The sequence below is a fragment of the Euprymna scolopes genome, chromosome 1, assembly GCF_053919585.1.
Source record: "Euprymna scolopes isolate OS-2025 chromosome 1, ASM5391958v1, whole genome shotgun sequence".
Classification (NCBI taxonomy): domain Eukaryota; kingdom Metazoa; phylum Mollusca; class Cephalopoda; order Sepiida; family Sepiolidae; genus Euprymna; species Euprymna scolopes.
This window is the reverse complement of record NC_136482.1, coordinates 23661260-23726915: the sequence shown is the minus strand read 5'-3', so window position 1 is coordinate 23726915 and position 65656 is coordinate 23661260. Positions and strand designations below refer to the sequence as shown.

Below are 65656 nucleotides of genomic sequence, written 5' to 3'. Positions count from 1 at the left end.
TACTATATTATATTATATTCGTACTTGCGTCAGTGTGGTCTGAATGAAGTTCTGCATGATATGATATTTCGGGAAATCCCTTTCGTCAAGTGTGTGTTTAACTTTGACGCAAGTACGGATATAATATAATGTAATAACAGTATAATAACCACATACTGATATATATATATATATATATATATATATATATATATATATATATATATATATATATATATATATGTATATATATATATATTGTATTAATAAAAGTTGATTTGCATAATTCATTCTAACCTTTTATCGTTTTAATTTGCTCCAGTCTGTCTCTTTCCGTAACACATGCGTTGGTTAATATTATACTTTGGTCTACTCTTACTCATTAACACGGGTTAAATACAATACGGATTCATACCTTTTTTTTATTTATTGGCTGAACAGCATATATTGGTTGATTTATCTTTAAAGCACAATTGCGTTTTGCATTATACACGAATCCCTTTTATACTTTTCGGGTTTGACGTATCAAAGATAACGCCTGCCTGGAAAAAATAAAATTCGGTTGATTGACGTAAGGACACCTGCCTGGCCGGAAGAAATAACATCCAGATGACTGGGCAAAGATATCCAACTATAAAATACACATATAAATGCAGCGGACGAAATACATCGGTTCGCTAAATAAACAATGTGTGTCCAGAGGCCACTTTCAGGCACTACATTCAGAAATGTGTATGCTAAATCCCGAAACGGGTGTAACAGTTAAAAATGTGTGACTGACCAAATATATGATATTAATCAACTTGAATTGCGTTCGAGAGAAACTGGCTGGGTAGCCCATCAAGCCATATATACCTTTTACGTTTCAACAACTATCACCGATTCTATTCGTACGTACAATAAAGTATACAGTTAAGAGTTTGTCGCCATTCTTTTAAGTATAACAGCAATATACAACATCAGAGACAAAGAACATCTAGCAGTCTGTTATGTTAAAGACTTAAATTGAATTTTGCTTGCTCTGCCACGCTTTGGAATAGGATGCATATCATATCGCAACAGATCTTGCTTGCCTGTACTTAAGGTATGACGTCATTTTTCACTGATCAGGCTAGCTTTACGGTGGTCGTGATTAACTTTGATCATAGCTGAAACTTTTTTCCCATAATTCATATTTGTTGGTTTCGGGGAAAAAATTTAAATAAAAATAACAGAGTCTAAGATAAGAAAAAAAGAAAGTAAAGTGCACTTGTAGTCATGTTTGTTGATGAGGCAAAACTATTTCGCCACCTCGAATTGTTTCCACGCTGTTCATACCTTTCTAGCTTACCACCCACTTGATAGCAGCCCATTCACCCACACACACTGTTATTGCCCTTAATGTTTCTTCTGTTAGGGAAGCATGCTATCCTGTAAGGTACTTGACAAAAATCCACATCAAACGATGCTTCTTAACGATAATAAAGCCAGCGCATGAATTCTTAATGGATACGCCCATTTAACCGACGCGTTTAGCGCGATGACGGTTGAATACATGGCAGCAGACTTAACTAAACTTCTTATTGAGATGCACGGACGTATCTGAAATTTAAACGTACAAAAATACTATTTTAAACTTAATTTTGACAGATTAGTGGATGCAAAAAATATTCTTATATATATATATATATATATATATATATATATATATATATATATATATATATATATATATATATATATACTAGTATTTCAGCCCGGCGTGGCCCGGGTGTTTGAGGGTGTATGTTGAGAAAAAAAAAAGCGGTCAATTTTTTAACTTTGACCCCTATTATGACCCCTTAACTTTTATTGTTTTGGGCTTAAATCATGTTATTAAGTTAGATCCATGTTCAAGGAATCTATATCTAAAATTTCAAGTGTTTAGACCCAAAATTGTCGGAGGAGTTTGGTAAAGTCCTCAGAGGTCAAATCGTTGAACTTTTACCCCTTAACAGCCAAATTTCTGGCCGAAAACCAATCACAAAGATTTTCCCAAATCCCAGTACCCTGTATGCCCGGGTGTTTAGAGGTGTGTTTTGAGCAAAAACAAACCAAAGTGGTTGTAGACAGGCAGGCAGGCTCGAACCCGTACAGCGAAGGAGGCAAAGAACGTGAAAAAAATGACGTCTTTTCTGTTGAGCCCATCTCTAAACTGGAAGTGAAGTAGGTTTAAATTAAGGCTAGACAATCGAAAAGAAATGATTACTGAGCTGTTTTGGAGACGTAAAAACAAAATATCTGTTAAAGTTATGAACATCCCGTGTAAAATAACACTCTTCCAATAAGAAATGCAGGTAGAATCCATTTACATATTATTTTAATCGAAATTCATTATTGAGATGAGTATTATCTATTCAATTTATTTATTGCGGACTATTATACTAAGAAAAGATAGTGATAATAGTCCGCAATAAATAGAATCCAGTTACTATTTTATTTATATATAAATAAAAATTACATATATGTACAAAATTATTTTTATTATATATATATATATATATATATATATATATATATATATATATATATATATATATAAGTTTAATACTATTTTAAGAACTATTCTGTAATATATTAATTATTATAAGAAATTATACAGGAATGAAGATGCATTAAAAAAAGAGCACATAGATATAATAAAAGGAAGGAACCATACAAATAGATTTACATAATAATACTTTGATAAGTATGTTTTAACTTAAATAGGGACGGTATAATAAAATTGTGGGGTCCGCGTTCGCGCCTGGCCTCCATAGAATGGAAATAGGCACAAACTTTAATAAAGACTTTTCATATCTATCTGAGTAAATATATTTTGACAATCATGTTTCAGTTTGAAGAAATATGGTATAATAAAATTGTGGGTCTGCATTTGCGCCTGGCCTCCATAGAATGGAAATAGGCACAAACTTTAAAGACTTTTCATATCTATCTGCGTAAGTATGCTTTTATAATTGTTTCAGTTTGAAGAAATATGGTAAAATAAAATTATGGGGTGTTCGTTCGCGCCTGACCTCCATAGAATGGAAATATGTCACAAAGTTTAACAAGGTTTTTTAATATAGATCCACAGAATATTGTGATAAGTGTTTCAGTGTGAACAGTTATGGTATAATAAGTTATGGGGTTTATCTATTTTATTTTTACTTTCATCATATTTTTCTTTGGTTTTAATACCCCCAAATTCGAAGCTATCTCTTTACAACCCTTCCTTTTCATAACCTATCATACTTTCATAAATCAGAGTCCATTTTCTGTAGGCTGTTTTTGAACCCAGTCAACGACGGGTACTTTTGCTAGTATATATATAAATTCCAGATCATTTGACGTAGTAATTTTTGTTGTTCGTCTATAAGCGAAACGGTCCGTCAAAATGTGTCGAAGTTTATGATTTTATACGTTCTGTTAGTAATTGTGAGAATATTAATTATTACTTTTTAGGGAACGCCACTGAAACCATCGCATATCGGCAAAATAAAGAAAAAACATTAACATTTTAAACTAATGCTATGTTTATTATTTATTTATAGTCCGGTAAAATTGAAGGACCCATGAAATCATGCTCCCGCCGTTAAGTCCCATACCAATATTGTTAATCAGAGCTGTACACACTATCAATAATTTCCCCCACTCTTTATCTGTGCCTAAACCTAAACGTAGATTCCATGAACAAAGCTTCTTTCTTAGAACTGCACGCCTGTGAAATTGTCTTTCGTTTTCCTGCTTTCCGGCTGACTACAATATGGTTGTGTTCAAGTCTAACATAAATAAGTTCTTGATGAGCCGTTATCAAATTTACCAAATTTTCATTACTAATGATTACTATATTGTCCAATGTCTACTGCACACTCTTTAACCCTTATCCTTGAGTGGCCTCTTGGCCTTGATAAGTGGTGATGCCTATGTAAAAAAAAAAATATTGGATGTCTCGGCGTCTGCTGTTGAACACTATCTAACTATCTATCTGTATTGTCTGCTCACCTTAACATCACATATAGAGCTTAATTCTTTTTCATTTTGCGTGATAATTTCTTGGTGGCCGAGAGGTTGAAGGCGGAACTGAAAAGGATGACTTTCGAATCTTTCGAGCAGCAGTAATTATCACTTCCTACACTGATAATTGTGAAAACATAGAACACCAACGCCTATAGGTAAAATAATTAACATTTAATTGTATGTATATATATATATATATATATATATATATATATATATATATATATATATATATATATATATACATATTGATTTCGTCTTTATTATTATAAAGCTAATTCCCTATTATATATAGTTTCAATTTCAAAATAATTTCAAAGATTTAAAGGAAAAAGATCTGGATGCCATTAGCTAGAATCAAAACCAAAACGATTAACTCTCCAACGTTATTCACTAACATCTGAGCTAAGACCACAAGCATACCAAAATTTTACAAATTAATCGACTTAAACGTATAAATGTATATTTGCACATGCGTAAAGATGCACATTAATTCAACTTATAATTGCCAAGTACCATTTTTTTTAAATTTTCACTTTAGTTAGCTTTTTCGGCTAAAAACTAAATCGAATTTATTCCACAACTCCGAATAGCCATATATTTCAAGTTTCAAGTCTGTAGACCAAAAATTGACGGGGTAGTTTGGTAGAGACCGTTACACACGCACACGCACACACACACAGACAAGGTCATTTTTATATATATACTAGCAACCCGCCCGGTGTTGACCGGTAGTAAAATACGCTTAAATATGATATTTTAATTCATGCAGATTTCGTATTTTTATTATTATTATTATTATTATTATTATTATTATTATTAGTAGTAGTAGTAGTAGTAGTAGTAGTAGTAGTAGTAGTAGTTGTATAGAGCCAATTCTTTATTGGGTGTTATATTATACCTAATATATAGTACTGATTTAAAAATATTCTTTAATGATCTGAGTGCCATTAGCTAGAATCAAAACCAAAATATTTAGTGCTCTATCCACGTTTCCTACCGTTTGAGTTATCAACAGACGGATAAGAAAGATTTAAAATTAAACCACTTTAAGCTATGAATGAAATTGTTCATATCCAAAAGTATTATAAATATGTCGGCAAGTTGAAATGAAGATGAGTGATATCGAATTTATGCGTTTAACAATGATAACACTATTTCTTATTGCTTGACAGACCGACGAAATGATAAAGCATTTATACGCAAACAAATAAAATACGCCCACTCAATTTACGCAAGGTTGTTTCGAATTTAAGTGACTAAAGGACCGACCGACAGCTTGCAACAATTCTTGGACGTATTTCAAAGGAACGCCCAAGAAATAACGAATGCGTACTTAACGGAGAGAATGTTTAGCATTGCGAACTATGAGAATACAATAGACGAATATTCGGTGCATCTAACGAGAGAATAGTCAGGATGGGCGAGACTGCTCAGAAGAAAAATGTCTACTTATGAATATATTATACGTCGCCAGTAGAGCTACCGGAGCAAATATCCGTTAAGTTCGGGACCGGAAGTGTTCCAGGTTTCTGAATATTCCCCGTTTCTGGTTCAAACCTAAATAAATAAATAAAAAATAATCGTACATATTAAATTTTATCAATACAACGTGGAACGATAAAATTGTCGCCCCAGAAAAGACATGATTCCATTTCCGTTTGAGGAAAATCGGTTTTATTTTTTGGTTGCAGACCATCTACTAGTAGACCGGTTCTGTACAAATCCCAAGAGCGATAGAAGCCTTTTATCATGTCTGAAAATGACAAAATGTTCAACGATCGAGATCAGAGATGCGCCGCTGTAAAACTCATTCTCTCTACCAATCCAAATTATGACAACAAGACTTAAAATGCATCGCTGGATTGTAAGGAATAACAGGAACGTGCCCAGAGTGATTAAAACAAAGTTTCCGGCTACTCTTATGGTCTTTGGTACGGTTTCAAGTGAGGACCACATAATGCCAACTCACATCTTCGAAGTCGACTTGAAAGTCATCACCAAAGTGTGTGGTAATCCTTTGGTGCAATCAGGTGGGCGCTGGCAGACCTGGGTGTCGCAGCAGGATTCGGCGTTGGCCCACAAATCCAAAGACACCTAGGCTTGACTTCAGAATTAGTGCTACGATTTTGTACCCTTCTCTTATTGCCCCCTACTCCCTCAACCTGAACCCGCTGGACTACTTCGTTTGATCATAGGTCGAGAATATCACAAACATGACCTCTCACAACACCAAAGCCATCCGCCGATTATTCGCCGAGCTCCCGTCGTTGCTTGTGATGAAGGCATGCTCACAGTTCCGGACCCGAATCGAGACGGTGATTGAGGCTGAAGACGGTTACATTGAATAGATATCAGCTCTACTATTTAATCGTTACTTGAATTGATTTTTTCAATAAACGTTTTAAAATAAATCTGTAGTGTTGTTTTCTTTAGGGCGACAAATTTATCGTTCTACCATGTAGTTCGTTTTTTACTTCAAAATAATATTTTATAGTCCATAACATCAAGTGGTTTCATTAAAATCGGCTGCGTCTTATTGTTCTTGAAATAAGAATCCAATGTTATTCGGACTGGCATGTTGTTTTTTATTGTTGTTATTTTATTTTTTATTGATTTTTATTTTATTTTATATATTTTTTCTTTTACTAAAAAATATTTGTAAAAAATAAATATCTTTTATTTTCAGATTGATGTGCCGATATTTGGGGGGATTCAATAAATATTATTTTTGTAATCATCTACTATTAATAAAAAAAATCACTTACAAAAAAAATCACTTACAAAAAAAAAGTTTACTATTTTCAAAAAGTAAAAAAAATATATTTTTCTTTTAACTTGAGGGGACATTTTTTTCTTTTTGTGTTTGACTCATTTTTTTTTTTTTAATATTCCCCACTAATTCTGAAAAGAAATTGTTTACTTTTTACAAAATTTTTAGCGATAAAAACAGTAGGACAATTTGCAAGTGCCTCAACTAGTCATGCCTTAATTCGTCGTGTTTTAATTTGCTGTGCTTACAAATCACACGAATAGATAATCAGTAATAATCATTTGTCGTGGCTTAGTTTGTCGTACATAAATAGTAATACCATTGTCGTACATAAATAGTAATACCATTGTCGTACATAAATAGTAATACCATTGTCGTACATAAATAGTAATACCATGGTCAAATACGAAGGCTTGTCAACTAATAACCTTCATTATGTTACGCTGTTCAGAAAATAGTATTTTTATTTTATTTTTAAACCATGCTGTTTTTTTTTTTGGGGGGGGGGTATTTTGCTTCTTTTTTTTATTTGTTTGTTTTTCCAAGTAGTTTCTCAAAAAAAGGCGAAGTAACTCGGTATTGACAAATACAGAATTATGTATCCTCTTTTCAAGTTAGCGTTCTTATAAAAATAATTCCGATCCAGTCAATGCATTTTCTAGAAGGAATTAAATCTTATTACGTTTTATTCTTTTTGGCAATATGATGCGACGATCTACGAAAAGAAATGACAGTAATTAAATACTGATTTTGTAGGAAAAAAACTTTCGATGACAAAAATCGAGAAATAGATTGACTTTACTTTATGTATTAGATGATGCCTTTGGTTAAGTAAAGAAACTTTCCATACTTTTATCCGACTTTTAAACTAAGATCAAAGTGGAATACCTGTTCATTTTCAGATTACAAGGTATTGTGGCTTTCTCCTGAGAATGATGGATTAATTAATTACTTGTCGTATGAAGTGTTTTCATTCGCGGTCAAGTTCCGACGGATCTTTCACGTATTGGTGTTTCTAATTCTGAATGCCCCCTTTTGGTGGGAACTGAATTTTCCTCACATTAAAACCTAACCTTTTATTTCACTTTGTCCTTGTGGGTAAGGGAAAAACATAGAAAACAAAGGACAGTTTACCTAACCCTAACCCTAACCCCTCCGCAAGGTAATTTTTGAATACGTCTGAAAGCGGTTATATTTACACGTTTATACAAGATGTTATGACCTATAAAAAAAATCCTCTGAAAAAAAAAATGTTGACACTTTCGCTGACCCCAAAGGTCAAAATACTTATAGTGCACATATTTGCAAAAGAAGTTCCTTTGAAATGGGTGAAGCTTGTGATCGATTTCGGTTCTCTTTGTTTTGTTTTGTTTTTTGTCATTTGTTTTTTGTTTTTTGTTTTTGTTTTTGTTTTGTTTGGGGTTTTTTTTGGGGGGGGGGATTTTTTTTTAATTTTTTCTTAGGGCCAGGCCCACTTAACAAACACAAAATCTAAGGCTCGTATGTCCCTTTTATGTTTTTTTTTTTCGATATACATAAACTTATTCCACTCCTCCCTCTCTCGCTTTCTCTCTTTCTCGTTTTCTTTCCACTTTGTATTGTACCAAATAACGCACATACAATATACAAGGAACTAACTCGATATTTTATTTAGCAAACGTTACAAAATATACGAAAGGTGTGGAGTAGGTATTGTATTCTCTAAAGCCAACCGATATTTCATTCCGGCCTTGTCTCACTACACTCTTCTTTATCTGAATGACGTATGGGCTTGATAAGTGGTGACACTATACCAAGACATACGTCATTCAGATAAAAAAGAGTGTGGCGATTCAAGTCAGACCTTAGGTTGCCAGTATGAAGACAAAGACGGCCTCGGCTTGTACGAAAAGAACGAATTATTCGTTAGTGTGTTTGCATTAACTTGTATCATTCTTTTATCACCAGCGTTTTTAAAAAGGGAAAGGTAACTCTGGTTCAAAACATTCGCTTCATCAGGAGAAAGGCTAAGGGAGTAAACCCAGACAGAAAATCCGGAAATAGAGTCCCCAAGGTGGCCTGGCTTTATATTATCATCACCGGCAATTCCTGCAGCGCAGTAAAACCCAAGGTGTATCGACTATGTCTCCCTTTGATCCTCTGGCTTTGAGGAGGGGGGGAAGGGGCTGTTGTACGGGCAACACCTATCCTCCCATATCACTCTGCCCAGGCTATATAGCTCCACTAAGTAGAAACTGTCACTCCTGAGTTGGACTCTACATTCCCGTCATCCCCAAGTCTGTGTTGGGTTGTGCATGCCACGCGAGACGTTAAACTAATCCAGTGGCATACACAAGCCCACGTCGCAGAGGAACAATTGCGTACTCTTTTAATTTACTTCCTTCCTACTGAGGATAGTGTGACACAAGGCCCAAGAGAGAGAGAAGTCAAAAAGCCAGCGCTCGCGTGGGCTGAATCTGACTCTGCAAAAACACCGAGATTTAGTCTTCCTAAAAGGGTTTATCCTCGCAGGATAAACTACCATCTTCTCAAAAAGATGGGGGTAATGTTTGTAACGGTAAATCTCAAGCTGAAACGGACTATATTCCACCAGACAAGAGACTGGAGCCGCCACGGCAGCCCCTAGTCTGTCAGATTGAGTGCCGATGAACCTTGGTTAGTATGGTCACTTGTGATAATAAAGAACGCTTTTGGTGTAGAAAAACTTTATTGTTACCATTACAGTCGTTTGAATCAACCGAAATATCGGTTAGCTTTAGAGAATGTGATGCTTCACATGTGGCTGTCCATCCGCCAGAGTGAGAGAAAGCTTCGCAGATGTATACTTTTCTAGTTTCAAATAGTTAGCATATGTGGGGATCAATTAAGGAAAGTGGGAGGCTTAAAATGTACGGCGGCAATTGAATTTTGGACAGCTGAGAGAGAACACTGGAGTTAATACCTCATTTAATTTCATTACGTGATTACAAGACTTTTAAAAACAAGTAACAAACTTTTATTCATTTGCATGTCATAATGATGCTAATCTTCTAACTTTGAATAACGTGGCGTAACGGATAAAGTACTAACTATCTCACTACGGAAGAATACTAAAGTAAAACGACCAGCCATCACTGTCACTTGCGTGATCATACAATCAGCGAGGAGTGTGACAATACAGAGAAACTGCTAATTTCAGGATTGCAAGAATATAATAAGCCGTGATCTAGAGAAAGTATTGACTACACAGACCCAGAAAAAAGGATAACACTAGGTAGTAACTATTAAATGCAACTATGGTAGAACCGTAGCAAGTGAGAAGGGTATTTTTGCACTATGGTATATAGACGTGTGACAATAAAAACGAACACTTACAGACTGAAAAGAGAATGCGAGGCTTCGCATGTCGGGACTGTCCATCCTCCAGGGATTGGGGTTTTTTTCTCTCTCTTTTCAGATGTAGACTTTTATAGTGTTAAATAATTATAATAAGTGTAAATCAACTGAGATAAATCGAATAACTAAAATGGAAAGCGACAGTTGAATTTTGGGCAGCTGAGAGAGAACACTAGTTAATATTTGTCGGTGTTTGTTGCGGTGTTGTTGAAGAAGAGTTCCTTTAACTTAACTAAAAGATTACAAGAAAATTGCAGAGGTTTGCACTCGAAAGGCGAGTTGGAAGCCACGACGAGGTGTTCAATCTGCCACTCTTTAGTTTAGTCCGTCACGCTTTAAAATAATATTCTCATCGACGAACACGCTTTAAGAATATGAGTCTGTGTTTTCAGCTGTCTAAAATTCAACTGTCACTTTCAATTTTAATCCTTTCGTTTCTCATTCAATCCTGGACTACACTAAGTCTTCTTGCTAGTGGACAAATAAAACATGAAAGGAAGACAACACAAACATTTTATTTATATAAACTGAATTATTAAAAATGTTTATTTATACAAATTAAATGTTGTTTCAAAAGTTAATGCTCTATTTCTTTGTTCTTCTTTTATACTCGTCGACTTTTTCTTTCTCTTTTTTCTTTTTTTTTTTTTTTTGCTTCTTTCTTTTCCAGTTTGCTTTTCTTCATTTTCTTAAAATTAATTCGTTTTGTCAGCAACAAATGGAAATAATTTCACTGTTTTATTATTTTTCATTGCTTTCAATTATTCTTCTCGATATAGTGTTGCATTTTATACATTGTGTTCTTGTTTGCACTTTGAATTATGACTTGGTTTAGGCAGGAAATGTAATTAGCATTCAAAATCGTTTCCTATTTTTTAATATGTGTATGTGTGTGCTATCTTTCTATATATATATATATACATGTGTGTGTGTGTGTTCATATATATATATATATATATATATATATATATATATATATATATATATATATATATATATAAGCAAATAGTTAATAAAACATGTTAAAAAAACACTTTCAAAAAGGGTTAAAAACATATTTAATCTGAAAAGGAAACACTTAATAAATGGATGCAAAATCCGATCCCGCATTTTGCTAATTTCCTACCCTCTGATGAGAAGGAAAGTATTTCTTCGAAACTCCGCGGATTAAGGACTATCCACTTATTAAGTGTTTTCTTTTCAGATTAAATATGTTTTCAACTCTTTTTCAAAGTGTTTTTTAACATGTTTTATTAACTATTCGCTCTTATTATAAGCTCTATCTCCTATTTGGTTTTATCGAGCTTTTATATCTGGTTGAGATTACTTTATAAATATTAATTCTTTATAATAATATACTTTAGTTTTACCATCTTGGATCAGTTTGGTAAATTTAATTGTAATTATATATATATATATATATATATATATATATATATATATAGTAATTTATAAAATATATATGGCGATTAAGCTACACTGAATATTCTGCGTTTGATCCATCTAGGACTCTTCAGGCTTATGTGCGAATTCTGTGGTTGCTTATCGTTTTTATATATAAAACGATAAACAACCACAGAATTCGCACATAAGCCTGAAGAGTCCTGGAGTGGATGAAACGCGGAATATTCAGTGTAGCTTAATCGCCATATATATTTTATAAATTACTAACTAGCTCTACCTACGTATTGAGCACTTTTGAAGTAAATACTTAAAGTTTACGCATAAATCTATACCTTCGTATATTAATTTTATGTGAGTAAATTAAGTAGCTATATATATATATATATATATATATATATATATATATATATATATATATATATATATCCTCAATGCTGGACAGAGCTGGTATATAGTGCTCTAGTACTATGTAACCAATAATATACTAGAGCACTATATACCAGCTCTGTCCTGCATTGAGGATATATATATATATATATATATATATATATATATATATATATCCTGTAACCAATAATGTTTGTACAATAAACAGACTATATATATATATATAGCTACTTAATTTATATATATATATATAAATTAGTAATAATAATAGTAGTAGTAGTGATAGTAGTAGTAGTAGTTTATGTATCTACATAAAATCTGGTGTATCTATTTTCTGTATTTACTTCGACAGTGCTCAGGTACGAAGTTTTGACAAAATATATCGCAATTAAGCTACACGGGGAAATGTATATATATATATATATATATATATATATATATATATATATATATATGTGTGTGTGTGTGTGTGTGTGTGTGCGCGCATGCGTGTGTGCGTGTGTGCGCTCGCGCGCGTGTGTGTGTGTGAGTGTGTGCGCGCGTGCGTGCGTGTGTGTGTGTGTGTGTGTGTGTGTGTGTGTGTGTGTGTGTGTCTGTGTGTGTCTGTCTGTGTGTGGTTTCGGTTTGTGCGACCTCCTCAAAGCCAATTGATCATTGAACTCTACTAATGACTATTTAGTATCAATTATAATGGAATCGAATATAGACCAAATAATAATGCAATTGCCTTCGAAACCCTTTACCGGCAATAATTATCAATTCCTAGACTGAAGATTACGTAAACAAAACATAAAACATTAGTATCGGTTGATAAAAATAAATATTTAAAATGAAAAATATTGTGTATGTTTTAAGTAAAATATAAAAATAAAACTTATGAGTTGATTTGTTTGAATAATTCGTCACATGTTTTTGGTTGCTGTTTTTCTTCTTTGTCTCTCCGCTTTTTCACATTTTCGTATCGTCATCACTCACCCCCACCAAAATGCCTATAATCCTAACACGTTCGACTTATGCGCATATCGGTTTCGTTCGGAAATTTGGGCAGACCGTGTTTTCTGGCAGATCGCAACTAATGATAAGAATGTTGAAAAGAAGCCCGTCGGGGCACCTGCCCATCGAACAGCGACCGCGGTCACATTCGTAAAACTCCTGGCAATTGGACTCTAAGTCAGGAAAGCGGCCCCACTGAACACCTTTCGGGCAAGCAAAGGGACGACCTTTAAAAAGAGAGGAAATAAATAAATGAACAAATAAACATAAACAAAAATGAACTAAAATTTATGCAATAACATTTAGGTTAAAATGGCACACACGAAAATTTCACAATGAGTTCATTAAAATCTGGGATACATTAAAAAGTTTGTCAAATGCATATATATATATATATATATATATATATATATATATATATATATATATATATATATATATATATTGTGATTAGTAAAAGTATTTAGCACATTATGTTTTTCGTATTTCTCAAAAAATGTCAAGTTAATTTGAATGAAATTTAAACTAAATCTTTGAACAGATATTATCTTTCTAAAATTAAAAGGGAAATGAAGATATACTCAGTTGACAAATATTTATTAAAAAAAATCAAATTATCCATATGCAAAAGTATTTAACACATTTACTAATTTTTAGTTGTATATCCTGTTCTGCTTTACTACTTCCAAACGCTTTCCATAACTGCCTACTAATTTCTTAAAAGAACTTGCTATTAGTTTCAACCATTCTTCTTTCCAAACTTTCTTCAATTCCTTGATATTCTTGGGATCTATTGCATGCACCCTTAACTTCAAAGTTTTCCACAGATTTTCGATGGGATTTAGGTCAGGTGACTGGCTAGGCCACTGTAGAACACTAATCTCATTATCCTTATACTGTTTCATAGTTATTTTAGCCTTGTGTTTTGGATCATTGTCTTGCAGGAAAATAAAATCACGGCCCAATCTTGAATCTGACGCACTCTTGAACAGATGTGTTGGCAAAATCTTTGTGTGTTTTGCTGCATTCATTTTCTCTTCAATGATTTCCATTCATCCAATTCCATTTGCAGAAAAGCAGCCCCAAATCATCACAATTCCACCTCCAAATTTTACAGTAGGAATGGTATTAGATGGTTTAAATTCTCTGTCCTGTCTCATCAGAAGAGGAAAGAAGATGCTATGTAACATAATAGGGTTGCGACGTTGCATCCTTATTATCTTTCCTAGCATCTTCTCTCCTCTTCTAATGAGAAGCATTAGGCTTCGAAATACTATGGTATAAGGAGTCCCCACTTACCTACATCCCTAATTGATGTATAGCCTTATTGAATAAATTAATAAATCTATATACATTAGTATATAACGTAATTTTCGTTATATATATATATATATCATTATATATATATATCATTATATATATATATCGTTATATATATATATCGTTATATGTATATCGTTATACTACTATGTATTAGTTTCAATATAATAATCGATAGTGAATTGTCTCTATAATAATAAATACGTAATCTGCGTGAATTCAAATATCAAATCTAAGTATATCTTACGACTGGGCAACGCCGAACGACCTGCTAGTATTAATTATAATTAGAATTATTTATTTAAGATTTGATGAGTGAGTCAAGCGGGCACGGTGAAAAATCTCAAATAAAGTTTTAATATCCAACCACCGATTGCCATAGTTGATTGCAACCTTCCCGGGAGACCAAAGTTTTAACTATTCGGCCTAACATTCCCAAGTAATATGAATTGGAATAAATACATAGAAGACATTGTTAAATCTGCTGCTAACACAGTAGGCTCTCTACCGGGTTAGAAAACTTCTCACGCCATCTAGTATTCTATATCTCTACAAAGCCACCATTGTTAGAGTATTGTGGTTATGGGCTGGTGCATCAATCACTAGTCTCTATCCCTCTTGAACAAAGTATAAAAAGAATCTCTAATCTAATAGGTCCACACTGTCTACCAAGATCTAGCCCCGGTCCCATCGCCGTAATTTTCTTTGTTCTTCAACGAAATGTGTTCCAACTAACTTACTGTACCCAAACACAAAGGCAGATACAATAATGAACCTGACAAGAAGCAAAATCTCACCCCTTCACTTTAGATGTACTCAGGTGCTGGAAAACTTTCTAGTTTAATAGTTCCTTTCTTGCCATTAAAATTCTTCCCTGCCTATTGTTTACTAAACTACACCAATAGAAGTGCTGAAGTAGAGTGTAAAAAAACGAATACAAGAAAAAAAATTTTTTTACACGGGGGTCACCACTTATCAAGTACAGTACGTTAGTGTGGAGATTTGATGAAGTCTTTACTTAAGGGGGCGGTTCATTAGGAATTTGTTAACGTTGGACTTGAAGACATCCAAGTTGTAGTCAGGTGGGAAGCATGCAGACGGAATAGAGTTCCACAGGCCTGCAGTTCTAAGAAAGAAGCTTTGTTCATGGAATCCACGTTTTGCTTTAGGCACAGATATAGAGTGGGGGAAATTTTTCACAGTGGATTCAGCTAGACGGGTGTTTTTCGTGAAAGATTGGCGAGGGGGGACCAGAGATTGGAGTTCAGACGAGCACCTGCCATGGAAATAACGATAAAACAAGAATAGGCTCGCAACGTCTCTTCTGTGGGAGAGAGGTTGCAGGGTAGAGAAAAGGGTATCCCCCACTAAGCCACAAAGTCTATTTTGTACTCTGTCAAGGCAGGATAGGCTGTTTTTAGCAGCTCCTGCCCAGATATGGCAGCAGTGTTCCATCCTTGGACGTACTTGGCTTTTATATAGATAGAGAATTGCATCAGTAGTGAGATATCTTCTGGAGTGGTAGAAGGATCCCACCATCTTTCCAGCGACCTTGGCAACAAACTTGATGTACGTGTTCTATTTCAGGTCAGAAGTAAAGGACAAATCCAGAAGCTTGTCAAAACACGGGGCTTCTCCTAGACGAGAGCCATCCATTTCAATTAATGCCAGATGGGGATCAGAGCGTTGATGATGTAAAAATAGGAGTTTGGTTTTAGATGCATTAAAGGTAACCAGCCACGACTTCCCCCACTGAACCACGCGCTCAAGATCAGAGGAGAGAGAATCAGAGAGAACTTTGTCATTTACAGCCTTTGATGTGTTGCCGTAGATGGTCGTGTCATCAGCATAGATGTCAACGAATGATTTAAGTATGTATTTAGGGAGGTCATTGATGTAGATCAGGAAGAGAGTTGGGCCCAGGATTGACCCTTGAGGGACTCCAGCATTAATATTGCAGGCCTCTGATTTTTGTCCATCGACTACTACTCTTATGAGCCTATCGGAGAGAAATGATTTAATGATTGAGAAAACATTTCCAGTTATACCGCAGCTGGAAATCTTGTGAAGTAGGCCCATATGCCATACCTTGTCGAAGGCCTTTGATATGTCAAGAGCAATTACCCTAGAAAGGAAACCTTTGTCAAGACATTCACTAATCCTGTAAGATATAACCGTTAGCACATCTGCTGTAGATCTTGCAGAACGGAAACCATATTGTGTGTCACGCAGAAGATTGTTTCTGCTGAGGTGGTTTACTATTTCTCTATTTAATATGGATTCCAGCAACTTACTCATAACACACAGGAGGCTTATTGGTCTATACTGAGAGGGAGATGACTTATCACCTGAATTCTTAAATACAGGGCATACTGATGAGGTCTTCCAGGGAGTCTGAAAGCACTTCTCCTTAAGGCAACGCTTAAACAGTTTGGTAAGTATAGGAGCAAGTTCTGGTTGAAGCTTTTTTAACATTATAATTGGGATGCCGTCAGGGCCAGTTGCTTTACTGGAATCAAGGTTCTTGATTAGTTTGGTGACCTCATGCACAGATATTTGTATGTTACCTAGCGTGTTCTTTGTTATAGGAGGAAATATGGGGAGTTGATGGCCTTCATCGCATAGGGTAGAATTAGCTGCAAAGTTCTTGGCAAATAGTTTGGCCTTGTCTGATGGTGACGAGATGACCTCTGGTCTATTGATAATGGTTCGGATAGAACACACACTTCTGTTCAGGATCCTATTTGTTATTTGCCAAAACTGGTGGGAACCAAGCCGCTGATCAGCTACTTTGGATTTAACAGATTGAGCATATAGCTCTCTTGCATTTTTTATTACTCTTTTACAGTGGTTTCTGGTGTTCCTGAAAGCAGCTTTAGTCTCAGTGCATCTATTACGTTGGTAGTTATGGAAAAAATTATTTCTGTGCACGATAGCAGCAGCACATTCTGGGGAGAACCATGGCTGGCTGTTAGGTTTTGTTGGAATTTTTAGGATGGTATGAATTGGTCTATGCCTACAATTAACCATTCGGTCAGATCTGATACTATAGAGGATACATCCTTTTTAAACATGGAATGCAGAGGTAAATCAGATATGAATGTACGGAAGCTGTCCCAGTCAGCCATAGAGTATCGGTATACAGTACGGTGGAGGGGTATGTCTGGGGACTTATTATATTTCATTTTTATCTTAACTGATGCGATGGAGTGGTCAGAGGATCCTAGAGGAGAATGAACGGAACATGGACATAGCTCAGGGAAATTGAGAGAAAAAGGTCTAGGAGGCTTGCATATTGACCAGTAGTATTGGGCACACGGGTGAGTTCGCGAACAATCTGAGTGAGGTCAAAAGCAATGGCAAAATCATGACAAAACCTTCCCTCGTCGTCTGTCTTATTTGAATGTGTAAGCCATTCCATGTTATGGACGTTGAAGTCACCACAGATGTGGATGTTAGCCGATGGATGTGCAGACAGGATGTGGTCAATTTTCTCAGATATACTCTTAAAGATAGTAACTCCGCTGTTATGGGGCCGATAGAGTGCAAATATAAATGCAGTGGTGTAAGCAAGTGCAACCCGGAAGCACATATAAGGTAAATTACGATATTCTCTAGAGATATCCCTGCCACACGGGAAGCCATCTTTAATGTAGGCAGATATTCCATGCCCATGGCGATCTTGGGGGTCAGAGTTAGCTGTTAAGTTAGAGTATCCGTTAATTATGAACTCATCTAGGGAAGTGATCGGCCCTATTCCAGTTTCACTTAGAAAGAATATGTCCGGTTTTGTCTCCTGTAATTGGGTTTCAACCTCTGGAAGGTTGGAACGTAGACCCCTGATGTTGGAGAAGGAGACCTGGTAGTATGGGTCTACGTTGGAAGATGGGGTTGTAGGTTTATTCGAGTTTTTTTTTTCTGGAGATAATTCATGTTGAGGTTTTGGAATTTGTGGAACAGGTCGGCATACTTGGTTAGAGCAGTACAGAGAGGGAAAGTAAGAGAGACAAAGACAGGAAAAAAAAATTTTATGTAGCACATGATAAGGTAAAGCCGTAACAATTACCCACTAGTATGGCATCGAGAGGCCCCACCAGAGACTACTGCATGGTCCAGAATCCATTCACCAAATAAATAAATTAATTAATAAATAACTTTATTTGCATTTGCGATAAAAAAAATTGTAAAAAGGATTTGATAAGATAAATCTATTTTTAATGCTCATGGCCTTTATAGAAGTAAAATAAAAAATAAAATAGAAAAGAAAAAGAAAGAAAGCGAAAACATTTTTAATGGGGCATTATTAAAAATTACTTCTAAAATTACACACAGAAATTTAAATGTAATGTGAACAAACATCTTGCTGCAAACTCCTCTACCACTTAGGATGCCCTTTATAAATCTGGTCACTAAGTCACAGGAGTTCCTTACAGCTCAGTGGCAATATGATGTGTTTAAGAAGAAATAAAAGTTTTAAAATCATTATAATTATGCAAAATAATTACAAGAAAGTTATAATTTCAGCCGTGGTTAAATATTCAAGAGATAAGCAGTCCAAAATTCTTAACTTTATTCCGATATTTACTAATAAGAACAATCAATATGATAAGGCATTCACTCGATTAAAAGGTGAACGTAAACTCTTACAATGCAAATGCTAAGTTCTTATGTATAATACTAAATCTTTCGATGGCCGCCACCATTATAGAACAACGCAGTAGTTCTTTGTTTAGCTAAAATGCTTTCCCATTGACTTGCATCCGGAATAGTGTATCAACCACTAGTCCCTCACTCTTACACAGAGTCCAAAAAAGAATTTTCAATCTAATAGGTTTTGCACTCTCAATCACACTCCAGCCTCTGTCCCATCGCCGCAGTGTTGCATCCCTGTGCCTGACTTACAAGCATTTTAATGGAATGTGCTATGAGGAACTCATGGTACTTGTGCATCCACCTCCGACGTGCATACTACGCTAATAATTTATTCCCTCGGACTGATTGATTTGGGAATTTCTTCCCTGTTTCCTGCTTTCCTGACTGTACTAACCTGCAGAAGTGTAAATGTAATTTAAAAAGATATCTCGCTGCTCAACTCCCCACACTCTCCTGTTAGACAGTCTTGAATAGTAGCTTGCGTTCCAAGTGGCAATATGCCAAGTTTCGAATAAAAATAAAAAAGTTAACTGGCGAGTTCATCTACTTGGAGCACACATCAACCAAGCTGCTTGATTTCTGCGTAACCATGGCAGAATGGCATCCTTATTTTCCTTGTTTTTTTGAGTAATCGCAAATATTATTACAAAATTACGAAATTATTATCGCAACAACCGTTTACCACTGATTTCATGCTATTGGTAATGTTTGAAATTTGGGTGGCAATAAGCCTCCTTAAAATCCTAGTACTCTGCGCACCTTTCCAGTGGAGATCTGGTTAGTGCTTTATGATTGTTTCTCTATCCAGTACCTAGGTAATCGATGTATCGAAATTCTTATCTCCATACAACAGAAGATTCACAATGCATCAATAGATATTTGGCTTTATTAAGAATTTTTTTAAATTCAATTTAACATTATATAATCAATTCTTAATGCTGCAATATTTTAAGTTATAAATTTATTATATTTTTTACTAGAATATCTTATCCTTTTGTTTTTCATGTTTAAGCTTAACCATATTACTTTTCATGCTCGCAGTTTTTCTATTGTAATAATAATATGTACCTAATAAATTTAAAATGCCCCTTCTACAAACCTGAAAATGTCTTATCGAAAATTCCAAGTCTAAAATTCCAAAATTAATACATAATATAAATCTGCATAATATACATTTTAAATGCCTTCCAACAAACCTGTAAAACGTTTGGCATCGATCTGATAAAAAACTTAGAATTATTTTGTGGACGTACGATCAGCACACAGTCAGGCGAATTGGCAGAAAACACACACACACATCTCTAATTAGGATTGATTTTTCAGTCTATATAAAATAAAGGTATATCAAAGACTGTATGTTTAATGTATGTGTCGACAGGTAAGAATTATGTTTGTTTGTCGAAAATTCTCAGACTTTGCCTAAGTCGCCAGAACCCTTTATACTTACCCGGTGGAATGATGTATTCCGGCGTCGTTGGGGGTCTCTCTGTCGGTTTGGTGACATTGGACGACATTGAACCGCACGTAACATTCCACGGCCAATCACAAACGCGCAGGATAGGATTGAAGTACAAAGTGGACGGACAGCGCTTCACGTAGGCTGATTCTCCGACACAGCGAATGTATTCTCTGCAGTTACCTGACGGGTGAGGTTGCCAGTCTTTGCATGTGTAACAGGCGACATCAACTAAAATAAAGAAGAAGAAGAAAAAGAAGAAGAAGAAGAACAACAACAACAACAACCACCACCACCACCACCACCACGACTGATACCACACAAAATGGGCTGTCAAAAAGGATAGAAAGACCGAGGGATGTTAGCACTAACCAGACCTCTACTGGGTGACAAGTGTACTAAGATATTGAGGAGGCTTATTGCCACCAGAATTTCGGTGAAGGCTTAATGGTCGTTTTCTGTTGCGATAACGCAATTCATTCGAATGAGATGGAAAGTAACCTATGCCTAATGAGTATAAATAATAATAATCACAATACAAGACGTGGGACTTTCATTCGAGTGTCATAATCGACAGGTACTCTCTAATTGGTCAATATGGGCAACCCGGTCAACATCCTGTGAATGTTGGCTCCTCTACTTTCCGGAACAATAATATAAAAAATAACAGGTAATTAACCACTTTAAATCCTGGTACAATAAAAACATTAACCAAACACAGTAAAGTAGAAATTAACAAACAAAACAAAGTGAAAACATGTAGGAAGAAATGGATCATAAAAGGGAAATGTCCAGTTCAAACAGACAGAAGTACATAGAAGTCAGAAATAACTAAGAAAGAAATAGCGACAGCTAAGAGAGAATTTACTGAGAAAACGTATTGAAGCACAGAAATTAGGAGCCCGTGACTTCTGGAAAATCTACAACAGTGTAGTAAAGAATGGGCAATCAACCATTCCCCCACTATCCAACAATCATGAGGTCGTTTGCTCATTAACCGAGAAGGCTAACAGACTTGCCAGACGGTTTACCTTCAACTCCACACTGGACCCTGCTAACCAACACCTCTCTGAATTTTCTTTGCGGACAGACGCCACACTAGACGATCTGAAAATCACCCCTTCTCAGGTGCATTCTATCATTAAAAAATCTTGACACTTCAAAAGCATGTAGACCTGACCTCATCCCGACTGTGTTATTAAAAAGTGCTCCGCCGAAGTAGCTCCAGTTCTCTCCAAACTTTACAACAAATGCCTTAATAAATCTTGCTTTCCTGCCTGCTAGAAAACTGCTTCTGTGGTACCAGTTTTCAAGAATTCTGGCAAAAGAACTGACCCAGTAAATTCATTAGCCTCTTCCCACTTTTCGCCAAAATATTTGAGTCCATAATTAACCAAGCTCTAGTCCATCACCTTAAAGATACTAAACTTCTGACCGACAAACAATATGGATTTAGGCAAGCCCGTTCCACGGCAGACATCCTAACTGTAATCTCAGAGCGCATAAACCATTCACTTGACAAAGCAGGGGAGGGTAGACCGGTAGCTCTAGATATATCTAAGACTTTTGACAGGGTATTTTTTTTTTTTTTTAGCATGAAGGTCTCCTCAGGAAAATCAGATCATACGGTATCACTGGAAGAATCTTTAACATAATTAAATCCTTCTTAGATAAAAGAAAAATCCAGGTTGTCCTCGACGGTCGTACATCTAATCAATGTGATATAAATGCGGGAGTGCCTCAGGGGTCTATCCCTGGACCTCTATTATTCCTAATATTCATAAATGACCTCTCTGACAAAATTTTCTGTGAGATGGGTATATATGCTGATGGCACCACGCTCTATAACAGACACGACAGGAAAACAAATGAACACATAGCTAAAGAAATGGCAGAAATACTAGAGGAGGACCTTCAATTTGTAGTGGAATGGGGACAAAAATAGATGGTCACATTCAATGCTGCCAAGACTAAACTAGTTTCCTTCAATAATTACAAGAAACCTTCTCTACCACCAATAGCAATGGCCAAAGACTCTTTATCTGAAAGTACATCTTTTAAACTCCTTGGCCTAACGTTCACAGGAAACATGAGTTGGAAAAATTACATTGAGAGCATTGTCAGGACCGCTGCGAGGAAGGTAGGTTCTCTCTACCGTGCTAGAAAGCTACTAATGCCCGAAAGTATCCTGTACCTCTATAAGGCCACCACTCGCCCATGTATGGAGTATTGTTATCATATTTGGGCTGGTGCATCTGCTACTAGTCTCTCGCTCCTAGACAAGGTTCAAAAGAGAGTCGCCAACTTAATAGGTCCTGAACTGTCATCTAAGCTTCAGCCTCTGTCCTATCCACGAAATGTAGCATCCCTCTGCCTATTCTACAAGTACTTTAACGGTGAATGCTCTGACGAACTGCAAACACTTGTACCCCCTCGACGTAAATACCCCCGACAAACCCGACAAGCAGCAGAATCCCACCCCTTTACAGTTGAGATCCCTAGATCTAAGAGAGCCTTCTACTCCAGTAGTTTCTTCCCCAGAACCACTAGACTTTGGAATTCCCCTCCGGGTTCCTGCTTTCCATACTGTACTGACATGCAGAAGTCCAAGTGTAACGTGAACCGACATCTTGCTGCCCAACTTTCCACATAGTACCCCTGTAGCTTATGTCCCTAATAGTAGCCCCCTACATCAAAGTGGAAATATGCCTTGTTTGGAGTGAAAATGTAATAAAAATAAATAAAAATAAAAAAATACCACAGAAGTAACTCAAAAAGAAAGAGTCGAGTATCGGAAGCACAATATATGTGATATGTTTATTGATTACCATGCAACAGAACAAAGGACACAAAGTTCAAAATAGATATCGTAGTCTAGTGGAGGCTGCCCTTTTCTTTTCCCTGCAACCTCTTTCCCACAGAAGAGACGCTGCGAGCCTGTTTCTGCTTTATTGGTATTCTCATGGCAAGTGCTCGCCTGAGCTCCAATCTATGCCCCCCCTTGCCTGACTTTCATGAAAAGCACTCGTCTAGTTGAAATCACTATCAATAATTTCCCCTACTGTTTAACTCTGCCTAAACCTAAACGTAGATTCCCTGAACAAAGCTTCTTCCTTAGAACTGCACACCTGTGGAACTCTCTTCCGTTTTCTTACTTTCCAACTGAGTGCAATATGGTCGTCTTCAAGTCCAACATAAACAAGTTCTTGATGAGCCGTTCCCCTTAAGTAATCCAATTTACCAAATTTCCACTACTAACGATTACTACGGTATTGTTCCATTGACTACTGTACACTCATTAACCCTTATCCTCAAGTGGCCTCTAAGCCTTGATAAGTGGTAGCTAATTTGTATTTAAAAAAAGCAAGACAGATCCTTAACAGAGCTGTAACTACTGGAAATCCAACAAAAGATAAATAGTGTAACTGGCATTGAAATTTTAGAAATTGGTAAGAAAGAAGCATCAGAAGTTGAAAATATCAAAAGATTCATGAATGAGGATAAAATAAAACTCCCAACGAATGAACGAAGAATCAAAGAAATTAAAATTAGAAACATAAAATGTTAACACACTCCTCCGACACATTTCAACAGATATCACAGACCTAAACAATTTTATTTATACAAGGGCCAAACTAGTGAGTATGGAACTTAAAATAGAAACAAAAACTCAACAGAAAGATTGGATTTGGATGAGAATCAGACGTGAAACCCAAATCAACAAACTTCAATAAGAAGCTTAAGTCGTAGATAGAATGAATGGAAACAGAACGTGGTTAAAGAGATGAAATATGACTCGCAAAGGAGACAGACTAAATAAAATAAAAACATGAAACAATAAAGCAAAAGATTGCAGCAAAAAGGGAATGCATGTACAAATCAGAATAGCACAAACAAAAAAACAATGAAATTTCAATTTTATCAAAATGTAAACGAGGAAAAACAAAAACAACAAATGGACCTGACTGAAACAAAACACTTCGGGGGCAATATATGGGGAAGGCTACAAAAACGCAACATAAATGTTAAATGGTTGAAAAATGTGAAATAAAATCTTCGGAAATTGAAAAGAGAACAAAAAACGAAATTACAAAAGAAAAACACTTAATAATAAATGTCAAACTGGAAGGCCTCAAGCTACGATGGAATACATGCGTATTCGTTTTTTAAAAATCGCGGTCTTACATGAAATACTAATGCAAAACTCGAGATTTATCCACGTAACAGACATAGTAGCATGAATGACCAAACGAATAATTACAAAAAGTCACAGAGATGAAACGGTAAACTACATAATAACTGAATGCGCCAACCTGGCCCCAAAATGCGACTGTGTAGGAAAAAGAGTACACTAGGAACGACTGCAAACGCTTTCATTTTAAACATGTAAATCTTGACAATTTGCACATACACAAACTGGAGGCAGTACTAAAAAACGAAAGTTATAAAATCCTCTGGGACCTAGTCATACAAAAAGATAAACTCATTCAAGCAAGAGGCCCATATGTCATAATAGTTAACAAGAAGGAAAAACTGTCAAATTGTACACCTTGTCGTCCCAGCTGTTCAGAGGGTGAAGGCCAAAGAGACCAAAATACGAAGCAAATAGGCAGAATTTGAAAGAAAACTGAAAAGGATACAGAATATGAAGAAAGTCAATATAATATCAATAATCGTAGGAGCACAAGGAACATTTCCAAAAAACCTGAAAAAATACTTAGAACTAAAAAGTAGACTGAGACTATACAACGAACGGCAATGATGAAAACAGCGTAAATCATAAGGAAAAGCCTTCAATGTCGCAACTAACCTACATAAACCATGAACGTTGACCAGTCATATGGCAGACGTAATAGAATTTTAAAAAGGAAAAACACATGAACACGGGGATACTGAAACTGCAAGGAATCTTATAAATTGCTTCCCCTACAAGCATCAGCTTTGGCTCATACCACACAAAATAGCTGTGAATGGTCAAAGAAGGTGGAAACACTGGGGATGTACAGCACTAATTAGACCTCCACTGGAAATGTGCGGATAGTACTAGGACCTTGGAGAAGCTTATTGCCGTCCAAATCTCAAATGGCTAATGATCGTTGCCAGCAAGAAATTAATGATAAGCGACTGTTGCGATAATGCAAAATCATTTATAATATTAATAGAAAGAGTGGGAGAATGCTGGTAATATGAGGAGACTTCAGGAAACGCCACTGGTCATTGTCAATTAGAAAACACTGATGATGACTTGCGTGATAATAATAATAATAATAATAATAATAATAATAATAATAATAATAATAATAATAATAATAATATCGAAAGAGGTGGAAAATACATGAAATCTGTGGATACTTGTTGTCACTCAGCTTCCAGGGAACATAACAGGTCGGTTTCAATGGGAGATCTTTGATGACCTGTGTGAAAATTCCTTGTGAACCAATAATAATAATAATAATAATAATGATAATAATAATAATAATAATAATAATAATAATAATAATAATAATAATAATAATAATAATAATAATAATAACTTGTAATCAAACTGTTCGGTGTTAGTGTATTTTAGCTATTTATCTGCCAGTATCCAATATGTATACGAAGCTAAGATTCGCCTGTGCATGGAGTAGATATTCATCTTCCTCCCCCACCATGGGGACATGTGGCACAAGATTGGAATATGGGAAAAATGAGCCAGTGCTAATAAAAAAAGACACTCTGACCCTTGCAAAAAATACCAAATGAATGCCAAATGAATGATGAGAACAGTTATAATTGTTGTAGTTTGTGCATGGAGTATTGTTGCCACATCTCGGCTGATGTACCGAGTATTATCTCTCCCTTTTAGACAGAATGCAAAGAAAGAATTCCTAAACTAATAGGTCACTATACACCTTAATATATTAACTTATGACAGGAAATCCTATGTCCAGTCTTTTGCCTTAGTCAGCCCCGCCCTGATCGATAGAAACTGACTGTCTGTGCTCAGCCACTATCAGTTGACTACTAATCGTTTTTGTTCATTTTATTGAATCATTGCCTCATATTTTCCATGTTCTTGTCTCGGGAAGGTGGATAGTTCATAATAGTACGCCTTTTCTTGTCCCTGGGGGGTAATATAATCATAATATCGCGCCTTTTCTGATGTACAGGTTTGAAACCTGTACAAGTCTCCACTTTGTTTTACAAATAGTCTGCAGAATATACTCCGATTAATTTACTGAACGTATATTCCCTCAACGAAAATACCCCTGACACACCAGACTATCAGAAAGATCCTACATTTTCAATGTAGAGGTCGCTAGTTGCCAGAAAACTTCCTACTCTAATGTTTTGTTTCCTGAAATCGCTTACCTTGGAAATTCATTTCCTGTTCCCTGTTTCCAACGTGCATAATTTAAATGTAAAGTCAACGAAAATCTTGCTGCCCAACACCCCACCCAGGTTGACATCTTATAAATCTGGTCTCTGTTATAGTAACCTCTTACACTTCAAATGTAATATGCTCTGTTTTGGTTGGGTAAAAGTAAACACACATGCACACATGCATTGGGCATTAAGTTAAGCAACGCTGTTCTTGACCAGTATAAGATGAGTGACCATTTGGGAATATCAGGCGCTTTATGTGAGACGATGGTGAAATATCAGTGCAAGAAAAATTTTGGCTTTTGTAATTACTTCAGTATAACCTGCTAAAGAACGTGTCGATAAAACTCGAATAGAAGTTTTGTTCTAAGTCATATGGCGAAGTTCTGTGGGCACAGCATGTTATTGTTTTTTCTTTGTTTTGTTGTTTTTGTTGTTGTCGGTTTGCTTATGAGTGTGTGTGCGCGCGTGCGGGCAGACGATACTAAGAATCCAATTATAAATTCTACCCGGTCATGGCTGATGGAACGAGAGCATGCTACCTCCGTGAATTAAATAAAGGGTTCCATTCGAAATTCCGTGCAGATTCCTGAGTTCAGCAAAAAGATTCCCGAGTTTGACAGAAAGATTTTCGAATTCGAAAAGATACTCTGACGATGGTCGGAGGTTACATCAACCGAAATGCTGTGAAAATAACGCTTGAGATGAGAACAGTAACCCAAATAAACCAAATAATACATGTACCCTCATCTAAAAAAAAAAAATGACTATTTTTTACAGCAATTTTCGTATTGGTGTTCTAATCTACTATTTATAATATTTATATTACACATATTTTTTATTGCATAAAAAACATTTCATATAATGTTTTTATGCAATAATAGATTGTTTTGAAAAACTGTCAAGCAACATTTTTCAGGATTTTCCCCAACGTTACTGCTAACAAATAAAACAAACATCCAATTTACACAGAACACAACTTTTATTTAGATAAAGATTTCGAGGGTCAAGTTGAAACAAACGTGTCCACAGCAGAACAGGTTTATTTGTGTTATGCAAACGATACGAGGAGAATGTCTTGTCAATTGGCGAATGACATGAAAGACAAGTAATGTAAACTGTTCGCGTTTTCTTTTCCGTAAATATCGAAGCTTCTTGTTTGTATCAACAGAAACATCGCGTTGTTTGGTTTATACGTTTTTAATCTAAAACTAGTTTTCGTTAAATTGTACCATTTCAATATCTTGTGATGCCCCGATTACAACTGAACGCTTTTAGTAATCTATCTATCTATCTATCTATCTATCTATCTATCTATCTATCTCTCTATATATATATATATATATATATATATATATATATATATATATATATATATATAAAAGTGAACGTGTCTGTCTGTCTGTGTGTGTGTGCGTGTGTGTGTGTATTTGTGTGTGTGTGCATTCCCCTACGCAATAACTCTGTCAATTTGGGATTTGGGAAAATCGATGTGATCGGTTTTCGACCAGAAATTTGGCTGTTAAGAGGTCAAAGTTCAACGATTTGACCTTTGAGAACTCTACCAAACTCCTCCGACAATTTTGGGTCTAAACACTTGAAATTTTAGATATATGTTCCTTGGACATGGCTCTAACTTAATAACTTGATTTGAGTCAAAAACAATAAATTTTAAGGGGTCATAATAGGGGTCAAAGTTAAAAAAAATTACCGTTTTTTTTTTGTTTTTTTTTTGCTCAGCATACACCTCCAAACACCCGGGCAACGCCGGGCACCCTTGCTAGTATATCTATAAAAGTGAAATTGTCTATCTGTGTGTGTACATTTCCCTACCAAACTACTCTGTCAATTTTCAGTCTACAGACTCGAGATTTGACATAAAGGGTATTGAGATTTGGCAAAATCTTTTTACTCGGTTTTCGGCTAGAAATTTGGCTGTGAAGGGGTCAAATGTCAACGATTTGACCTTGTAAAACTCTACCGAACCCCTCCGCAAATTTTGGGTTTAAACACTTTAAATTTTAGATGTAGATTACTTGGACATGGATCAAACTTTTTAATTGAATTTGAGCCCAAAATAATAAATGTTAAAGAGTCAAAATTGGGGTCGAAGTTTAAAAAAATTTGATCTCTACGGTCTCTACTTAATTACTCAGTCAATTTTTGTTCTAAACATTTGAAATTTGGCATAAAGTGTATTCGGACATAGGGCAAGCTTTTTAATCAGTTTTTGGTCGAAATTTTGGCTGCCAAGGGGTCAAAGTTCAAAAGATTTTACCTTTACGGTCTCTAGCAAACTATCTAGCCAATTTTGGGTCTAAACATTTGAAATTTTACATAAAAGAGAATTTAAGCATACAGCAATCAGTTTTGGGCGAAAATTTGGCTGCCAAGAAGTCAAACTTGAAAGAGGTGACCTTTGCAGACTCTACCAAACTCCACCGCCAATTTTGGGTCTAAACAATTTTAGATGTAGGTTACCTGAACATAAGTTAAACCATCTTCACGCGTTAAAGCTGTGACAACAGGTAGTGCCACAGCTATGTTGTCAAGAACTTTGTTTGTTGGGATTTTTTTGTTGTTTTTTCTTTCTTTCTTTTTCTGGCAGGATCACCAAAGGCTGATGGGTCTTGCAACCAACGATGATATTAGGGCAGCAAGCAAACTAAAAAGGTTCTGACGAAATCCAAACAGTTTCTAGAACGTGACCCAGCCACCTTTTTTTTTTTTTTTTTGCATATTCACCTCAAACAAGGCACAGTGCCACTTTGATATAGGGGGCTACTATCTGATACATATATTGCAGAGATACTATGTGGGGAGTTGAGCAGCAAATGTCTGTTTACATTACATCTGAACTTCTACATGTCAGTACAGTTGGAGAAGCAGGAACCGGAAGGGAATTCCAAAGTTAAGCTGTTCTGGGGAAGAAAAGTGTAGAAGGCTTTCTGGCATCTGGTGATCTCTACTGTCTAGGGGTGGAATTTTGCTGCTTGTCTGGTTTGTCGGGGGTATTTATGTCGAAGGAGAACAAGGCCTTGTAGTTCGTCAGTTAATCTACGATTAAAATACTTGTAGAACAGGCAGAGGGATGCAATATTTCGTCGATGGGACAGAGATTGAAGCTTAGTTGACAGTTCGGGACCTATTAGGTTTGCGGCTCTCTTTTGAACCAGCCCACATGTGACAGCAATACTCCATACATGGGCGGATAGTGATCTTGTAGAAATACAGGATAATTTAAATTGTAAGTAACTTTCTAGCACGGTATACAGAGCTCACCTTCCTCACAGCAGCTGCGGCAATGCCCTCGGTGTATCTGTTCCAACTCATGTTCCCTGTGAACATTAAGCCGAGGAGTTTGAACGAAGTACTTTCAGGTAATATATCTTTAGCCAAAGCTATGCGTGGTTGAGAAAGTTTCTTGCAATTATTAAAGGAAAGACGCATAGTCTTGGCAGTATTGAATGTTACCATCCATTTTTGTCCCCATTCCACTACAAACTAGAGGTCTTCCTCTTGGGATTCCGCCATTGCCTTGAATGTGTGCTTATTCGTTTTCCCCCGGTGCCTGTTATAAAGTGTAGTGTTGTCAGCAAATATACTCATCTCAGAGACAATTTTATCAGGGAGGTCATTTATAAATATCAAGAATAATAAAGGTCCAAGGAATAACCCCTGAGTAGACCCGCATTTATATCATATTTATTTGACTTAAGACCATCGAAGATAACCTGGATTCTTCTCTTTTTTAAGTAGGATTTAATTATGTTAAGTATTCGTCCAGTAATACTATATGATCTGATTTTCATGAGAAGATCATCTTACCATACCCTGTCAAAAGCCTTAGATATATGGCTACTTCCCTACCTTCTCTTGCTTTATCTAGTGCATGGTATATACGGCATAATCACGTTGCCACACCGGTCCCCGCTGGATCACCGAAGTTAAACAACGTTCAGCCTGGTCAGTACTAAATGGGTGACCATTTGGGACTTCCAGTTGCTGTATATGCTCTCCGCTTATCTCGGCATTGTTTCCAGTCGTCCTGGTCTTTTCCTTGTCACTAGACCCAAACAGTGTCGATTCAACAGAAGTGTGTTCAGGGATTGCGCGACCCTTGCCTCCCAATTACACTCGCAACTGCCCCTACAGGAGTATTCTTTGTCTTTCGAGACTGAACGGAGGCATCGATCGGTAACTACGTTCAGGGATTACAGTTATGATATCTGCGGTAGAACAGGCTTGTCTAAATCTAAATTGTTGGTTGGAAAAAAGTTTAGCAACGGTAAGGTGGTGGACTACACCTTGATTTATTATGGACTCAAATATCTTTGCAAAAAAAGGAGGAGGCTAATGGGGCGATAATTTAATGAGTCATTTCTTTCGCCAGAATTCTTGTAAACTGCTACCACAGAAGCAGTTTTCCAGCAGTCAGTAAAGCAAGATTCGTTAAAGCATTTGTTAAGTTTTGAGAGAACTGGATCAACCTCAGCGAAGCATTTTTTTAATAGTACAGACAGGATGAAATCAGGTCCACATGCTTTTGAGATTTTTATGATATCATGTCCTTGGGAAGGGGTGATTATCAGCTCATTTAGTGTGGTTTCTGTCTACAAAGGAATATCAGGGAGGGAGTGGTTTGCTGGGTCCAATGTAGAGTTTAAGACAACCAAAGGACAAGCTTCTCGGTTGGCGTGCAAATATCCTCATGATTGTTAGATAGTGGTGAAATTGTTCATTGCCCATTATTTACTACACTGTTGTAGATTTTCCAGAAATCACAAGTTCCTAATTTCTACGCTTCAATACGTTTTCTGGTGGTTTCGGTAAATTCTCTCTTAGCTGTCGCTATTTTTTTATTACTTCTAGCTTTTATAAACATTGGTCTGTTTGGACTGGACTTATGTCTGATAAATCTGCGGTATGCAATGGTAGCTGCGCAAGTAGAAGTAAACTATTGGGGAGAGTGGGGTTTGCTATAAAACTTCCGTGTGGGAACATGTGCTTCAATTACCGCTTTGAACTATCCAATAGTCTCATTTGTGCAGTTCTGCAGAAAGAGAAACACGTTCCCTTTTGACTAGAGAATCAAAAGTAGAATCAGACGATCCGCCCTTCGTGTGCTTTAAACTTAACATAACAGTAGCTACTTATATTTTCTCTGCCGCCCTCCCTCGACTCAGCATTGTACTCTAATCAAACAAGTCTCTAACAGCACTCTCCCTTGATACTAGCGCGCAAGTACATGTATTTGGTGACTTTAATCAAAGGCCTCGCGCTAGTTCATTCTTTTAAAAAATATTAATTTTTCAGTTATTATTTCTATCCTTACCCGCACAGGACCCCACTCAATCCGTTTTTTCACAGGCTACGCGATAGCTAGGATCGGCCCTGATAATAATAATAATAATAATAATAATAATAATAATAATAATAATAATAATAATAATAATAAACTGTAATGAAACTGTTCGCTGTTAGTGTATTTTAGATCCTTACCCAAGATTCGCATGATGTGCATGAAGCATTGTAGCCACATCCAAGTCGATGCACCAACCACTTCTCTTTCACTTTTGGGTGCAAAACAGAATTTCTAAACTAATAAGTCTTGCGTTGTCTTCCAGATTCCAGCTTCTGTCACATCGCTGCATTGTTGCATCCCTGCATTGTTGCATCGCTGCATTGCTACATCCCTGTGGTTATTTTACAAGTACTTCCACCAATGTATTCAGATGGCTTAATTGCATTAGTACTGTTCAACAAAAATAATCTTGGTAATATCCGTAGTAAAATATTCTGGACCCTTCGTAGACTGAACAAAAGAATGACTCCGGCGCCTGGACCAAAGAGCTAGGAAATTATTGCAAAATGCACTAAACCCAAAGGATGATGATAACCTAATCTGTGTCTAAAAAAGGAAGGGCTAGAACACCTGTAAGTGAAGAAGACTCTGAAATAAACGAACTATAATAAAAGAACTAGAAAAATATGTAGAAAGAAAAAATGTAGAAGGGTTTACAACTGAAAAAAAAAGACTAACAGAGGAAAAGTCGCACGAAAATACATGAATATGATTACGGAAAGAACAAAAAATTGTTATTGACAACCGCACAAAACAACGTGATCAGAACGAAATATATAAAAACCATTGTAGACAAACCCCATAAAAGTAGTAAATGGAAAATAAACGAAATAAGAAACCACATAAAAAGTAAGTGAATGCAGTGAATAAGTGAAGTAAACTAAAAAGAATGTAAAAGCAAACATGATTGCGTGAGGAATTATTCAAACTAATATTAGGAACTGTGCAAGCGCCAGCATTTTTAACATGCAGATAGCTAGTACGGACAAAGACCAGAGTTTGAAAATTAATATCAAAGTGTCTAGAACGTGAAAATGCAAATGGACAAAACTAATACAAACAGAAACTAAGGCATGATAGTAGTCAACAAAAAAAACGCTTAATAGATTTTGCCGTCTTCAATGAGTCAAAAGACTAAGCAAATACATAGAACTTGTGAAAAACATAAAGAAAATAATTGTAAAATTTACTAATATCAGCGTGACTACTGGGATCAGTGCCTGAAAACTTCGTAAAAAAATGGGAGAAAATAGAATCAAAGGGAGGATCGTTTACGCACGGCAAAGATGAAAACAATTTAGAATGCACAAAACCAACCGATATAACCAGCGAATGCTTGCTGTCAAATAAATTGAATTAAAAAGAGTTTTTTTAATATAGTAGTCAAAGTCAAAGGAAGCTGAAGGTGATAGTAGTACCTAATCTGATTTTCTGGACCCCAAAACATATAAATATATATATAATGGCATCATCCTTGGCTGATACCATATGACGTAAAGACATGGAGGATGGGAATACTTCAATTGGAAGCGTACGAGAAGTACTAGAAACTTGTGGAGGCATATTGCCAGTTAAATTACAGAGAAAGACAATGATAGTTACCAGCGATAAATTAATGGCTCTTATTAGCAAAAAATCAATGGTAAAGGCCTGTTGCGATAATGCAAAGTAATTTACAGCAATTATCGAGAGAAGCAATCTGGCAATCTGGCGAGATTTGAATACGTTGAGCAATCAATGATACTGACTCGCTTGAAACCTTGTAGTAAGTAATAACTTATATTTAAGGAAGTTTTTAAAAATTATTCGTATGTATGAACGAGTCACCGCTTATCAAGGCCCAAAAGCTACTCAAGGATAAAGATTAATGAATCTGTCCAATGGGCAGTGAGATAACACTATGATGATTGGCAACGATGTTTGAAATTGAACAGTATTTGATTTTTTAAGAGGACGACTCAACAAGAAATTGTTAATATTGAACCTAAAAACGACCATGTTGTAGCCAGCTGAGAAGTTGGTAGTTCTTGGAAATAAACTTTGCTCATGGAAATTTCATTTAGTTTTAAGTACACAGATGAAGACAGGAAAATTATTTATAGTGGTTGTAGCTAGACGAGCTTTTTGTTGCAAGTAATTTACAGGGGAACTTTAATAATAACGATAGAGTGGAGAAAGATTAGCAACATCTTTTACGTTAGAAATAGACTGTACGGAAGAGAAAAGAACATCGGCCACTAGATTTCAAATTCCGGTTTGTACTCTGTTAAGGCAGAAAAAGGTGCCCTGAGTGGCACCTCCCAGATGTGGTAACAATATTCCACCTTAGGACGTATTTGACGTTTATACAAACAGAGGATCATAAGGGTTCAAAGATATTTGTCCAACGAACTTAGCAACAGATTCAGTGCAAGTCTTCTATTTAAGATCTAGAGTGAATGCCAGTCCTAAAAGCTTATCAAAGCAAGGGACGTCCTCAAAGAAAGAGTCATTCATTTCAATTAAGATAAAGTAAATATCTGAGCGCTAGTGGTGAAAGGAAAGAGGCTTGTCGGTTTTGGACGTATCAAAACTAACAATTCACCCTTTTCCCTATTCCGACCTGGAAGAGACAGAATCAGATAGAAATATAATATATATAACCAATAATTATGTTTTTCTTTTATATTACGTAGATGTAAGAAAAAGTTCTGTTCTTTTAATTGAATAATGCTTGTACTTTTAAAACATTCAATTTTCTTTATATTAAGTCACGTGACATTAATATTTGTTTATTTTGTTGAGATACTTTTTGAACGAATTCAATTATTTACATGAAAGAGCATTTTATCTAGATACTACTTAGGAACAATTTTTCTTTCACTACTGTGATTCCCCCATGTTGGGAGCGACTATTAAAATTTAGATTATATATATACATATATATATATATATATATATATATATAGTCTTTGAAGTTTTTAACATTTGAAACCACACAAAAAATTATTTTTTATCATTCATAAAAAAAACATCTAGTCAGTAAGTCATTTAATCACCTGCAATCACTGCATCAACTCTCAAATTTACTATAATACCAATTTTTATATTTTTTAAGGGATCATCAGTTGTTTACCATGAAACACTGTTTCGGGGATTTAAAAACAAAACAGTGTATTACATCATGGCTCCCCAGCAGTGTTGATCAAACACCACCACCCTTAATCTTAGGAAGAAGACAAGTTACAAAAACTTTTTTTTCCCAATTTCCTATTCTTAATTGTAATTACTAACCTTTTCATAGTATAAAAATGAATTTCTTACCTGTGCGATTCATCAATTTCCACATTTAAAATGGATACATTTTTTAATTTTTTAATTTATCAGTCTTGTATTTATAAGATTTGGATTAATCCATTTAACTACTTATCACCCCCACTATAGTTAGTAGTTTGTATATTTACATTCTTATTTATTTAAAATTAGATATATAAAGGTTAAAAATATTTTATTTTTTACATATATACATTTTTTTTTTTTTTTTTTTTTTTTAAACTATATAAATTTATTATATGTAATTATAAATACATTTATACATTGCTAATATAGTTTTGGATTTCCTTTATCAATATAATCTGGTTTATCTTAAACGATTCAAAAGCATCAGGATAACGAACAAATGCTTTATTTAACTGTTTAAATATTTTATTTTTATCTCCACCTTGTTTTATCATCCTTATTACTAAGCTAGAAACTGGTGGTATAAAATCTGTTAATTTTAGAGTAACGCGAGCTATTCTCAAAAACTCTGACATAATGGTTCCATAAAACACAAAAACGGGGCAGGTGCTATCCTTATGGGGCATACGTACTATTTTAAAGGGGAAAGCGTTTCTTTTATCAAATATTTTATAAAGAAAAATTCCATCCTCAATTTTTATATCTAAATCCAGAAATGTAGCCTGTTGTCCTCTATGTTCACAATTTAATTTTAGTTCGTTTGGATATATGAGATGTTTATTTTTTTCGAATTCATCATTATCGTTTATGCATATAAGGTCATCTATAAATCTCCTACACCCATGAAAGTTATATGTTTTAGATATATCTGTTTTTAATAATGATGACATATATATATACTCGAGTCTATGTAAATACAAATTTGCCCAAAATGGTGCCGGATCCAATCCCATTGGGATACCTATCGTTTGGAGTAATATTTTATTTCCTATTTGAAAATAGCATTCTTTAATAAGATGACTTACAAGCATTTTTAAAATACCTTTAGAAATACTAGTTTTGCTATTTTTATTTTTACACCAGAAAGCATTAGAGTTTGAAAAGTCTATATATTTACCTTTTCCACCTTGAAAAGCCAAATCTACAGTATCATTTAACTCTTTTATAAGTTTTTCGTGCGGAATTTTAGTATATAGCGTACTAAAATCATAAGTAGCTATAGATTTTGCTTTTATTCTGGAATTTATTTTATCTAATTTTTCTTTCACTGGTTTGGAATTATTTACTACCCAAAATAGATTTATATTACTATAGAATTTACTTTTCAGGTGAAAATTATTTATTTGATTTATAATTAATTTAAATATTTTAGATATAGCTTTACTTAGAGGTTTAGTGATGCACGTCTTTGAACCTACAATAAATCTAGCCCCAACTGGATTTTTATGCATTTTAGGTATCCAATACATACATGGAAGATTTTTGTGTTTATCTTCTAACTTTAATCCTACTTTTTCATTAATAATACTATTATTCAAAATAATACTATCTAAATTACTATTACTTACTTTATAAGTATCCGAATCGTTTCCTATAAGTCCTACTTCTATCAATAACCGTTGTATATAATATTTTTTACATATGAAGGCTATATTGTTTGCCGCTTTATCAATCGGAACTATTACGAACTTTTCTTGAAGTATTTTAAGTTCCTCCCGTATTTCTGAATTTTTTAAAAGAGGATTGGTTTTTCTAGGGCGTTTATATATATATATATATATATATATATATATATATATATATATATATATATATATATATATATATATATATATATATTAGCTCTGTTTACTCATTGAGAACTTTTTGGTAGACACGTGTTGTTTCAGTGGACGTACTTCTAGGAAACTAAACTCTACTGCCATAAATAATATATATATATATATATATATATATATATATATATATATATATATATATATATATATAGTGAAAGTGTGTGGCTGTCTCTGTGTGTGTCTGTGTACATTTCCCTGCGCAATAACTCTGTCAATTTTTAGTCTAATGACTCGAAATTTGATATACAGGGTACTAAGATTTGGGAAAATTTTCGTAATCCGTTTTCGGCCAGAAATTCGGCTGATGAGGGGTCAAAGTTCAACGATTTGACCTTTGAGAACTCTACCAAACTCCTCCGACAATTTTGGGTCTAAACACCTGAAATTCTAGATATAGGTTCCTTGGTCATGGATCTAACTTAATAAATTGATTTGAGCCCAAAACAATAAATGTAAAGGGGTCATAATAGGGGTCAAAGTTTTTTAAAATTGACCGCTTTTTTTTTTTCTTTTTTTTTTTTTTTTGCTCAACATACACCTCTAAACACCCGGGCAACTTCGGGCTTAAATGTTAGTATATCTATAAAATTGAACGTGTCTGTCTGTCTGTGTGTCTGTCTGTCTCTCTCTGTGTCTGAGTGTCTGTGTACATTTCCCTACGCAATAACTCTGTCAATTTTTAGTCTACATACTCGAAATTTGATATACAGGGTACTGAGATTTGGGAAAATCTACGTGATTGGTTTTCGCCCAGAAATCTGGCTGTTAAGGGGTCAAAGTTCAACGATTTGACCTTTGAGAACTTTACCAAACTCCTCCGACAATTTTGGGTCTAAACACTTGAAATTTTAGATATAGGTTCCTTGAACATGGGTCTAACTTAATACCTCAATTTGAGCTCAAAACAATAAATGTAAAGGGGTCATAATAGGGGTCAAAGTTAAAAAAATTGACGGGTTATTTTGGGGTTTTTTTTGCTTGTTTGCTAAGCGTACACCTCCAAGCACCCGGGAAACGCCGGGACGAAATGCCAGTATATATATATATATATATATATATATATATATATATATATATATATATATATATATATATATATATATATAATCACTGAATTTAAACTTTAAAATGTTTGCCTGGGAATTGATAGATTTCTTGGCTTGTGAGGAAAAATGTAGTCAAAAACTATGAAGACATTGAACAAATCAAAATGAATTCGAATTTTATTATGATTTTTTTTTTTTAAGTTTTAACGATTAAAATCGTAAAGATTAAAATCAACACTTTAATTAATAAACTTTACTTTTTAAATAAATATAAAATACCGCATATGAAAAAAATAAAGTCACATATTTTTTCATAAATTAAAAAAATCTACCTCCATGTAAAAAAAAAAGGCTTGATAAAATGCTGACATTTTCATTAAAAAAAATACCGTATACGCAAGAAATATAAATTATGTTATACTTACCTGCTGAGAGGAAAACGCCATATACAAGATAATTAATGAGCAACAGCTTCATCTTTTTGGGGAGGTTTTTACAGACAGAAATAATTCCACATAGATTCAAAAAAAATAATCAAACGAACATATGGTAAGAAAACACCAATGGCCAGGTAGATATAAAGTTGGCCGCAGGCGTTGGGGAGTAGGGATGGCTTTCAGGTTTATTTATATATATATATATATATATATATATATATATATATATATATATATATATATATATATATATATATATAAACGGGGGTGTATTTCGCCGGCTGATGAAAGAATGCTATGGCGATAACAGGAAGGCTATGTGTCCACCCACACTTTGAATAGAGTAGCACAAATGGAAGGGGATTTTTTGTTTTACAAGGTAGTCACCACTTGGAAGGTGGAAAGATGTAAGTCTCTCTCTCTCTCTCTCTCTCTCTCTCTCTCTCTCTCTCTCTCTCTCTCTCTCTCTCTCTCTCTCTCTCTCGCTATATATATATATATATATATATATATATATATATATATATATATATAGAGAGAGAGAGAGAGAGAGAGAGAGAGAGAGAGTTGTTTCTCAGTTTTGGAGGTGAGGATTGATAATTCGTATTATTTGGATTATTTGAACTACTGTTCTCATATTGAGTGTTATTTTCACATTTCAGTCGATATAACATGGGACCTCCTTCAGGTGTATCTTGCTGAATTCTAAAATCTTCCTGTCGAACTCGGAAATCTGCACGGAATTTTGAACGAACCCCTTAATTCAATCCACGAAGCTAGCATGCTCTTGTTTCATCAGCCATGACTGAGTAGAAGTCCTAAGTAATTTGCAACTCTATTTTGAGATTCGCTCGAACTAAAGATTTAACCTTTCACCTACAGAAGAATGTAGCTTACAACTAAATTCACCAAGTACTTAATCCGTTACGCCACGGGTCTGAAATTCCGTGCAGATTTCCGAGTTCGATAGAAAGATTCACGAATTGGGCAGAAAGATTCTCGAGTTCGTCAAGATACACCTGAACAAATATGACTGACTAAAGGAGAGTTGCATGAAAATACACGAATACGACTGCGAAAAGAACACTTGATCAGTGAAACGACATTGCTACTGCCAGCCACATAAGACAACATGATCAAAACGCAATATATAAACGCCAATGTAGACAAAACTTATAAAAATAGTAAATATAATATAAAGTACAACGAAGCTACTTCCCAGCTAGCTACAATAAGACCACCATTCGCCCATGCATGGATTATTTTTGCGACATCTGGACTCTCCTTTTTGGATAGAGTCCAAAAAAGAGTTTTCAATTTAATAGGTCCCACTTTGTCAATTAAGCTCCTACCCTGTCCCATCACCGCAATGTTGCATCTCTGTGCCTGTTTTACAAATATTTAAATGAAATATGCTCTGATGAACTCGTTGCACTTGTGCCCCCTCGACGTACATATACCCGACAAACCCGCTTAGCAACAAAATCTCACCCCTCCACTGTTAAGGTTCCTAAACGCCAGAAAGCTTTCTACTCTAATAGTTTCTTCTCTTGAACAGCTAGATTTTGGAATTCCCTTCCTGCTACCTGCTTCCCTGACTGTACTGATATGCAAAAGTTTAAATGTAACGTAAACCAACATCTTGTTCATCTTTCTTAGGCGTTGTTCTTAATAGTAGCCCCTTACGTTTAAGTGGCGATATACCTTGTTAGGGATGAACGTGAGTAAAAAAGAATGGTTGTTTTCAATCCAATATTAAAAATTCCTTTTTCTCAATAATCCCAAAAGTTGTAGTTCCTGTCTACTTGTGTATTTACGAAATCTTAGGATTTTTAAAGACAAACTTCTATAACAATTTGTACTCTTTTCAACCTCGAGAGACAATGAATATGTTATGTAGGTATTTTAATTTCGTATATTATGTTAAGAATTTTTGATAGGTTTATGAATCTGATTAAATTTAAAGTGTTTTTATTAATAATATTTTGCGAATAGTATCTTCTAGAGTCGATGAATAATGTCTTGCTTTTAATTTGAACCTAAATACGAAATCTATGAAATATAGCTGTAATCTAAAAAACAAAAAATCAAATATGACCATAACGTCTCTCAGTAGGCTTTGAATTCATTGGTTCTTTTTTGTTTTGTTTTTGTTTTTGTTTTTTTGTTTTTTGTTTTTTTGTCGTTGTTTTCGGAAGGGTGCCTATAAATACTACAATAAGTGAGAGTTTTGGAGTTTTTGTTTTGTTTTGTTTTTTGGGGATTTTTCTTTTTTCTTTTTTTTTTTTTTTGTAGTTTGATTTTGCGAACTTTAAGCTCGATTTCCTCAACATTTTTCTCCTCCGTATCCTTTTTTATTCCAAGGAAAGAAAAAAAGTCTGTTTTTTTAGGAACAATTATCTGTCTCTGATGAGTTGTTTGGCGGATTTCTGCTATTCAAAGAAACACATGTAAGACATACTGTTATATAGTTTCATTATTATTATTCTTGTTATTGTCATTATTATTATTATTATATTGTTGTTGTTCGTTGTTAGGACTTATTAAAAGTGAGTCTTAGAGTCTTATTAAGAGGTAGTCTTGCTAGAGAGTCTTATTAAGTGAGATGTTGCGTTCTGTGTTCGTGTTATGAAGAGATTCATATATATAAAATGTTCATATTTAGAAGTGTTAGTGAGGAGGTAGTGTTGAGACAGTCTTAGTGTTCACATTGTAGAGTTCACATTATAGATATGTGATGTCGAGACATTGTGTATGTAAAGACATTTTAAAACACATGATATATTAGACATATAATCACTTTACCTTTTTGGTAGAATTACAACACAAAGATGACGTTTATAAAAACACATGATGGGTTTATTTCTTCTCCGACCGGTCGTGGTTTTCTTAGTCAAGAATTCAAAGTTTTACATTCTATGTTTCAAAGGTGAACGTCTCGCTTCCAAACGTTCGACTGTCCATGTCTGGACTCCAGACTGTCGTCTGTCGTCCTCAGACTCTCTCTCTCAGACTCTCCCTCAGACTCTCCCTGCTTAACTCTAAAGTTTCTAACTATATCGAGAACTTCCCATTTTCCATGACGTCATACACATGTTAAAACATGTGTCTTCTTTCACGTGTTCTGGAAATGCGTGTCCAAAACCTTTTCCTTTGTTTACAAAAGGAATTTTAACCTATATTCCCAGTAACCTATATTTCCAATATGTTAAAAACATGTTTATTAAATTATCCTATAGTTGCATTCCTTTTCTTAAAACTATTGTATCTCTAAGCTAAACAATGGCTTGTTTTTACATTCCATTTGCTAATTCTCTCTCGTAATCTATTTCTAAACGTAAATTACGAGGTTCGAATTTCGTCTATTCTATTTCATTTTTACATTTAACTAAATCTCTCTATTTTTATACTTACATGAAAAGGGGGCAGCCCTTATCATGTAACAATACTGCATTAAAATATGTATAAAATACTATGGGTGTGAATTAAATACATTTTCTTGTTTGGGAAATAATAACTAACGATATCTATACGCTGAACGTGAAAATTCATTTTATTGAGCTTAATCGTAACAATTTGAAAATCTTATAGAATATATACCTTAAAAGTATAGATTTCTTTAGAAACGTAAGTGTGTATATTAGGCACCGCCAAAAATGGCCGCAAAATCAAGTTGTTGTTTTTTAAAACTAAATTACATTTATTAAAATCCATTATTTCTGAGTAACTTTTTTCCCCAGAAAGATAAAACCCTGAATTTTATCATATAGAAAACAGAATAATGTAAAACTTTTTCTACTATTTTTAATTAAATTTTAAATGTTAAATTTTCCCAAAAAGTTAACAATTGCCTTTTTTGCCTTGCACAAAAAACGTACTTAAATATTTAAAAAAAAAAAAAAGGTTTTTGAAATAATTAATTTATTTATTTATTGTCTAACTAAGATTTAGGATGATTTTCTAAGAGAATATGCAAAAATATTATAATATAAGTACCTGAATTTCAAATAATTCCACTTATTCATATAGGTAACCAGATATTTCGCGTCGATGTAGAGTCGAGATCGACTCTGTTTACGTTTGCGTTTTATAAGAAGAAAACTATGGAAGACCAAACAGGCCAAAAAAACTTATTTTTCAGTGACGAAAATCTCAATGTATTATTAAGCTGAGGCTGGCTAGTACCAGATAGGTGACCATTTGTATGAATTTGGTTTTTAATGTATATGGGTGTGGGGGCCAGGCTCCCCAAAATGGGGGGGGGCAATTTAAAGCAGAATAAAAAAATTATTTCAGCGCGTTTGGTCCACCGTAGTCGAAAGGCGGCAAACGTTTTCAAACGGGATCGAAAAAAATGATGCTATTTTTAACACAAAGGGCACAACATTTATCGAATTTTTTTTTTTGTATTGATTATTCAAAGCATGCCCTGTTTAATAATGGTCATGCATTATTCGGCTCGCTAAAAAAATTGTTACTTTATTTATCAAAAATTTTAAAATGGCTTTTTTCGTATAAATATTAAAAAAAATTTTTTTTTGTTTTGCTTAACTTAAATTAATTATTTTACTTAACATATTCACCGAATTTCACACTTCAAAACTCAAAAGCGGGATAATTAAACACAATCGAAGTTCTGATATTCAGACGTCAAAATAAGGTATGCAAACAATTTTTTTTTTAATCTATAATTCTGTCCCTTACAACAACACAATATGTTTTGTTCAGTTTCAGATGATTATTTTAAGCATATTTGTTCCCACTTCAAAACAAGGGGGGGTTGTAAGCAAAAAAAAATATATATATAAATATCGTTTATGAAAAATAAGTACACTGTTATAAAGTTCACTCTTCTCCTAATAATCGCTGAAAATTTCGTATTGATCGGATAATTACCTGATTTTTGGTAGATTTTTAAAAAGACGGTCCGTCAAAAAGTACTGACCTGCCCCCCCCCCCAGTTTTGGCGGTGCCTAGTGTATATATATATATATATATATATATATATATATATATATATATATATATATATGTATACATATATACATATATATATATTACGATTTCTGTAGTATTATCAGGGTTTCATTGCTATGGGCAGATATTTTCTGAGTTAGAAAAGCATTTTGGGTCCACTTAAACATCTCAACAAAAACAATTTGAAAAGTTTCAGTTGATACACTAAAATTATTCCTAAATTTCCATTGGTAAGAGTGATCTCTCTCTCTCTCTCTCTCTCTCTCTCTCTCTCTATATATATATATATATATATATATATATATATATATATATATATATATATATATATATATATATATATTAAGTAATGTGATTTATAATTTAAAATTTAAAAATAAAATTTTAATTAAATTAAAAATCAGTTTCATAAGAAGGAACAACAACAAAATCAATTATCTGTACGATCGTTTCGGAAAACAGTGCTTTTTATTGTGATATACATCAAGTTATGTAGAATAATTATATATAGTTTTTTGGTAAGCAAGGTCTCCTCATCAGCAAATTTAGGAGGGTTTTTATTGAATTTAAAAGACACCATAAATAAACCTAGTATTAAAAGTAAGGCAGATGAATCTGAAAAATTGAAATAAAAGGTCTGGATTTAAAATTTATAAGAAAATTAATATGGGTTAGAGATAGAAATAAGTAGAGAAAAATATATATTTTTGAATTTACATAATAAATTTGCTTTAAAAATATATAGAGATATTTACCTTTTAATTTTTCTTTTTTTGAAATCAGGAACTGTGGTTAAAGTAGTCATTTAGATGTTTGCTATAGCTTTTTATCTTATTGAATGATGAATTTTAAAAGGGGGGACGCTCGTGCAATAAATTGTTTCCGTTGTGCACTATGTACAAAAGAGACCCTAAAAATTTTAAAATATGAAGATATAAAAAGTACAACCAAACTATTAAATTCAAGACAGGAGCTTCTGACATGTAGTCATAAACGTTGGTTTAAATTTAATAAATATAAACCACCTTAAATCATTAAAAATTACTTATTAGTAAAAATAGATTACAATTATTATTATTTTTTTTAATAAATTAAGTTAGACTAATTACCTCCCTTAGACCCGTAAAATAAATTATAAATAAAGTCAAGAACACATGACAATTATCTCCCCTTAAAACTTGTAATAAAAATATTCTCTCTATATATAAACCGTAGCGTCTTTAAATCAAAAATACGCTAACGGAAAAAAATAGCAGTTCAGCCGGGATTTGCTTGGGCCCTATGTACTGTTCATAACTTGCCCTACGTGTGGATACACTTTATGTAATATTTCAAATCTTTAGACCAAAATTTGACAGAGGTCAATTCTTTTAAACTTTGACCCCAATTTTGACCCCTTAACATTTGGAGAGAATGATTTAGCTAAAGGCGTTTATCTATTATCATTATTATTATTATTATTATTATTATTATTATTATTATTATTATTATTATTATTATTATTATTATTTATCGTTGTTTTTTACAGTAAGACAAATCAATTTGATAAGCGATAACTCTTTATAATTGTGCTCTAAACAGAACCACTCATTTTGAACGCGCTCCTGTCATATCAAAGAACCTACTGTTGATTTTATGTGACTGTTTTTTATGATAGTGCGATGATAATGGTTTAAATTGACCAAAGTTAACAAAATTTAAAATTTAAATTTAACAAAATTTAAAGTTAACAAAATTAAACATTTAAAGTTAACAAAGTTTAAAATGAAAAAGTTTAAAATGAAAATTAAAATTTACAAGTAAATTTGTTGTTCGACAGAATACTCCAAAAATAATTTTTAAAAACTCCTTATTCCGCGAAGTTTCAAAAATTGTTATTCTTCTTTTCAAAGAAAAGAAAGATAACAAATTATTATTATAGCCAAGCTAAGAATTTGCTGGTCATGGCATTAAATGAAACAGCACTTTATGGTGGTAAGTCATAAATTGCAAAATGTGTTCATGTCGGTTAAAACATGTGAAAACAGGGGGAAATTGTGGAGAAAAAAAAACGAGTATAGAAGGTTCAGAGTGCATGAAGACTCACTCGATGATAAATCCAAGAAGTAAAGAAAATAAATTATATAAAAATAAGTAGTAAGAAGTTCAATGTCAGACGAAATGCGCAAGTGAGTTGTAGAGTAAAAACAATCCGATTGAAAAAGTAATTGCGGAGCGAAAACCAATCCGCTTAGAAAAGAAATTCAGTGTAGCTTAAAGGAATATAGAAATCCGCTTGCAGTTGTCGAGAATGCTCAAACATTGGAAGGTTAGATTTCAGTCACTTAAAAGTAACCAACTCCTCTGCTTCCATCGATGGTCAGGCACCAAATGGTAAGAACAGGCGTTATATTTGAAAAATTAAAATGACAAAATCATAGCCATATTAATAGTAATAAGAATATCAACAATGGCGACAATAATAATAATAATAATAATAATAATAATAATAATAACTAGCGGGACCTGTGGAAATTCCACAGCGGCATTTTTCATATGTAATATATTGTTTCCGAGCATTCTGTGGGCGTTCTGTTCAGCATGAATAAAGGCACAATCATATTATTCTATCCCTTTTATTAAAACTGTATCGCCCCCTTACTAAAATAATAACTTTGATGTATTTCCTGGTCTGATTATTTCATTACAAACACACCGGTCAATTAACTCACATTTCATCATTTCTTATTAATCAATATGTTACTATGTTCGACAATAATTCATCATAATTTTAACCACATTATCGCCTCTCTCCTTACTAAAATAAAAAATGTGATATATTGTATGGGCTGATTATTTCATTAAAAAAAACACAACTATCAATTAACTCACATTTCATCATTTTTCATAATTTTGGGATATGGTACTAATTTCGACAATAATATTTCATAATTTAAACTTACCATATCGTACACCTTACTAAAATAATAACTTTAATATATTGCCTGTGCTGATTTTTTCATTACAACACACCAATCAATTAACTCACATTTCATCATTTGTCATAATTCTTGGATATATTACTTATTTCGACAATTATGTTTTATCATTTTAACCGACATCATCGCCCACCTTGCTAAAATAATAACTTTGATATATTGGCTGGTCTGATTATTTCATCACAAACACACTAATGTATTTAATCACATATTATCATTTTTCATAATTCTTGGATATTTTACTAATTTCGACAATCATTTTCATAATTTAAACCGTCCTTATCGCCCTCTCTTACTAACATAATAACTTTAATATACTTTCTGGACAGATTATTTTATTATAAACACACCAATCAATAAACTCAAAGTTTATCATTTTTCGTAATTCTTGGATATGTTACTCATTTCGACCATATTTTTTGTAATTAAAACACATCTTATCGCCCTCTCTTACTAAAACACACCTTACAGCCTCCCCCTTACTAAAATATTAAATTTGATATATTGCCTGGGCTGATTATTTCATTACAAACACACCAATCAATTAACTCACATTTCATCATTTTTCATAATTCTTGGATATGCTACTAATTTCGACAATCATTTTTTATAATTAAAAAGCACATTATGCCCCCCTCCTACTAATATAAGAACTTTGATATATTGTCTGGGCTTATTCTTTCATTACAATCAAGTAACTCACATTTAATCATTTTTCATAATTCTTGGATATGTTACTAATTTCGACAATAATTTTCATAACTTTAACCCACTATGTCGCTCCTCCTTACTTAAATAATGATTTCTATATATTGCCTGGCTGATTATTTCATTACAAACACATCATCCAATTTTGGGTTTTCTCATAGTATATATGTTCCGCCTATCTTATCCAATCCCAGGTGATGCCGCATATTCTGCTAGTATATATTTTTCACCTATCTCATTTGATCCCGGGTGACACTGGGTATTCTGCTACTATATGCTTTCCACCTATCTCATTCAATACTGTGCGACGCTTTCTGCTAGTATATATTTGCACTTATTTCATTCAAACTCGAATAAACCTAGAACCCCATCTTCCAATGTAGACCCCTACTACCATGTCTCCTTCTCCAACATCAGGGGTCTCCGTTCCAACCTTCCAGAGGTTGAAACCCAATTACATTAATTTATATTTGCCCTCTATCGTCCCCATAACAGCGAAGTTACTATGTTTAAGAGTATATCTGAGAAAATAGACCAGATTCTGTCTGTACATCCCTCGGCTAACATCCACATCTGTGGTGACTTCAACGTCCAAAACGTGAAATGGCTGACCCACTCAAATAAGACAGACGATGAGGGGAGGTTTAGTCATGATTTTGCCATTGCTTATGACCTCACTCAGATTGTTCGCGATCCCACCCGTGTGCCCGATACTACAGGTCAATATGCAAGCCTCCTAGACCTTTTTCTCTCAACTTCCCCTGAGCTATGTTCATGATCCGTCCATTCTCCTCTGGGATCCTCCGACCACTCCGTCGTATCAGTTAAGATAAAAATGAAATGTATTAAGTCCCCAGACGTACCCCTCCACCATACTGTATACTGATACTCCATGGCTGACTGGGATAGCTCCCGTACATTCATATCTGATCTACCTCTGCATTCCATGTTTAAAAAGGATGTGTCCTCTATAGTATTAGACCTGACAGAATGGTTAATTGTAGGCATATACCGATTCATACCATCTAAAATGTTCCAACAAAAACCTAATAGCCAGCCATGGTTCTCCCCAGAATGTGCTGCTGCCATCGCACACAGAAATCACTTTTTCCATAACTACCAACGTAATAGATTCACTGAGACTAAAGCTGCTTTCAGGAACGCCAGCAACCACTGCAAAAGAGTAATAAAAATGTAAGAGAGCTATATGCTCAGTCTGTTAAATCCAAAGTAGCTGATTAGCGGCTTGGTTCCCACCAGTATTGGCAAATAACAAATAGGATCCTGAACAGAAGTGTCCGTTCTATCCCAACCATCATCAATGGACCAGAGGTCATCTCGTCAGCTTCAGACAAGGCCAAATTATTTGCCAAGATATTTGCAGCTAATTCTACCCTATGCGACGAAGGCCATCAACTCCCCATATTTCCTCCTATAACACACAACACGCTAGGTAACATACAAATATCTGTGCATGAGGTCGCCAAGCTAATCAAGAACCTAGATTCCAGTAAAGCAATTGGCCCTGACGGCATCCCAATTATAATGTTAAAAAAGCTTCAACCAGAACTAGCTCCCATACTTACCAAACTGTTTAAGCGTTGCCTTAAGGAGAAGTGCTTTCCAACACTCTGGAAAACCTCATCAGTATACCTTGTATTTAAGAATTCAGGTGATAAGTCATCTCTCTCTCAGTACAGACCAATAAGTCTCCTGTGTGTCATGAGTAAGTTGCTGGAATCCATATTAAATAGAGAAATAGTAAACCACCTCAGCAGAAATAATCTTCTTAGTGACATGCAATATGGTTTCCGTTCTGCAAGATCTACCACAGATGTGCTAATGGTTATATCTCATAGGATTAGTGAATGTCTTGACAAAGGTTTCCTTTCTAGGGCAATTACTCTTGACATATCAAAGGCCTTCGACAAGGTATAGCATAAGGCCTACTTCACAAGATTTCCAGCTATGGTATAACTGGAAATGTTTTCTCTATCATTAAATCATATCTCTCTGATAGGCTCATAAGAGTAGTGGTCGATGGACAAAAATAAGAGGCCTGCAGTATTAATGCTGGAGTCCCTCAAGGGTCCATCCTGGGCCCAACTCTCTTCCTGATCTACATCAATTACCTCCCTAAACACATACTTAAATCATTCGTTGACATCTATGCTGATGACACGACCATCTACGGCAACACATCAAAGGCTGTAAATGACAAAGTTTTCTCTGATTCTCTCTCCTCTGATCTTGAGCACGTGGTTCAGTGGGGGAAGACGTGGCTAGTTACCTTTAATGCATCTAAAACCAAGCTCCTATCTTTACATCATCAACGCTCTGATCTCCATCTGGCATTAATTGAAATGGATGGTTCTCGTCTAGGAGAAGCCCCATGTTTTGACAAGCTTCTGGGTTTGACCTTTACTCCTGATCTGAAATGGAACACGTACATCAAGTCTGTTGCCAAGGTCACTGGAAAGATGGTGGGATCCTTCTATCGCTCCAGAAGATATCTCACTACTGATGCAATTCTCTATCTATATAAAAGCCAAGTACGTCCAAGGATGGAATACTGTTGCTATATCTGGGCAGGAGCTGCTAAAAACAGCCTATCCTGCCTTGACAGAGTACAAAATAGACTTTGTGGCTTAGTGGGAGGTGCCCTTTTCTTTTCCCTGCAATCTCTCTCCCACAGAAAAGATGTAGCGAGCCTATCTTTGTTTTATCGTTATTTCCATGGCAGGTGCTCGTCTGAGCTCCAATCTCTGGTCCCTCCTCGCCAATCTTTTACGCAAAACACCCGTCTAGCTGAAACCACTGTCAAAAATTCTCCCCACTCTTTATCTGTGCCTAAATCAAAACGTAGATTCCATGAAAAAAGCTTCTTTCTTAGAACTGCACGCCTGTGGAACTCTGTTCCGTCTGCCTGCTTCCCACCTGACTACAACCTGGATGTCTTCAAGTCCAACGTAAACAAATTCCTGATGAACTTCCCCACGAAGTAGGCACTTTTATTAAATCCCCACACTAATGTACACACATGCAATAACCCTTATCCCTGAGTGGCTTCCGGGCCTTGATAAGTGGTGATCATATATTTTTTTATAAAAATGCATAGGTCCGCTATTTTTGTACAAGCGTTAAATTACATTATGCAGTCCCTGTTGACGATGGAAATGCTGCCTGTGACGACGCAATGAAAAGACGTAGAGAAATGACCCATGACAGCCGACGACATCTCAACCCGTTTTGTTGATGTTTCTATGTGCCTATCGTTGGATGTCATGTCTAACACCCGGGGAGCTGGTTGTGTTACCAGGACGTCCTTCAACCAAGTGACTCTCCCCGGAAAATGATAGTATCATACTCTCCTTGAAAATGATAGTATCATACTCTCCTTGAAAATGATAGTATCATACTCTCCTTGAAAACAACCTGTGGTGTCCCCTGGAAGCTGAGTGTCAACAAATTCCCGCAGGCTTCCAGTATTCTTCACCTCTTCTGATAACATTTGCAAATGAATTTGCATTATCGCAACAGCTGCTTACCATTGATTTCGCGCTGGCAGTGGCCATTCGTCTCCACTGGAATTTGAGTGGCAATAAGCCTCACCAAGATCCTAGTTCTCTTCGCACTTGTCCAGCAGAGGTCTGATCAGTGCTCTCTTCTCGATTTTTCCATCCTCCTTGACTCCTCTCGACTTTTGAGAGGGAGGGGGTAAGGGGCAATGGGAAGGAATGGCTCAAGTGTATTAGTCTCCGCATTCAAGGGTTTTCTTAATATTTCAGCTGTTTTCATTATTGTTATTCGTTGTATCTTTCCAGCCATTCCTCTGATTCTAATTTCTCCCATTCTTTTTTCATAATTATTATTATTATTATTATTATTATTATTATTGTCGCCATTTTTATATTCTTATCACTATTAATACGGCTGTGATTGTGTCACTTTTAAATTTAGTTTTTCTTCTTATTAATGTTAGGATTGTATGACCTTGTAATGCATCATGCCTTTTACGTGACTTCCACTGCTTGGTTTAGCGCCTACACATTTGTATGTCCAGCTTGAATTAACCTAATTTTCAAAAAATGGCGTCTGTTCTTACCATATTAAGTTACATTGAATTTCTTTTTTCAATCGGATGGTTTTAACTCTACAACTCACTTGCGCGTTTCGTCTGACATGAAACTTCTGACTATTCGTTTAAAAAAAATAATTCGCCTCTTAGATTTACCATCAAGTGAGTCTTCATGCACTCTGGAACTTTTATACTCGGTTTGTTTTCCCCCCATTTTCCCCCTGTTTTCACATATTTTAACCGACATAACAATTCTTTTTCAATTCATGACTACCCATCATAAAGTGTTCATTTAATGCCATGACCAGTAAATTCTTAGCTTGGCTATAATAATAATTTGCTAATATAATTCTTTCCTCTTAAGAGAAGAATAGCATTCTTTTGAATTCCGCGGAATAAGGATTTTTTAAAAATTATTCGAACAATAACTTTACTAATACAGTCTTGATTTTTTCCCCTTATGACAAGCTCTACTCTCTATTGTGGTTGTATTGAGCTTTTTTATTTGGTTATATCAATTTATATTAGTTTTAAGTTTACAGTTGCTTTTGTTGGGTAAACTTTTCATTCCTGTCGCCTTGCTTGATATGTAAAAATATATATGTAAACCTATATATAAACACACACACACACACACACACACATATATATATATATATATATATATATATATATATATATATATATATATATATATATCAGGCAAGATCTCATCTGTACTTGGCTAAATATATATTGATTGTATTCTCTAAGCCTCTACCCTGCATCTATGTCTGCAGCTAATTTGCTATTAAGTTTTTTGTTTGTACTGCGTACCCAGAGGTGATGAGGGGTTTCTGCGGAAAATGCCTTTTAACAACACCGGTCGAAGATCAAACCCTTTTGAATAGGAAAAAAAGACTTACTTTAAAATATTCGTGCTTTTGGCACGAAGACATCTGTTTGCCATGAACGCCGGTACACTATGACCTCGTTATTGGCTCAGTGTATTTTATCAAGATTTATAAGAAAATATTTTCGCATTATGTCGATTGCTTTTATCCATATTCAAACTAGCACTGAAGGCTCTATGTACATACGTACATAGACGTAAAAATATGTAGCTTGCGTTAATACACGTACAAGTGCGCGTTCGATTTACTTACATTTTTTTGTTGTTTTTTTGTTTTTGTTTTTGTTTTTTTTTGTTTTGTTTTTTTTGTTCTTTTTGTGTGTTGGTTGCTGTAATAATAACGCTTGTTGGCGCAAAGAATATGTGTAGAACTATACACCTCAAATAAGGGTGTTCAAACAATAAATAGCAGACATCGGCACAAAGCTATTGATGTTCTAAACAGGTCCATGCTTCCATCTTTTAAAACCTGCGCAAATACGTTTTATATAAACGTGTTTTGCGCAGCCGTTGAACAAATCACGCGTCCATTCATGTCTCACACAAGTTAATGTACACACGTCACTCGAAGTATATTAAAATAATAATCGATACGTTGTTGGAAAAAGGGAAATATTTCATTAAGATAACTAAAATGTTTTCATGTACATTATATATAGACGTTTCGTATGTACTTAACCGGCACTCTAATGCCAAAACTATTTATATATTTATAATGGTCGGTCCAAAAGTAAAGCCTTATATTTTTACTAAAAAAGTAAAAGAGTTACGATGATAGGAGTAGTACCATTGAAACGAGCAACCTTTTCTGCTCCAGAATTTATTTTTCTACATAGTAACCACTATTCTCAATGCACTTTTGCCAGGAATGTAATGACGCATCTATCATTTTTCTACTGTCCACCTGACTACAGTATGGTCGTCTTCAAGTCCAACATAAACAAGTTCTTGATGAACCATCCCCTTAAGTAATCCAATTTACCAAATTTCCACTATTACTACGAAATTTTCCCATTGACTACTGTACATTCATTTACCTTTATTCTCGAATGACCTCTGGACCTTGATAAGTGGTGACTCCTTTGTACAATAAATATATATATATTAAATGTTAAGAAGGTCAGAAATACATTGGTACCGTCGGTTTCATGCCTAACATAAGGGCGACCAGGTAATGGTAAATCGTAAATAATGTTAGGCTCTCGTCAACCATGTTATTGAAAGAAACAACATGGCTGATGAGAGCCTAACATCGTTTACGATTTACCATTAACTGGTCGCCCTTATGTTGGGCATGAAACCGACGGTACCAATATTTTTCTGACCTTCTGTACATTTAAATAAATAAATATTAAGCTCTTATATCGAAAAAAGGTTTTTTCTTTGTAATCGAGCACTTTGTTGGAATTCTTTCCTAAAAAACGGTAAACAAATATATATATATATATATATATATATATATATATATATATATATATAGTAAGTTTTAAATAAAATACTAGGCGGAAGTTTCTCGAGAGCTCTTTCGGCTATCATCTCTTCAGGAGTAAATCGATAGCAATCTAAATAATATTGTAACGAAAATAAAGAGTTCTATTGGGGAACTTATTTAATGTGCCAACGTACGGGGACATTAATTAAATTTATTTACGTTTAAAAAACGATTAAAAATGTTGGCACAACGAGGGAGAGAAAAAAAAGCGGGAGAAAAAATTCAAAGTTCCCCAAAGAGAAACAATGCGTTTGATGTCTTTTTGCCGGCACAAAGAAGGTTGACGCACCGCGATAGAGACGGCATATCGTTTTTTAAACGTAAATAAATTTAATTAATGTCCCCGTACGTTGGCACATTAAATAAGTTCCCCAATAGAACTCTTTATTTTCGTTACAATATTATTTAGATTGCTATCGATTTACTCCTGAAGAGATGATAGCCGAAAGAGCTCTCGAGAAACTTCCGCCTAGTATTTTATTTAAAACCATATACAAATTCTGTACCTCTAAACATTTATTTAAATATAGTAAGTTATAAATATACAGGTTGACCCAAAAAAGAGTTTAGGTCTCTACATGTATGTTTTATTATTTTCCATTCGACTCCCAGCGAACGTCCGCTTTCCTTGATTTCCCAGTATTTATTTGCTATTTTCATACGGTGTTTTTTATTATTGAATGTACTTTTGTGGTCATAATATCGAGTTTTAAAATCTAAGGAAGTCATACCTACGTAATATTTCTTGCTATTCGGGTTTTCTTTCGCAAATATGGCCTGGTAAACTACGCTTTTGGTTAGACATTTATTTTGAAGTGGGCAAAGTGTGCGGTATCTACAGTTGCATTTATCTTGTAGAGACCTAGACGATCCATGTAGATTATGCCTTCATGAAAAATTTGCTATCCTATACTTTAAGGAACCCCAACATCTATTAAACTGTAGGAGAGAAATAGCGAACAACTGTGCTCACAGGATAAAATTTACTCTAGGATAAAGATACAAAATAATTTTTAAACTAACATAAACAATAGAAAATAAACAAATAAGTAAATAAATAAACATGCATATACATAAACTATCACACATATATATATGTATATATATATATATATATATATATATATATATATATATATATATATATATATAAACATATTAAAAACAAGTTACCTAGATTTAAAACAGGTCAAGACACTAAATATCTAGGCTAAATAGCACACACAAAGGAACGGGTCAACTGGAGGTCAAATGGGCCTTTATCCTGTAAGTGCCTGCTCATGGGCTGATTAGTAAGGGCGCTGTGGATACTAGAAAGCTGATTGGCTAATAAAAAACTCAATAGTAGATGCGTATATAAAAACACGAGATAAACACAAAAATCTCGCATAAGCTTGAAGAATCTTAGAGTGGATGAAACGCGGAATATTCAGTGAAGCTTAAACGCCATATATATTTATAACTTACTAAGTAGCTCTACCTACGTATTGAGCACTGTTGAAGTAAATACTTAAAGTTTACGCATAGATTTATACTTCTATATATTAATTTTATGTGAGTAAATGAAGTAGTTATATATATATATATATATATATATATATATATATATATATATATATACAAATAAATTATCAACGAATATATATTTAACAAAGCAAAACTAATCAAGACAGCAAAGCTCAACACTGTTAAGCGGAGCAATTAAATATAAAATATATTAAATAAACGATGAGGGATAAAATAATATGTAACATTATTATATCCTCAGAATAATAAGGAAAAGGAAAAGAGAAAAGAAGAAAAGGTCATGGTATTCCAAAGCTTATACATATATATATATATATATATATATATATATATATATATATATATATATATATATATATATACATATATATATATATATATATATATATATATACTAAGGCTTGGGATATTCAAAAGTAGGAACTAATTAACTCAACGAGGCTGTTAGATAATGCTCGAGCAACTAGACTTATTAACCTAGACCTGAAATAGTTAGGATCAGCAAACATATTCTTGATAGAATTAATAGCCAAATTAAATCTACATACAAACTTAATCTATGGATAAATACAACTGATACGATTAAGTGGTTCTCAAACAAAAATAATAAACATAATTGTTCTTTCTTACAATTTAATATTGAAAACTACTACTCCTCTATCACAAGTACTTTTCGAAAAGCTTCTCTCCGATATTTATGGGGATGAAATTGAAATCATCAGAAAGTGCAGAAATACTGTGCTACTAAGCAGAAATGAACAGTGGACCAAGACAGAACAAATAAGCCAATTTTACATACCAATGGTCTTTGTAGATTCAGCTGAAATGACAGATCTAGTGGATTTGTCTATTTTATATAACTTAACTAGGACCATTGGGGTTGAAAACATCGGTATGAATAAAGAAGATGGGCTTATGATTATAAAAGACTCTAACGGTCCTAAATGTGAGAGAATGAATAAAATCATTTCTCAATGAATTTCGGTGAATCAATGAATCAAGCTGAAAGTTGATATTGTTTCTAATATTAAAATAGTTAATTTTTTGGATGTAACCTTAAAATTAAAGAAGGGGTGTTATGAACCATATAAGAGGGATAACGCCAATCCCATCTATGTTAATCCATAATCTAACCACCCTAAATCTATTATCAAACACCTACCTAAGTCAATTAGCAAAAGGATTAGTAACAACTCCTCCAACCAAAGCATCTTACACTCCCACAAAAATTTCTACAATAAAACCCTCATAGGCAGTGGCTATAAAAATACACAACTAGAATATATAGAACCAATACTCTCCAATAGTACACCTAAAATAAACAGAAAACGGGAAATAATCTGGTTTATGCCATCAGATATGATGCTTAAAACTAACCTAGGCAATAAATTTTAAAACCTTATCAAAAGGCATTTCTCTCCCTACACAAAATATTTGATAAAATTACTAAATTAAAATTACTAAATTAAGCTATAGTTGTAGTGATAACTTACAAAAAAATAATTAAAAAACATAATAACAAAATATTAGTGTTAATAGAAATACACCTAAAGTAACTAAATCATGCAATTGTAGGAGAAAGTCTGAATGCCCCCTCAAAAGAAACTGCCTAATAACCTCAGTTGTTTACAAAGCTACCATTTCTACTAAAGAAAACCCGGATAACAAAAAATATTATATTGGCATGGCAGGTAACATATTCAAGGAAAGATATACGGAACACAAATGCTTCTTTGAAAATCCAAATTACACAGACAGAACATCACTATCTAAATACATTCATGGATTAATTGAACAGGGATCATCACCAATTGTAAATTGGAATATCCTTAATTATTATATAAATTCACCTTGTTATCTGTTCCTTAATGAGAAACTATGTATTACAACATTTATGGAGAGAGATAAGCTCCTAAATAAAAAAAAAACATGAAAACTCTATCAATTGCAAACACAATAAGAAACACCTCCTTAGTAACCTAAATTTAATCTGAAGATTTAGAAACTACTTGAATAAATATATAATATATAACCTGTCATGTGAATACTCTCAATTTTTATGTCTTGTAAAACATTATGCTTCGTATGGTTGAATTATGCTTATCTTTTTGCTACCCATATACTTCTTCACCCCTTTCATCCAATTCCATGATTCATCGATACTAAGTATCTACCCCTCTATGCAAACTGATATAACCATAAATAACAATATATTTTTTCAGATACTCATTCATATTTGTTATGTATATGTAGCCTACGATTCTATTTTATATGTTATACATATATATGTGTGTGTGTGTGTGTGTGTGTGTGTGTGTGTGTGTGTGTGTATTCTGTACAAATTTTTTGTCAACACATGTCTGTATCTCTGTTTTTCACCTATATTGTAAACGTACACATAACTATACCCATCCCTCCTTCTAACCTAATCTAATTAAATTTCATGTTATATTTGTATATCTACCAGAATATAACTTCTGTACTTTCCTCCCCTTTAGTATATGTTTCAATATTTATATAATTGCATGTATATATATACATATATATACATATATACATATATATATACACACATATATATATACATATATATACACACATATATATACATATATATATACATATGTATATATACATATATATACATATATATACATATATATGTATACATATATATATATATACATATATATATATATATATATATATATATATATATACATATATATACATATGTATATACATATATATATTGTGACATTCGCTGTTGGGTATGTATATAATTAATACATACGAGTCTCGAGAAAGGACCGATCAACGAATGCGCTAAGCTATGGTTTTCCTTTCGCCGTCGAGGTCAAGAACAATAGAGATTCGAATATATTTATTTTTGTTGGCTTGTCTCGACTAGAATCCAAAGCGCGCTGAGGTTATGCGGAATTATAAATTCCGTCGTGTGATATTTTACATGCGTCAAACAACAAAAAGAAAACCAAACAGCGGATTACATTTTAATTCCAAACCACGAGTGCTGCATCACGCGCGACTTTTTTATTATCCAATATAGAAAATATAGGGAGAGGGAGATTTCTCTTATTTTTTTTTTTTATTTATTATAAAATGAAAAGGGTATTCCGGCATAAAGCTCGAGACAATAGTCTCTAACCCCCTTTCACAACAAAAGGAACTAATTTCCCTATCACCGCTTTTGGTTACTATGGGAACAGTTAATTTTTGTGATGATTCGATTTTTAATAATAATGATGAATGATAATAATGATGATTCGATTTTTAATAATGAACAATATACAGGACATTTTAAAAGTAAAACAATATTTGTTTAATAGTAATTATTAAAGAAAAAGTTAAAATTTGACTTTTTTGGCCTTTTTTTATCTAAAAAATGTGGTTTTGTCTTTGAATTTGGCCTTTTTTGCTGAAAGATTTGGCTTCAAACATTTATTGTAGCCTACAATATACAGGATTTTTTATTTATTAATTTTTGTGATTCGAGGAATAAACCAATAAAATCTATTTTGTTTTTTATTATTGTTGATATTTTTTTAATTATTGTTGATTTTTTTTTAAAATTATTATTCGATCTGAAAACCCGCACACACTATTAGTACTTTGCCGCTAAATCGAAAAATCGTACGCGTTCTGCAGCACTGCTGCAGTGCTGCACTTATGGAGAAAATTGTTGATGATGTTATACCTGCAGCAGCTGACCTGTGTTTTTTGGAGTATTCTCAGTATTCATATTAACCAATGTAATTCTTTGTTATCGGTGGTGGCCATTTCTATACATGCAAGCAAGCGCATTTAAATTTGTCACAAAAAAAGTAGTTTTTGGGATATTAATCAGTGTAGTTTATTATTAAAAATAAATATTAATATTTAAAATAAAATAAAATGTGTTTATTGTTAAAAATAAATATTAATATTTAAAATAATAAAATGTGTTTATTATTAAAAATCGAATCATCACAAAAATTAGCTGTTCCCATAGTAACCAAAAACGGTGTATAGGGAAATTAGTTCCTTTTGTTGTGAAAGGGGGTTAGAGACTATTGTCTCGAGCTTTATGCCGGAATACCATGAAAAGTCATATTGCACGTTACTATATGTGTCAGTTCAATATATTTATATGCTGAAATAATAAAACATTTATTCACACATTAAGTTTGAATTTGATTTTTTTGTTTTTTATAACTTCTTCGAAACATTCGATCTTTTTTTTTTTTTTCATTAAAACATTTGATCCCTTTTTCTTGTATTTGTGTCCATAATGCATCCGCATTTCATGGTAGAGAAAAGAGGAAATATATATGCAAACATTTAGACCTCTTCCGAGCTCATATTTGGTTTCTTCTTTCTTTTTTTTTTCTTTTTTTTTTTTTTTTTACAAGACTATGACCCCGCTATGAAAAGTTCCTTCTTCGCACTTTTCGTATTGCCTTCCGCATTACAAGAAAAGATGTCTGTATTTACCTTAGATTCTTTCAAACTCATATTCTTCTCCTTTTCCTTTCTTTTTTTTTAAAGTCTTGATGGGATTAATTCGGTAATCCTTTTTTTCTTACACTCCATGTGGTGAGTTGCGTCCACACCATTTTTAAATCTTCGCGGCAACTAAAACTTTTTGCCGCCTCAGTTATCTCCCTTCGCCTTTGCTTCTGCTGATATTCTTTCTCTCTCTCTCTCTCTCTCTCTCTCTCCCTCTCTCTCTCTCTCTCTCTCTCTCTCTCTCTCTCTCTCTCTCTCTCTCTCTCTCTCTCTTGTCAACGTGCTGTTCGACGGATTTGTTTACCTTTTTCGTACGGGCCCATCACACCATCCTCCATAAAAGAAAAAAAAAATTTATCAGAAAATAAATCCAGTCCCTGGATTGCGTCTAATTTATTTGTTTATCTCAGCATCTTTTTTTATTTATTTATTTATTTATTTATTTTTTATATCACTTGACAACGCGAAAGCGTGTCTGCTACTTTGTTCTCTGTTCCTTTGATATGTTGTATTTTCAAAGGATATTCCTGTAAGGTTAAAAACCAATTTTGCAGTCATCTATTTTTGTTTCGCATTTTGCTCAAAAATGTGATCGGATATTGGATCTTTCCCAGATGTGAGGTATATTTCAAAGTTATCGATTGCAAGAATAACCGCCAATGCTCCCTTCTCGACAACGGAATAGTTTTTTTGATGTTTGTTTAGCTTTTTGGAGAAGTAGCTAATCGGGCTCAAGTTTCCTTTATCGTCTAACTGTGATAATACAGCTCCTGCTCCAATATCACTAGCGTCAGTATGCAGAGTGAAAGGTTTATCAAAATTCGGGGCTAATAGTACGGGCTCCTCACTAAGCATTTTCTTTATTTGCTCAAAAGCCTATTGGCATTCTGCCGTCCATTTGAATCTGTTGTTTTTCTTCAGGAGATCAGTTAGAGGCGTGGCAATACTTGAAAAGTTCCGACAGAATTTACGGTAATAGCCGGTCATACCTAGAAATCGTCGGGTTTCTTTTGCGGTTTTAGGTCTGGGATATTCCTTGATATTCAGTATTTTTATTTCACTCGGACTGATATTTCCGTACCCGACCTTGTGTCCTAAATACTTGACTTCAGCCTTTCCGAAATCACTCTTTTCTAGATTGATCGTCAATCTAGCGTCATTCAGTCTCTTGAATACTCGTTTGATGATGTCTATGTGTTTCTCCCAAGCATCACTATATATCACGATGTCGTCGATATAGACGCTTACGTTCGGAATTCCTGACAGGCATCGATTCATTAATCGAGTAAAGGTGGCTTGGGAATTCCTCATCCCAAACGGCATTACGTTATAGTGATATTTGCCTCCTGGCACTACAAATGCAGATTTCAATTTTGCTTCTGCTGTTAAAGGAACTGACCAGTACCCTTTAAGTAAGTCGCACTTGGTTATGTATTTAGCGTTGCCTATTTGATCAATGCAGTCGTCCATCCGAGGGATGGGGTATGAATCTGTTTTCGTAACCTCATTCAGCCTCCTATAGTCTGTACAGAATCTGACTGATCCGTCTGGCTTATCCACTAGGACGCATGGGGACGCCCATTCACTCTGACTTGGTTCGATGATGTGGTTCTCTAACATGTACTCAATCTCTTTCTGGATGATTTTCTGCTTCGTCGGATTGACTCGATAACGATGTAGTCTTATCGGTTGTTCGCAAGTTCCACATTGTGTTCAATAATATTTGTTCGCCTGGGAACATTCGAAAATAATCCAGGTACTTCCTGCATAGCTTCCTTTAACTCAGTTCTTTCCTTCTCCGCCACGTGTTTGAGCTTGCTATCAATATTTTCCATAATTATGGAGTTATTTAGCTTCATTAGGATGTTCTTAATTTCAAAGTGGTCATCTCCATCTTTTTCCCTTTCTTCTGTAGTAATGGCCTGCCCTATGGGTCGTTCAGGGTCATTCTTACGTTCTGAATATTTTTTTAACCGGTTCAGGTGACATATCTGTACCCTGTTCTTCTTTCCGAATATATTCACTTTGTAATTTTGGTCGTCGATTTTCTCCAATATATTATGGGGTCCATTAAATCTTGCTTCAAACGGTGATTTAACCGAGGGTGCAAGAACCATAACCCTGTCACCTCTTTTGAATTCTCTCCCCTTAGTCTTCCGATCATATAATTTTTTCATTCTGGTTTGATTTTTCAGCATATTATTTTCTGCGATATTTCGGCATCTTTCCAGAGTATTTTGCAACTTCGCAACATAATCCCTTATGGGTTCGGCCCATTTATCTGAATCTTCCCATTCTTCTCTAGTGATTTTTATCGGGTTTCTCATTTCTCTGCCATATACCAATTCGAAAGGGCTATACCCCAAGGATTCTTGTTTAGCGTCTCTTATGGCAAACAATACGAACGGCAACTCTTTGTCCCATTCATTTTTCCTTTCTATATAGTGTGCTCGCAGCATGCTCTTAATGGTAGGATGAAATCTTTCCAGCGCTCCTTGCGTTTGAGGATGATAAGCACTCGATGTAACGTGTTGAATTCCCAACGTCTCTGTCACTTTTTTGAATAATTTCGACGTGAAATTTGTTCCTTGATCAGACTGTATAATTTCTGGTATCCCCATCTTTGTAAAGAAATTTAATAATTCCTCGATTATTTTTCTAGCAGAAATATTTCGCAATAGTATTGCTTCCGGAAATCTTGTGTTAGCACACATTAATGTTAACAGATATTGATGTCCTGTCCTTATCTTCGGCAAGGGTCCTACGCAATCTATTAGTATCCTGTCGAACGGTTTCCCAGTTATGGATATGGGTTTAAGTGGTGCTGGGGGAATTCCAGACTGTGGTTTCCCTCCGTTTGACACGTTTTACAAGATTTACAGATTTCCTTGACACTTGTTTTTATTCCGGGCCAGTAAAAGTGCCTGGTTAATTTTTCGTAGGTCTTGTTCACACCTAGGTGTCCAGCTAGTGGAGCTTCGTGTGCTAACCTTAGCATTTCTCTCCTATAGTCACTTGGTAAAACAATTTGGCATCGCATATCCCTTCTATTTCCCGGTAACTCTTGATCGTCGTATTTCCTTTTTAATATTCCTTCTTCTATAATGCATTGCTGTTTATACCGGTCACTTATAGGCTGGTTTATTTGTTCAAATAATTTTTTAAGCTGACATCCTTTTTTTGAGCCTCTTCTAATTCCTCTTGTGATTGTTTTAACATTATGAGTCCTCTGTCACCGACTTGGTAGAATGGCATTGCCTCCCTGCTTTCCTTCTTATGTGCCGTCATTTCTCGTTCTCTGTTCGTTTTTCCTTTTTCGTTCCGCAGATTATATGCTCCCATACTTCGTTTGGGGTCGTATCCGTCTATCTCGTATATTTCTAGGTTTACATCATTCCCCAGTAATAGATTTATGTTTTTCATAGGAAGTTCATCTATGATTCCCACCTCTATTATCCTCGTAATCTTCCCTGCCTTCAACTTAATCTTTATCACTGGTATCTTCATATCACATCCTCCTACTCCTCTGATCACCACGTGGTTGATAATTCTGTTTCGGGGTGCCATCTTTCTTAGAATCACTGATTGCGCGGCCCCCGTATCTCTTAATAATTTTATCGGTATATCTCTTCCATCCTTCCTTATTATCATTCCCTTTCTCATGAACGGTTTATATATATCGTGTTTTGGCTTAGTTCCCACATTGTTCTTTAATTCGGTTCCTCGATTCGATCTGCATTGAATTGATATATGTCCTATTTTTCCACATTTATAACACGTGGGTGGGTTCATCCTCTGTAGCTGTGTTGGTCGGATCCACTCGCATAGCGATTTCTTTCTGTTCATTTGCCCGATTTAATATTTGCAGTTTATTTATTTCTTTCCGACGGGATATTATGTATTCGTCAGCCAGTGTTGCTAGCTCACTGCCTGATTTTGTTCCTTTTTCATTCAAGTGTATCCGCATGTCATCAGGTAATCCATTTAGAATTTCTTCGATCAGAATGAGCTGTTTGATTTTTTCTGGGTCTCCGTTCACCCCTTTTGAATCATACCATTTATTCAACGTTCGTTCCTTTTCCTTGACAAACTCTCTGAACGACTGCGTTTCGCTTTTCTTTATCGTTCTGAATTTTTGTCGATAAGCCTCTCGTATTAGTTCGTAACTGCTCAGTATGGCTTGTTTCACTGTATCATAATCTGCCCGTTCTTCGGCCGATAACGCTGTAAAAGCTCTTCGTGCTTTTCCTGTTAACGTGCTCTGTATAAGTGTGGTCCACTTTTCCTGTGGCCATTCCATGTTGACCGCCATACTTTCAAAATGTGAAAAGTATTCGTCTACACTCTCCTCTGTAAATTTAGGTACTAGCCGTACCTGTTTCGCCACATCGAATCTGTCTCGGTTCGTTTCTGTCGTTACCTCAGCCAACCTGATTTCTCTTATCCGAATTTCTTGTTCCATCCTCGCTTTTTCCAACTCGACTTTTGCTTCAATTCTATATTTTTCCAATTCTAGTTGTTCCCTTGATAATCCATTGTAGTCACTGTGCCATTCATCCAGCGTTTCTCGCGCGAAGATCTGTTCTTCCACCATGTGCTCCAGTATTATTCCGATAATTTTGTTTTTTCTCATTTTTGTTTCTAACTCCAGTCTCTCTCCTACTGCAATTAGCTCGCTTTTCTTCATTTCTTCCAACTTTTCGAGAGACGATTCATTTAGGAAATTCTCCACTCTTCCTGTAGCCATTTTTCTTTTCTTTATTTTATTTATTTGTCCGCCTATTTTTTTTTTTATTTTAGTTATTTTCTTTTCTTTTCCAAGAACTTTGTTAACCAAAAAAAATGTTTTCTCTGACGTATCTATATCACTTGGCTATCGAGCCCCCTTTATGTGATTTGTTCGCACGTCTGGTTGTCTATAACAGTATTCAGGTTCTTCGTTTTTGAATATATATGTTATATATTATCCCGGACGAGCCCCCATGTGACATTCGCTGTTGGGTATGTATATAATTAATACATACGAGTCTCGGGAAAGGACCGATCAACGAATGCGCTAAGCTATGGTTTTCCTTTCGCCGTCGAGATCAACAACAATAGAGATTCGAATATATTTATTTTTGTTGGATTGTCTCGACTAGAATCCAAAGCGTGCTGAGGTTATGCGGAATTATAAATTGCGTCGTGTGATATTTTACATGCGTCAAACAACAAAAAGAAAACCAAACAGCGGATTACACTTTAATTCCAAACCACGAGTGCATCACGCGCGATTTTTTTATTATTCAATATAGAAAAAATAGGGAGATGCAGATTTCTCTTGTCTTTTTTTTTTTTTTTTTTTTATAAAATGAAAAGTCATATTGCACGTTACTATATGTGCCAGTTCAATATATTTATATGCTGAAAAGTTTGAATATGATTTTTTTGTTTTTTATCACTTCTTCGAAACATTCGATCTTTTTTTTTCATTAAAACATTTGATCCCTTTTTCTTGTATTTGTGTCCATAATGCATCCGCATTTCATGGTAGAGAAAAGAGGAAATATATATGCAAACATTTAGACCTCTTCCGAGCTCATATTTGGTTTCTTCTTTCTTTTTTTTTTCTTTTTTTTTTTTACAAGACTATGACCCCGCTATGAAAAGTTCCTTCTTCGCACTTTTCGTATTGCCTTCCACATTACAAGAAAAGATGTCTGTATTTACCTTAGATTCTTTCAAACTCATATTCTTCTCCTTTTCCTTTCTTTTTTTTTTTTAAGTCTTGATGGGATTAATTCGGTAATCCTTTTTTTCTTACACTCCATGTGGCGAGTTGCGTCCACACCATTTTTAAATCTTCGCGGCAACTGAAACTTTTTGCCGCC

At 34.5% G+C, this 65656-nt stretch overlaps 1 protein-coding gene across 1 annotated transcript; it reads right to left on the bottom strand.

Annotated features, from left to right (window-relative positions):
* Positions 1 to 12117: 12117 nt before the first annotated feature.
* On the bottom strand, positions 12118 to 39034 carry LOC145286879 (peritrophin-1-like). Its single transcript, XM_080135456.1, has 3 exons — positions 38617 to 39034; positions 20349 to 20588; positions 12118 to 13155 (listed from the first exon to the last, which is right to left on the bottom strand). Exons 1-3 carry the CDS (start codon positions 38666 to 38668, stop codon positions 12947 to 12949), a joined length of 501 nt encoding a protein of 166 aa, XP_079991582.1. The 5' UTR covers positions 38669 to 39034; the 3' UTR covers positions 12118 to 12946.
* Between the last annotated feature and the right edge of the window lie 26622 nt (positions 39035 to 65656).

Excerpts from the sequence above, each read along its gene's own strand:
- LOC145286879 (XM_080135456.1), bottom strand. The coding sequence starts at position 38,668 with ATGAAGCTGTTGCTCATTAATTATCTTGTATATGGCGTTTTCCTCTCA. Across the intron at positions 20,589-38,616 it reads TGGCGTTTTCCTCTCAGCAG|TTGATGTCGCCTGTTACACA; the intron begins GTAAGTATAACA and ends TCTTTATTTTAG. Across the intron at positions 13,156-20,348 it reads GGAATACATCATTCCACCGG|GTCGTCCCTTTGCTTGCCCG; the intron begins GTAAGTATAAAG and ends CTCTTTTTAAAG.